General features: G+C 49.1%; 4 protein-coding genes across 5 annotated transcripts in view; all 4 read right to left on the bottom strand.

Annotated features, from left to right (window-relative positions):
* Window positions 1–18,273: 18,273 nt before the first annotated feature.
* LOC112298971 (PRAME family member 12) lies at window positions 18,274–21,078 on the bottom strand. The gene is made up of 3 exons (XM_024554070.3): window positions 20,792–21,078; window positions 19,794–20,366; window positions 18,274–18,871 (listed from the first exon to the last, which is right to left on the bottom strand). The coding sequence occupies exons 1-3, from the start codon at window positions 21,076–21,078 to the stop codon at window positions 18,298–18,300; spliced, it is 1,434 nt and encodes a 477-aa protein (XP_024409838.2). The 3' UTR covers window positions 18,274–18,297.
* Window positions 21,079–25,355: 4,277 nt separating this feature from the next.
* Window positions 25,356–36,800, bottom strand: CFAP107 (cilia and flagella associated protein 107). Of its 2 annotated transcripts, XM_024554069.3 has the most exons (4): window positions 36,502–36,800; window positions 29,509–29,622; window positions 26,571–26,748; window positions 25,356–25,869 (listed from the first exon to the last, which is right to left on the bottom strand). In XM_024554069.3, exons 1-4 carry the CDS (start codon window positions 36,613–36,615, stop codon window positions 25,688–25,690), a joined length of 588 nt encoding a protein of 195 aa, XP_024409837.1. In that variant the 5' UTR covers window positions 36,616–36,800; the 3' UTR covers window positions 25,356–25,687. The 2 variants fall into 2 exon arrangements, with proteins under 2 accessions (XP_024409837.1, XP_045046739.1); XM_045190804.2 differs by lacking the exon at window positions 29,509–29,622.
* Window positions 36,801–46,285: 9,485 nt separating this feature from the next.
* On the bottom strand, window positions 46,286–52,517 carry LOC112298968 (arylacetamide deacetylase-like 3). Its single transcript, XM_053919773.1, has 4 exons — window positions 52,350–52,517; window positions 50,916–51,132; window positions 49,306–49,369; window positions 46,286–47,060 (listed from the first exon to the last, which is right to left on the bottom strand). Exons 1-4 carry the CDS (start codon window positions 52,515–52,517, stop codon window positions 46,286–46,288), a joined length of 1,224 nt encoding a protein of 407 aa, XP_053775748.1.
* A 12,361-nt stretch (window positions 52,518–64,878) lies between these two features.
* LOC128780616 (arylacetamide deacetylase-like 3) overlaps window positions 64,879–69,939 on the bottom strand; it is a 6,213-nt gene continuing 1,152 nt past the window's right edge. The window contains exons 2-4 of the mRNA XM_053921958.1: window positions 69,508–69,724; window positions 67,898–67,961; window positions 64,879–65,653 (exon numbers count right to left, since the gene is read on the bottom strand). Of these exons, the coding sequence (XP_053777933.1) occupies window positions 64,879–65,653; window positions 67,898–67,961; window positions 69,508–69,724 (1,056 nt within the window). The remainder of the gene's footprint in view (window positions 65,654–67,897; window positions 67,962–69,507; window positions 69,725–69,939) is intronic.

Raw genomic sequence — 69,939 nt, 5'->3', positions numbered from 1 at the left:
CTGAACAACGTGGGGGTTAGGGACGCCGACTCCCACGCAGTCAAAAATCTGTTTATAACTAACTATTGTGTTTTGGGCCAGTTTTGAGGTTGGTTGAATCCACAGATACAAAACGTGGGGCTATGGAGGGCTGACTGTGCATTTATTGAAAAAAACCCACATCCGCATATAAGTGAGCCCATACAGTTCAAAGCAGTATTGGTCAAAGTCCCATGTATTTCTGCGGATGGAGTCTCTCTTGGGCTTAAAACCCGGTTTGAACTGGCATCTACTGAGAGTCCATTGTCTGCTGAGGGTCCACCCTTCCCCAGGACAGTGTGGCCTCCACCTACCCCTCTGACGTGCTTGGGCTCCCCACCCCCCGCCCCAACCATCCCTGCTCTGCCCAGGTTTTGAATTCCAAACTGCCATTCCTGGAGGGGACCTCACAGGTGACCTTCCTGTCAGCCCTCACTCACCCCACAGAGACACTGTGTTTCTGATGGAAGCAGGGACAATACCCATCCCGTGCTGTCAGACTAGTTCCCAGTCCAGGCTTAGCACCATACCTCCTGGGAGCCAGCTGATTTCCCCAGTTCCCTGAACACCAAAACCTCCCTTTTGTCAGATTTCCCGCAGCTCAGGTTTATCAGTGTGAGCAACTAGGTTCCCCAGGGCAGGTTTGCTACTTCCTGCTGCCATGGCAACCACCAGCTTCCACACCAGATCTGGCTCAGGTGGGACAGGAAGGGAAGTGGACTTCGAAGGCACTCAGCAGCTCTGATCCTTCCTACTTGAATGGCGGGGGGGCCGGGGGCAGGGAGCAGTGAGTTCCCCACACCCTTCCAAGCTACCTGGGAAGGTGGCAAACGCAGGGGTGGGACATCCCCACCATGGGGCTCTGAGCGGGCACCACGGACATCTCCTCCATCCCCTGTATCCCCATGGAATCCTGTCCCCAGAGACACCCTCTAGACCATAAGCTCCATGAAATCAGGGCCTGCAGGCCATCGTCACTAAATACCAACCCTTGACCAGGCCTGGCAGACAGGAGCCCTTAACTCCCACACACTCATCACCACCTTCAATTGTCACAGGAACCAAGGAACACACACTTGCCCATCGGAAAGAGGGCCACACCATGTGGTCTTCCTTCCTTAGGGAAGGAAGTCCAAGGAGGCAAGGCAGGGTCCTGGCTGAGGTCCATGCCAGTGAATTGCAGTTGACCCACCACCACTGAAATGGCCCTAACAGAGTATTCGTGAGTAGTATCACTGGAGTACTAAAATAGCAGAGTAACAAAACACTCTAGCAGAATCCCACAGCATTCCCTTCCTGAGTGTTAGGAGGGTAACGGAGCTGGGTGTGCCGCTCACCTGGCTGTCCCTTAGGCTGTGCGATGCTGCCATGTGTGGTTCTGCTCCGGTCCCCGTCCCCACTGCTCATGCCTTCCAGCCCCTCGGCACCCCTTCAGCTCCCCATACAGGGCCCCTGACCTGGCTGTCCCCTCCGCCTGGAATGCTCTTCTCCTCCATCTTTGCTTCTTCTTGTCATTCAGGTCTCAGCTCAAAGGTCACCTTCTCAAAGAGGTCTGCCCTGCCTGTCCCAGTTAAAGAGACCTTCATCTGTCACCCTCTAATGTGTCGTCACCCCATTGAATTCCTTCGTGGCTGTGTGGGCTTCCTGGGTCCTGTTGCCTTGCTTGTGTACTGTTTCCTCTCTGTGGATGGCAACTATGAGAGTGAGGGCCATGCTTGGTTTGTTTCTCCTGCGTACCCACAGCCTAGATCTGCCACAGGCTTGGCAGGAGCCCGATAAATATTGTGAAGTAGATGAATGAGATGGGTGGGCGGGCGGGTATGTGAGTGAATGGATGGTGGTTGGTGGAATGATTAGTGAGTAGGTGAGTGGGTGAATGAATGGATGGGTAGGTGGGTGGATAGATGGATGAGCGGGTGGGTAAATGGATGGGTGGATGGATGACTGGATGGATGGGTGAGTGGAAAATTTTCTACCCTTTCCCAGGACTTGAAAGCCACACATAAAGTGAGAAGAATGCAACCAAGGAAGGATTTACAAGATACACTGAGTGCATTACAGGAAAATGCCTCTTCGCCTTGCAGGGGGCACAGTTCTCAGCCCAGGGCTGCTCCCAAGTCAGGAACCACCTCTGGGGTTTCTTTCCTCAGGGGTTGCCCATCTTTGCTGTAGCTCAGAAGCTCCCCCTCAGCCGCAGCATGGGCTGCTGACCACAGGCGCAAACTCACGGACTTTGCACCTTGCCTTTGGTCTGAGAACCCGGAGAACGAGCCCCATCAGATCTCTACATCCTGTTAGGCAGTGGAGGCCACCCTCCCTCCTCTCCGACTCCTCCCCCCTCCCACCCCTGCGACCTCCTCTCCTCTGCGCGGCCAGCCTTGGCATCTGTGACTGCGTCCTGAGTGATTTCCATTTGTGACCATCTGACCCCTAATTACTTCCATTAATTACTTGGACAGGCTTCCCCTGCAAAAAGGGCTTAAATCCCAGGGACGGCAAGAAGGGACGGCCTTCACTTGTCCTTGCCCACCACCTGCCTCTCTTGGGAGGAGACAGTGTCCCATGGGAGTTATTCAATTTTCCAAGGATCGGCTCTCCATGGAGGTCAGTCTGTCCTGTGACGAGTTCCCTCGAAGAGCCTGCTCTCTCGCTCAGCCTGAATCTTCTAAAGAGCCCGGCTACTGGTGGGAGAAACAAGAGTGATAGCAGGAGGGGTGGGGGGATGACAGGAGGCCTGGATTCGCAGCCTCAGTGACCTCTGGTCTCCACTCTGACCCCCACGCCCAGAGGAGCCCAGCCTAGGCAGAGCGTAATTACCTGCAGAGCCCACGGCCCTCAAGCCACCACTGCACGTCTCCGAGACATCCTCGATCCCGTCCTCCAGGTCCTAGGGAGAGTGCGACAGGCTCCCAGGTCATCTGGGTTTGCCCTGCTCCCTTATCTCCCCCCAGCTGTTCTGCCTAAATCCTCCTTGTGCTAGAGGCTCCTTACCTGGCATGGACTACTCACTCATTCATTCATTCAGTGGCTGTTAACTCCTTACCTCCTGGCCTGGTACTGGTCACACAGCGGCACAGGGCACACACAGCCTCTGACCACATGCAGTTTTCCATCAGAAAAGAAGTAAAACAAGGGATTCCACAAATGCTGATGAGTCACGCCAGGAACTGCCAGGCACCTGCGGAGCCCAGCTAAGGGCGAGGGGCCAGGAAAAATGTCCCCGGTGAAAACTAACCACTTCGTCCAAGCCCCTGCACCGGGAGGCCACGGAACTCTAGTGGGGCTCTAGCAGCATACAGCTGTGGTCTGAGGACGACCCCAGCCCTCAGGCTGCCAGGGGAGTTCCCCTTCATCCCAGCCAAGCTCTGGTCATAGCACCGCACCGCTCCCCACCCACCCCTCTATTCCAGAGCACTTACTAAAAAGGGCTACGATCCCGATCATGACTCCTTCCTCCGTCCCTTTGAGATGTACACGTGCCTCCTACAACTCAGGACTGTTTCTCAGGGGCCTTGCAGGCCGGGTCTCCCAGTCTCAGCGGGTGGGCAGCCCTTCTTCCCTAGCCACCAGCTGGCCCAGTGGCCCGTGTGCTGACTGAACCTACCCCAGTCGTTTTTCACTTCTCTGGCTCTCCAGGGCCCAGACCCCCACCCCTGGCCCCTCCTCCTCCCTTTGAAATGCCCAGTCACCTGGGTGCAAATGGGAATAGGGGTGTGGTCTTTCCCCACCTTCGGAGTCAATGAATAGGAGCTGCTTGCTCTTATCAAGAGCTGTTCTCACTACCTTCTCACACTCAGTCTGAAGCTGGGAGGTTGTGCAGTAGTGGGCCAGGCTAAGTGGGTGGGCGTGGGGCCAGCAGAGAGTAAGGGAGAGACCAAAGGAGGCTCGGAGGGGCTGGAGACGGCAAGGGGCACAAGGCTGTCCTGGCCCTTTGCAAGCACTGTCTTGTCCCTCCATCCCAGTGAGAGCCTCGGGCCTCAGCTGAGATCTCTTCTGCTCCCATCCAGCCCCACACCCCTCCCGGGTCAGTCTGCCCAGATGGCTCTCAGTGGTCCTGCCACCTCCCTGCTGGGCTGCTGTGGAGCTGCCCAGCCCTGTCCAGAGACCAGGAGGATGCTGCTGGCCCATGGCTTCCTATTTTCCCATCAACCAAAAAAAAAAAAAAAAGAATGGAGATAAAACATACCATCAAGCTCACTCTTTTACAGTGTCCACACTCAGCGGTTTTAGTACATTCACAAGGTTGTGCAACCATCACCACCACCTAACTCCAGAACATTGGAAAGAACCCCCACGCCTGCTAGCAGTCACGCCCTGTTTCCTCCCCCTACCCCCCACCACGAATCTACTTCCTGTGCCTGTGGATTTGCCCGTTCTGGGCACTCAGATGAACGGAACCAGGTAACGTGTGGCCTTCGGCGTCTGGCTCCACAACTCAGCAAAATGTTTTAACCGCCCGGCCGCGCAGCTCCAGGCCACAGTCTCAGTACCGCTTCTCCCGGCGGAGTGATATCCCATGGTGTGGGCAGACCACAATCTGTTCGTTCATTCCTCAGTGGTCGGACAGTTAGATTGTTTTTGCTCTTGGGCTGTTGTGATTAATGCTGCTATGAACGTTCGTGTGCACATTTTTTATCAGCATAAGTTTTCTGTCCTTTGAGGTAGGTGCACGAGCTAGACCTAGGAGCGGACTTGCTGGGTCAGGTGGTGACACTGTTAACCTCTGGAGAAGCTGCCCCCTCCTTTGCTTCAAGGTGGGGGCAGGCCCAGGGGACGGTCATGCTCCAGGGCTCCCTGTGGATCTCTCTAGAACCATCTAGACTTCTCCTGGAACCGTCCTTGTGTCGTTTCTTCCCTTCCTTCTGCTCCCCTCTCTCCCTCAGTGTTTTCTTTTAGGGAGAGCCGACCCAAGACAGGGCCCTCTGCCAGGTGGTGGCCCCGAGCAGGCTCTGTCCTGAGGTCACCAACAGGCCTCCCCACCCACCGTGGGTTCCCTGGCAGCGGTGGGAAAGAAGAGCCTGACCCAGGACAAGGCCCCTCTGCTCCGTCTTCCCAACTCTCACCAGGAGAGGCGCTGCAGCGCCTCCCGCAGTGCGGACCTTCTGGGGCTGGCCCCAGTCCTGGACAGGCGGGTTCACTGTGTGCAGGCTGGCGTGCTTCTTATTTAACAAGAGAGCCTGTTGGTCAGGTGCGGGGGGGACGCCGGATCCCAGCGCAGGACTCCTCAGCCTGGCTCCACTGTCGTGCGGGCCGATCACCCTTTGTCATGGGACCGCCCTGCGCACTGCAGGGTGTTGAGCGGCATCCCTGGCCTCCACCCACTCCGTGCCAGTGCCACCCTCCCCAGCTGTGACGACCAAAAATATCTCAGACTCGCCAAGTGCCTCCTGGGGGGAAGATTGCCCCCCTCCCCACTGCTCAGTTTCAGATACATGCACACAAATGCTGGAAGGTCATGGCCACACATCCCACTAGGTAAGGAGACCATATGGGTCGGACCCCCACAAATGTCTTTATACTCTAAAGCTCTGTTTACATTATATGTTTCAATTATATTTGCATAGAAGTGTACAAATAAACTTCCTCTTATTTTTCCCAAATGTACTATTATTATTACTATTATATTGAAGTGGGAGAAAGGACAACTATGTCTGGGGACACATTAGTTCTGCCTCACTTCTCTCCCCTTCCTCACTGTTTCCCCTCTCAACCACTGTCTTTAGACCCAGGCAGTCCCCTCCGGGTCCCTCTGTGTGTCCTCACTGTTAGAAGCAGAAGCTCTGTAAGACATAGGAGATTTGGGGACCCAAGAGAGAGGTAGGGGTGGGGGAGTAGTAGGAGTGTGGGAGGGGGAGCCAAGGCACTGTGCCTGGGGGTGGGGCTCATGACCAAATGGACTCGGGCACAGACCTTTCCTCGGGCCCCGATTGGCTGCTGAGGCCCAAAGACTTCTTCACCCTGGGGGAGTGGGTGGAACCCCAGAGCTGGGAGCACCCAGCAAACCTCAGAAGATGGCCGTTGGAAGCAGTGGCTTTCCATCCCAGTGGAGTCCTTGAAAGCCAGGCAGGGGCATTGGGCCTGCCACGTTGTGTCCCAGCAAGCCATTGAAAGTTCCTGAGCAAGGGCGTGGTCACTCCAGGGTGACGCTCTGCAAAGCAGGGCGGATCCTGACACTTTCCGAACCTCCAGGCTCCCCACTGCCTCTCCAGCCCCAGCACGCTGCCTGGCAGCAATGGGAGGGTCTCTGGGGGGAGGGCAAGGGCTCGGGCTGCCCATCACTAGACAGAAATAGTCATGCAGCCAGCTCCTGGGAGTTCCCTGGATGTCACATGCCTACTGTGAAGTTCTCCTCCGTCCAGGGCAGGGAGAGTTCAGGGGAGCCTGGGTCCCTTGGCCGTGGGGGTGCTAAAGCAGCAGCCAGCTTATTACAGGTACAAGTGCCGATGGGCGCTCGGTCTGTGTCTGTCTGGACTTCAGCAGGTTGGCCGCTCCCCGGCGCCGGCTTTGTAACCCCAGCCACGACATTCTGACCAGCACCTTCCCAGTGCTTTGATAAATGGTGCGCAGGGATTTTTCTCTTATGAAAAGGGAAGATTTTCTCAGATTAACCACAAAGGAGACGAGCATAAAAGGCGCTCTGGACAAGGCTTTTGGCAGGAAGCCTCTGTCTTCACGCAGCGGAGTCTCAGTGCGGTGGGATCCCTCGAGTGTCTGGACATTTCCTTAAGGAAGCTGAACAAAGAACGTATAATCCTAGATCCTGCCTGTTTCTTTCCTCGTGACCTGCATTTCTAAATCCACATAAATATAGTCAAGTTCAATCTAGGTCCTCCCAGGAGGGGTTTATGCAGGTCCGCAGGCCCCGGCCAGCAGATTTCTTTTTTTACATCAGCAACTCAAAAAGGTACCCGAAACTGCCACTTCCAACCGCAGAGGCGGCACCCCCTGTGGAGATATGATATGGATCTCCCCTTACCAATCACCAGAGGGCAAGCTCACAGCCCTTACATCGGGCTGATTGCAACCCCCTCCCAGCACACAGAACAGCCCCAACATGGGCACGAGGTTTCCTTCGGGGTGACAAAATGTTGGGGACCTTCACAGAGGCCACGGGGGCACCCCATCGTACATGTACCAAATGCTCCTGAATGGCTTACTTTAAACGATGAATTCCATGTGATGTGTATTTCACCTAATTGAACGGAGAATTCCGCTTCGGTGTTGCAGACATGGAGCGATCGATCGAAAACCAAGGTCGGTGTGCTGGCAGCCCTGCCCTCCTTTCTGCAGGGGTCCTGGGCGAGGAACATAAATAGAGCAGTGGGTGAGCAGGAGCCAGCCGGGTTCAGCCTCTGCCCTAGAAAAGAAATGAAACATGTTTGAAAAAAAATCAAGAAAAGAAAAAGAGAGAAACAAACAAGAGCAAGGAACACCTTTGTGTCTCCTTGGCAGACTTGACCTCAGATCCCGCTTCCGATGGGTCCAGTCCTCCGTGTAGGCGGCTCGCCTCTCTGAGCAGAGTTCACCGTCTCAGATAAAGATTGTTTGTAACGAGATAATAGCTGGAAGTTCCAAAACAGAGAAGACATCTCTAGGTAATGGCAGCTTCTGGGTCTAGGCCCACTTGGGCAGAGGCCCTGATCTTGACCTGAAATTCCATCTTTTGGGGGCCACATATCCACCCACCCTGCCCCCTGCCCCCACCAGGAAGCCTCATCTGTTGCTGGGACTAGGAGCATTGGCTGGGCGATACTTTTCAGGTCCAGTGTTCTAGATGTCCCAGACTGCCCCTCTTCTGGACATCTCTGCCTGGGGTAAGTTGGAGCCACCTGTGGTTTTCTTGCATAAGAAACCCTTGCTTCCGCCACTTGCTGGTTCCTGAGGATGGGCAAGAACAGCGGCTGCCTTTGACTGGGATCAGGCTTCTGCCATCTTGTGACTGGACTCTCTGACCACGTGCTGGCACGCCTTCCTGGCCCAGGTTCCTTTGGTCATTCATTCAAGGCACATGCCTGGAGCATCTTCTGTGTGGCTGATTAGCACTACATAGTGTCACAAGGGCATTCCATGACAATGACATCTCTCCTTCACCATTCTTAGGAGAATGACCTTACAAATGCATTTGAAAGGCTTACACTTCAGACAAAGGAGAATGAGAGTTATTTAATCACTGCTACTTTATTTCCCCGTCAATTTGCTGATGTGAATATTGAGACATAAAGAGGTAAAGTGACCACAGTATAGTTACAGAGCTGGTTGATGGCACCGCAGGATCAGAACCCTCCCGTATCACCTAGGATTGGGTTTGGTCGTAAGTAACGACAGAACACACACCGGGTAACAGGGACGGGAACAAGACAGCAGCTTATTTCTCAGATCAGGTGGTCAGTCAAGGACTTTTTGGCTGCCCTATAATTCCAGGAACCTGAAGTTCCTTTTCACTGGGGGGGTCTGCCATCCACAGCACCTGGTTTCTACCTCTCAGTCCAATATGTCTGCCTGAGCTCCGGCCATCACTTCAGCATCCCAGCCGGCAAGAAGTAGGAAGAGAATAGATGAACACCACACTCCCTTTTGAGGCGACTCCTTATAAGCACAACACTTCTGCTTATTTCCTATTGGTTTGAACTTGGTCGCCAGGATGACACTCCTTTAAGAGAGTCAGAAAAGAAGTCATGGAGCTGAGAGGGTCATGTGACCACTAGAATGTTGCTTTATTCACTAGGGAAGAAATGGAGACTGGGTATTGGGAGGCAAGTAGAAATCTCGTATCCATAAGTTATAGATGTTTCTCTGGAAATTTCTCTCCCTCCCCCCACCAACCTTAGTCTCAGGTGTGACCCGGGACTGGGGCCCTGAGCAGGGAATGCGTATGTTCAGTTGATCTGTATTTTCTGATTTATCTACTCGCTAAAACGTATTTGCGACCCTAAAATCAACACCCAGGCACCTCTACAGTCACTCACGGAGCTGCCTGCGCTCGGAGCCGCAAAACTGGAGTCGCCAGACGTGTTGCGCGCTCCTAGCTGCCGGCAGACAAGGTGACGCTCCGCCCTCTCGTTTTGGCTCTCCTCCTGCAAACAACGTGCGCACTATTTAGTGGTGCGTTTAGGGCATTTTTTGTGCATTTTGTTGGTGATTTTGCTGTTGACATCGGCTCCCAAGCGTAGTGCTGAAGTGCAGTCTCTTGATTCTAAGCCCAAGAAAGCTGCGAGGCGCCCCACGGAGAAGACACGTGTGTTAGGTGAGCTTGGTTCAGGCCCGAGTTAGAGCGCTGCGGGCTGAGGGGTCGATGCGGTAAGTCGTCACCCCGATACATAGGAAAGGAGACGTCTTTGAGCAGAAACACACATGAACCAAGGTTATGCATTGGTCGGTGGACAAAGATGTTGTGACCAGAGGCCTCAAGGAACCAACTCTGAGTTTCCCCCCAGGGGGCAACGTTCAGAATTCGCTAATGCAGCCTTTCCGCGACTCTACCGTACAGCGGCGAATACTGAGAACTGACTGCGCGCGCACTCACACCTCCCACATGAGCCTCGCAACACCGCTGCAAGGCAGGGAACCATTAAGCTCATTTGATGGGAGGGAAAACCAGCTCGGAGAGGTTAGGGGCTCCCCCAACGCTGGCAGCCAGCGAGTGGGCTTGAACTCAGTTGTGGCCCATCCGAGTTCTCCCTCTTGCCCTTGTCCAGGCTGACTAGGGAAGGTTGCGGTAATTTCAGAAACCAGGTCAGAGAGGTCGCGCTTCTAGCTCTGCTGAGCAGAGGAGCCCAGAGCCCCCAACCTCGCCCCTCCTGGCTGGCTTGCCCACGGGGCTGGCTCCAATGCAGGCGGACAGTTATATATGACTGAGCATTGATTGCTGCTGTCCCCCGCCCTCCCCCTCCGTCTGCCTCGCAGACAGCTGTCATCCTTCATCTTTACCCAGAGCCACAGCTGGCCGCCTCCCCACCCTCCACCCAAGGAGATGGCCAGCAAGTCCCTTCTCCAGCAGTCCCCGATGGAAAGAGCAGAAAGACATCCACCATTGGAAAAAATGTAAAAATACCTACGTGGGCCAGGCCTGAGGTCACTGCTGGGTCAACACTGACAAACAGGACAGGTGAGGTCTCCTGCCCCGGCCCAGAGCTTGTCATCCAGAAAGAACAGAATGTTCATCATTACAAGCTCTGATATGTTTGGCACGGGGAGGAAACCAACAGGGTGGAGATGGGGAATAGTAGAGGTGGTCAGGGAGGGCTTCTCTGAGGAGGTGATATAGAAGCTGAAACCTGGAGGACCAGAAGGAGCCAGTCTAGTGAAAAGTGGTGGGGTAGGGGTGGGGTCGGCAAAGCATTCCAGACAGAGAGGAGAGGTCCTCTGCCTGTCTCCTTGCACCCCCAGAGCCAAGGTTCTGTGGCCCATTTCGGCTCCTACGCCACATCCCACCCCAGGCAGTGGGACACTTTACCCCATAGAGAGAGGCCACCGCTGTCTTGTTTGGAAGTGAGTTAATGTCCCCGGTGATATGCTGCTGTGAAAGGTAACAGCTCTGGTTTATCTTGTGCTGGCACCCTGCCAGGCGGGGCCAGGCGGGGCCAGGAGGCGCCTAGACAGAGCTGAGGCGCATTCCCCGGAGCCAGCCTGCATGCACGTTCACTCAGGAAGCAGCAGCTGCTGTGGGTGAGGAGGACGCTATCTGAGAGCAAAAGGCATTGTTGAGAAACCAAAAGGGTTTGGCCAAATGCGTGTGCAGAGGGTTGTGGGGTAGGGGCAAGCTGCCAGCTTAATTACCTTATTTATCACATTTGAACAGGCCCTCTTGGAGACCGCCCCAGTAAATAACAACATGGAAAATCAATTTCGAGCTTCTCTGGAAAAAAAAAAAACCCCACATATACACACCATTAACTACTTTTTCAATAGTGTTCCTTGATTATCCCAGAATACAGACTTGAACCTCCAGTGGCAGCCACATTAGGCAAAAGGAAATTAAAAAAAAAAAAAAAAAAGCCTGCTTACATCCAGCACCAGACTGAAATGCTCAAGTGCCTATGACTTTTATCTGTCTCACCTTGGAAATGGCATTTGCTTCCTTGAGGCAACTTTTCCCCTTTTACTTCCCTGCCCGAACCTGGCAGATAAAATCCCTTTATCTCATCTGCTTCCCATCTTTGTCTTGCTCAGGATCTGATTTGCTTTCTTGTCCTAAACCCAGACTATCAGCCAAAACCTCAAGGATTCAAACCAGACAAGGTGAATATGTAGGTTATGCTCTGTGCTAACTACAGGATTAAAAATAACGCACGTCAGCCTCGACTCAGAGCAAAGGGCCAAAAGGCAGCAAGTCTCCCAAACGCCCCGTTCCCTCGCTGTCATCTTTCTTCCTGAGGAAGAAGGGGTGTTATGAGGTGGGACACTTCCCGAGGCGGGAGGAGCCACCCTCACAGGGGACTGGAGTCCCTGCGCGAAGGTCTCCCTCTAGGGACCAAGGAGGGATTTGAATTTTCAAGGAGGATGAGTCTTCCATCTGTAACCACATCAAAGAGGCTCACGGACCTGCTCTAACAGATTTCCCCGTCCTGTTGGAAGCTGGCGCCAGGCTTCCATTATGCAAAGGCTTCCATTACTTTCCACGATGGAAACATAAGGGAAGATTTCTCATCCGGGGCCTTGGGGTACTGGAGTTGCTGGGGATGTGAAGTCAAGCCACTGTGTCAAGCGGAAGGAAAAAGATACCACATTTTGACAGCAAGTTAACTTTCAGATGGCCTCTCCCAGTGCCCATGAAGACACAGTCACAGAGGGCTCGAGTGAGAGCCGACTGCCCCCACAGGGTGCCATTCTCCTCAAGTGTCTTCTTGGAACCCTGTCGTCCTTTTGCACTTTGCAGCTGAGAAAGCACCCAGGCCCTGAATTCCTGGGGCCACGTTGACTATTGTCATTGCTGTCATAGTCTGCTGACCAACAACCTGCTGTCCATCTCTGGGTCACTGAGGAGCAGTGCCCATGGACCCATCTCTTCAGCTAGAAACAGGTTTGATCAGTACGGTGGATGTGGAGTCCCATCCAGACTCCTGTACTGGCATACCTGTCCCCAAGGGCTGTGAGTGTTGATTGCTAATGGCCTACGTCTCACAGAGAATCACCCCGACAGAAGTGAAGCCCTCTTGTCAGCCCGGCCCCAGGCATCCCATGAAACCAGCCCCTGGCCTCCAGGTGGGCCCTACGCTGTGGTATGCTCCACACTGCGGAGCCTTCTGGGGGTGAAGGGGAAGCCAGGTCCAGCTGGGACCACAGCCTTGCTAGGCTCCTTCCCCAGCCCTGTCCATGACGCTCCTGCTCTTTTCTCAAGAGCCCCCCTCACCCCCACCCCGCTCAGTCCTGTGTGCCTGCACCCCTGGGCCAGGCTCTCCTTCTTGAGAAACCCACGTGAGACATTTGGATATGCAGGTGCCCAAGAGCGGCAGCCACACTGACCCACGCAGAGGAAACTCTTCCTTATCTGCGCAGAAAAGGTTCGCATTTGGGAGCATGCAGCCTGATGACAAACATCTAGGACATTTCCTCATCATGTCGGGGGACCACGGTGCTGTTCCCGGGGTCGGGGGGTGGGAGTGGGGGGAATAAGGCACCTCTCTCATAAGGAAGCTCTTCCACCAGAGATGCTGTCCAAGCAGCTCGGGGCTGGATATTTCCGAGGACGGTGGCGAGGGAGACCGACAGCCAGCAGTGAGAAAGGGCAGCCCCAACGGTGACGGGCACCCAGCAGGGGAGTAGACCCAGCCGGGGTATGAGTCCCTCCAAATGTCCCCAGTCCCAGACCGCTCCCTGGGAATCTCCCTAGCGGCCCTGCAGGTAGGTTACCGGTGTTACACCTAAGGGAAAACTTCTGGCCTCGGATAGCGTCGGCGGAATCATTTCACTTCACCAGAGGGGTCTGGCCAGTGTGACGTCTTATCCCTCCAGAGTCTGTCAGCAAAGGGCATCTGCCAGGAACCGACAGCGAGTGCCGTAATGAATGGCGCATTAACAGAAGCCCGTGGCCTGCGTGCCCTGAAGGGTCTGCTGACTTTGCTGTCATTCAACATTGCATGAAGGGTCCTAACCGGTTTTATAAGAAAATACAAAGGAACTAAGAGGTCTGCATTGAAGGTGACGATAAGGACGTCCAGAACAGCAGGCGCACCCTGGCGCACTTACCATCACCTTACCTGTAGACCTTGGTCTCTTAATTTTTTCACTCAGTAACGTGTTTTTAAGATATGAGAGTAACGATAACAATGATAATAATATCACTTGCTATATGGCAAACGCTACTGCAACCTGGTAAGGAGATATTATTATAATGCCCGTTTTATGGGCGAGTAAACTGAGGCACACAGAGAGCCCTGAGCCAGTTCTGAACCTAAACTAGTCAGTCTGTGTCTGAGTCTCTGCTAATACCCAGGATACTGTAATCGCCCCTACATGCAAAGGTTCTGGGGGCCCTTTTTTTATTCCGGTCGGGAAGGTAGCTAAAGCTTCGGCATTGCATCTGACGTTTAATATGAGTTTTGAGTACATGACGTTTAATTTTTCAAAGAATCTTTCTTAACATGAATACGATTTGAGTTCTGTAACATTCTTTTCTGAATTTTTGAGGCAACTGTGCGTTCCCTTCTTTAGCCTGTCGGTGTGGTGAATTACACCGATAGTTTTCAGGGGTTTGCTTTATTCCCGAAAGGAACTTCACTTGGTCATGATAGATTACGTCCTGATACACGTGGACTTAGTTGGCCAAATTAAGAATTTTCGCCAAATGGGCCTATGATTTACAATACTTCCCTCCTAATGCCTTCACTCGGTGTGAAACGTGGGTGCCAGCTGGCCCCGCAGAAGGAATGCACATCTTTTTCCGCCGCCCATTTCCCGGGACTTCCGTGCGAGACAGGAATCACCTGACAGCGGGGAAAAGCACACGGAAACGGGGCTGTGGGGGAGGGCGGGCTCTTTGGTTTCCGTTTCCGGTTCTTGGGCTCGTCTATTCCAGATTTTGTTTCTTCATGTCATTTCCCATGTCTCCAGAAACTTTTCCTTCTGGGTTTGATTTTCAAAGTTATTAGCATGGTGTTACTATTTTTATTAGAATACATTTTATTGTGAAAAATGAAACAAAAGGCTATACAAACAAAAGGCTATATTTAATATATATATACATATAAATATATATGTGCACAGTTGGGAAATAATAGTAAAATGAAGGCTCACGTGCCACGTATGGCCACTGTCTCTCATCGCCTCTGGCCCCCCGCCCGCCACCTCTGCCAATCCCATCTCCCTACATCTCTTCCAATGATTCAATTCATTGGATAATGAATAAAATCATTATCCAATGATTTTATTCCAGGAATGCAAGATTGGTTTAACGTTAGAAAATCAATCAATATAACTAACTGTATCAGTGGAATAAAAGCGAGAAAACATATGATCATCTCAATAGTGCGCAAAAAAAAAAAAAAAGCATTTGACAAAATTCAATGATCTATTCATGATTTTTAAAAAACTCTCAGCGAAATAGAAATAAATGATAATTTCTCAATATGATCAAAGCCAGTCTCAAAAAACTTATAGCCACATTCATACTTAATCACGAAGAAGGGAATGCTTTCTCCTTAGGTCAGGCACAAGGCAATGGAAAGAAAGAAAAGCCACACAAACTGGAAAAGAAGAAGTAACTGTCTCTATCTGCAAACAACATAATCATCCACCTGTAAAAGGTACAGAATCCACACCCGAACCCCCAGGACTAAGTGAATTAAGCAAAACCACAGGCCACAAGATCCATATATTGTATAAAAATCAATTGTATTTCTATGCTAGCTGTGCGTAGCAAACAATTGGAAATTGAATTTGAAATTCCACTGACAAGAGCCTCCGAAAGCATGAGGGGGTAAATGTGATAACGTATGTTCAAGACCCACACATTAAAAACTGTGAAGTAGGGAGGAAAGAAATTAAAGAGTTCCTAAATAAACGCAGACATCATTTTCATGCACTGAAGGACTCCCTGTGGTTAAAATGTCGATTTTCCCAAACCTATAGGTTCGATCCTAGTCAAAATTCCATTAGGCTTTATTTTGCAGAGTTGACAGGCTGAATTTGAAATGTATGTGGAAATGCAAACAACTATGTTTAGCCTCGAATCAATTTTATAAAGCAATAATATTTTGGAAGACTCACCCTACCTGATTTCAAGACTTAGGAGAAAGCCACGGTAAGCGAGACAGTGCGATGTTGACAGGCAGGTTAACGGACCAGAAGAGAGAACCCTCAAGCAGGCCCACACGAGTGCGGTCAGTGTCGGGAAGGTGCCGAGGTGACTCGATGGGGAAACAAAGGTCTTTTCAACAAATGGTGCCACAACAACAGAACATCCACATGGAAACAAAAGGAAACCCCCCAAAACTTGCTTGCATCGTACATAAAAAGGAACTGGAAATGGATTATATACCTACACGTGAAAACCAGAGCTGTAAGACTTCTGGAAGACAAAAGGGACTTTCAGGGCAATGAAACGACTCTGTGCAGTACCCCAACGGTGGGTACCTGTCTTTACGCATTTGCTAAACCCGTAGCCTGTACAATACTGACGGCGAACCCTGACGCCGCCAGTTACCGACTTTGGGTGGTAAGGATGTGTCGGGGTCGGCCCATCAGTTGTAACAAATGCACCACCCGGCGGGGGATGCTGACGGTGGGGAGGCCATGCGTGGGGGCGGGCAGGGGGTCCATGGGAACTCTGCCTACCTTCTGCTCAATTTTGCTGTGAACCTAAACTGCTCTAAAAAATAGAGTCCACTTTTAAAAATATAACTGCAATCCTTCCAGCTCTAAAATTTTATTATTCTAAATATTTTTTAAAAAGAAGCAATTCTTGGTCATTGATCTGTAAAATCGGTTTTAAAGTTGTTTTGAGGCTCTGAACCAAGTTAAACACTTAAAAAATATATCCACATGTATTCTTTAAAAGCACTAAATTTCCTTTGTCGTTTTAAAGGACAATTTGTACCTTCAATACTTGCATAAATCACAACATAAATATGCCCAAATAGCATCTATATAATAGCAGATTTTTTACTTTTATGTTTTTAATTTTTAAATTAAAAAAAAGTTCAGTGGGGATTTTTGTTGGAAGAGCAGATATTTTTAAAAGACAGCACAGCCCTGCTTGCAACACTAACACATCACCTTGTCTGACCAGCAGGTGGCGTTTGAATCCTGCTAACCCCCAGGGATAAATCCAGTCTTTTACGTTTCAAAGCCCCTCTCCCCCTAGCTCCCCACCCCTACCCCCAGGCTGACTGCTAGAGCTGTTCCGGTAAATCGTGACCTTGGTGGCTGAGGTAGAAGCCAAGGTCCATTGCACACCCTGTGCTCTGCTCTCCTCCTTGTTCTTATGAGTAGAAGATAAGATTGAGGGGGGAATGCTGGGGGCTTCTCCTGGGAGGGAAAAAGAAGGAAAAATCCACTTATTGAGCTCTTACTATGTCTTCAATGTGCATCATCTCATTGGAGCCTGCAAGAACCCCCTAAGCTGAGTGAGCTCCACGATCCTCATTTTACAGAGAAACTGAGCTTCTTGCCTAAGGCCCCTCCCACCCAACAGCATCAACCCCTGAATCCTCAGCTGGGAGTCTTCATCTGGGTGCCCTTTGCATAGGGTGGCACTGTGATGGGTTACTTTTGTGTCAACCTGACCGGGCTAAGGGATGCCTAGATCAGTGGTAAAACAATCCTGGGTGTGAGTGAAGGGATTAGCATTCGATTCAGTGACCAAGTCTGGAGATCTTCAGTGCTGGTGGGCTTCATGGAATCTCCGGGACCCGAATAGAATGGAAAGGGGAAGGAAGGATGAATTCTGTCTTCTTTGGCTAAGACGTGCATCTTTTCCTGCCCATGGACATCGGAGCTCCTGGCTCTCAAGGCTTCAACCTCCAGGACTTGTACCTGCTGCCCTCTGTTCTCAGGCCTTTGGCCTCAGACTGGGGGTTACACCATGGGCTCCCCTGGCCCTCAGGCCTCTGGACTTGGACTGAGTCATACCATTGGCTTTGTGCTTATGCCACCGGCTGATGGCAGACGGTAGGGCTTCTCAGACTCCGTGACTGCGCGAGCCAATCCCTGAGCTAAATCTCCTGCGTACATGGATATGCATCCTACTGGTTAGTCAGCAGAACCCTGCCCAACACAGTGACTTAGCACTAGCAGGGCCATTTCTGCTACCCACCCTGACATGCTGATTTCAAAACATGCTATTCTAGTCTTCCCTGATAGGCAGAGTTGGGAGGTGTTAGGGGAACAAAGTCAAACTCTCATTGATATGACCTAGCCCCCCAAAAGGTTATACTTTTAACATGGTGTAGAAACACTAAGAAAAAATGCTGTATGCCTGAATAATTTTAGTATTTTGCTAAAAGAAATGTGGATGTTTTTCCCTGAGCACATGCAGGTCAATTTCAGAAGCACTGAGACCCACCAGGGTGATGGGCGTGGGTTGGAGAGGCCCAGTGGCTCCTTTCATCTGCAGCGTGGATGACTCCTTTCAGACTGGGGGCCCTTCCTGGTGCAGTGAACCCTCCCTGGCACAGCCAACAGCTGGGAACTGAGACTTATGGCTCCACCCAGAGAACCCTGACAAATGCTCGCACCCAGGGTCACCACCTGGGTCCACAGTGATGCCCCCTTCACTGCGGGACTCCTTGGCCACTTCGTGTGTTCCAGTTGTGTGAACCCACTGAGCAGCCACAAGGAGGTATGAGAAGCCCCAGAGAGAAGTGAAGTGGAGGGAATGATGCAAAGGCTGCTGGGAGCCCTGTAGCCGAACCTCCTCCCAGTGGCTAGTTTCTGACCCTGACAACTCGGCACCTTTTCTTTTCATCAGTAACTGGAGAGCCGTGAGGTGTACACTAGGGAACAGGTTAATATTATCATGGAGGACCAGACAGTCGCCATGGAGATTTTCTTTATTTCTGACCATTCCTTTACAACCATCCACCCCAGGGTAACCCACACGTGCACCTCAAGCCCAGCTCCCCCTCCACAATTCAGATTCATGTTTCTGACTCTACAGGACACTTGTCACCTAATGTCCCATCAAGTCCCCAACACTTGCCCCTGCACCCCGGCTGGATCCCCTCCCTTTCCCCTTTCACACTGAACACGTGTTTGCAACGTGGGTGTGTATCCCGTGTGCACCTGGGTCCTGGGTTTCAGCTTCCCAGTGCCCGGGAGAAAGCTTTTGCTGGATGCACCCCACTAGGCAGGATTATCACAGAAGAATAGAATGGGCTCCACATCACAGAACACCAGCTTGCCACAGTGAGGACAGGGGCTGGTGCTAAGCTGGATGGTCCTGGACCGTCCCAAGTCCCTCAGAATCCCTGTCAGCTCATCCCGAACCTGGGCCAGTCTCCCCAGTTCAAGAGCCCCGTCGGCGTTGTAACTCTCCAGAGGGGTCGGGTACAGCTTGAGGCTCAAACTGCGCAGCCCAGCGGTGTGGCGCAGCAGCTTCTCCATGGTGGCCAGGGACAGGCGGTTCCCAGACATGCTGAGGGCCCTGAGCTGGTGGCAGCAGCTCAGGACAGGCATAATGGCCTCGACATGGGAGTCCGTGATCCCACAGTAAACTAAATCCAGGCCCTGGAGCGTGGCCGTGACTTCCTGTAGCAGCACACGGAGGGGCTCAGGACTGAACTCCGTCAGGCAGACACCACTCAGATCCAGGTCCTTGAGCTGACGGAGGTTCGGGCACAGGGACAGGTGTATCAAGTCCAATTCCATGAGCAGGCAATTTGTGATGGAGAGGGTCTCCAGGCAGGTCTGCAGGCACCTGGGGGAGAGACAGGGCAGTTAGTTCTGGGGAGTGGGGGCGGCAGGTCGAGGGGGCCTCCAAGTGGCAGAGGACTGATTTGTCCAAGTGCAGAGTGGCTCTGACCATCTGATCAAGGCCAACAGCCGGGACGCCCAGTCTTGCTTTAGGCAGAGTCCTTTCACCTTCACTTATGTGAGTAGGTCAAGTTCATGAAATCTCCAAAGCTTCCTTCACTCACCTGTCAGGCAGAGCACTCCACTTAGATGGATGGATGGATATAATGGAAAACACTGGAATGTGCTCAGAGAGCCTAACAGTGTCTCGATCGAGTCTGGGCATCCCTGAATCTTAATATTGGGGGATAAAACCAAAAACGCTCTCAATTCTGGCTTCCTTCTGTCCACGGCTGGGGCCCCAGGTGCCAGGATGCCTGGGCCACATGAGGCTAGTGCTTCTGAGGCAGCATGAACACACCTGGGCACGATCCTGCCACACCAGCTGGGGTGGCCAGTCTGTAGGGGTTACCCGCAAACCACCTCTCACTTTTGGCCACCCTTTTCATCGCTGATCCCTAATTTCCGGAATCATGCATTTCCCTTCTACTACTTGCCTTACCGAGAGCACAAAACCACCTCTTACAGACAGGGAAATTGAGGCAGGCCCATCTGCATTCACACAGCTGGCAGGCACAGAACTCATCTTCGGAAATGCTCGATCCCATGTGGCTTTTCCTCTTCCCTCACCTCTTCGAAGTCACCTTTAATTCAGACATCTCTCCCTAAGGAAGCATTTACAAGCCCACCCTCGCTGGCTCTGAGCACCCTCTCCTAGTTTGTGCCTCCTCCTTTCTTTGGGGGGCTACGTGATACCACGCTTCAGAGCGGCAAAAAAGACAAAGCACTTGACATTCTGCTGTCACACTCACTGTCACACAGCTCACCTGAGCATCCGGTCCAGATGGCCTGCGAGGAAGGCGGGAGATTGCAGATGGAGCTTCTGCAGGCGCTGCAGCCAGAGGAACTGAGAGGTGAACTGGTCAATATGGAGCTCCTCCCCCCGCTCCTCCTCCTTGGAGGCCGGCACATGGATGTGGGACAGAGAGAGTCTCCGCACATTAGTCATCTGACCCAGGTAGGGAGCAAACATCCCCAGGGTGGACAGGCTCCAGGGGCAGTTCACTTCCACCTCCTGGATGCAGTCCAGCTGCACCAGGGACAGGGACTTGATATTCTTGGCGGACACCGCAAAAATCTTCAGCGTCTTACAGCACAGGTGGAGGGATCCTTCCCTCTGCTTGGCCCACCAGATAATGTAGGTGAAGAAATGATGCTGGATCCTATTGCTGAAGCAAAGGTCTATGAACACCTCCAAGGGGGCCAAGGGCTGCTGCGGCCCGGAACTGCCCGCGGCCACAGGTCTGGTCTGGGAGTGTGCCTGGGTCCTGGCTCCAGACCACCTGCTCCAGAAGTTCTGGCCGGTGTTCCGTAAATCTAGCACCCGCAGTCTCCACCTGCTGCAGGGAGAACAGGGACGTTGGCTGAGATGCTCCACGGTCGACAGAATGGGAGCGGATCAGAGTGAGCCCGAGCGCCTGAGAGCTTCAGGCAACAGTCGGACTCCGCCCCCCTGAGCGTTCACTTTACACCCCAACATCAGCTCCTCCTTTGCCCTCTTCTTCCTTCCCTGCTTTGCTTTTCTCCATCTTCTTCCCTTCCATACTTCCTGGTCAGCAGGTCCAGCACCTTTAAGTACCATGGGGAGGACGCAGGGCATGTTTTTTCAGGTGCCCCTGCCTTATAAGCAGGCCTCCAAGCTTCTCTGAATGTCCATGTCACCCTCAGAAACCTCTGGCCCACCCCCTAGGCCCTCTACACTGCTGGACCCCAGCTGTCTTCCAGGATGCCCAGGACCTTATGGGGCTACCTGGATCAGCCTCACCTGGGGCGAACCTTCTGGGCAAGCAAGATGTCGAGCCCGTCGAACACAGCTTGTAGGGTCCTGTGCTGAGGCCTCTGCATCAGGCCCCCCAGAGGGAGGCAGTCGAAGGGCCAGGCGCACACCATGGCCTTCAGGGACTCTCTGTGTCTCCCAAAGAAGGCCTGCATGAACAGTGGCGGGAAGAGCTCAGTGGGCAGGCACTCCAGAGCCGTGACAGCCAAGGCCTCGTCCCTCAGCAGGCTCTGTCCCGCCAGGTCCAGGAGTCTGGGTGGGGTCTGGAAGCTCATCTTCGATCTGTTATGGAGGGAATCCCGTGGACGCATCTAGGGCACAAAGCATCCCTGTCAGGCCAAGCATGATCACCCCCAGCATCTGACTCCCTGTCCTTCGGAAGACCCAACTCAGGGCCAAAGCCACTGCCTGGTGATGGTGAGGGCCTCAGTTTACCCAGCTCCAGTCTGCCCCTGCCGGCCCCCGGACAAGCATCTCAGAGGCACCCACATCTCTGATTCTAGTGCAACCAGGAAGTGGGAACCGAGGAGCCTGAAAGCTGACCCCACCACTTCTGGAGGGGAACTTTCAGACCATTACATAAAGTGACGGAAACGGAGACGTCACGAGGCCCAAACAGCCCGCACCCTCCGAACTCTCCTGTGAGGCTGGGAGTTTCTCCCACCTCCGCCTCAACCCCCACAGGTGTTTGCAGTCAGAGGTTTGAGGCTTTATTTCCCCGAGCTGGTATCTGGGTTGTGCGGTCTGTCTCGCTCCCCAGTTGTTCCTCCCGGTTTTTGCACCCACGAATGTGGGACTGCCCGGTCTGCTAGCTGCCACCTTACCTTGAGTCCTCTCCGCCTGGCTGCCCGTCTCCACCCCTCCTACCAGTCTGGATGAATGTTTCTTCTTTAAGTCCTTGGTTTTGGGACTTCCCTATAGTTCGATTTTCTGTCAGTTCTGGTTGTTTTTTTGTTTCTAAATTTGTTGTCCTTCTTTTGGTTGTGCGAGGAGGCACAGTGTGTCTACCTACGCCTCCATCTTGGCCGGAAGTCCATCTTTAACGTTTTTAGATGAGACAAAAAAAAAAAAAACCCCGAAAACAAAGCAAAAACTATACACATGAAAATGAAAAGGAACAAAGAAAAAAGAAGAAAAGAACAAAAATGAAGCAAATAACAGAAGAAACACGAAAGAATAAAATAACATCAGCTCAGTTAAGATATTTAAAAATAACAAACCAAATCACAAATCAAAATGTTTGGGATTTGAGCAAAACTACACTGAGAGGCAACACCGAAGACTTACATCTACTGGTGTGCAAAGAAAGAAAAAAGAAAGGTGTCTGTCCATCTCAGGCTGCGTGTCACCGTGGGAGACCAGCTGCCTTAGGTAAGGAGGGCATCCCCAGCGGAGGGGGTAGCTTACCTGTGCCGATGCGGTCAGCCGGGTGCTCAAACCTCAGACCTGGTGAAGACCCCAGCAGTGACTCCAGAGGTGAGTTTCTGCGTCTCTTCTTTGGTGTCCCAGGGTTTTTTAGGCCTTTGTAATCACATCTTCCCCTTTCAACTATCAACATCCAATCAGAAATCAATACCTAATTAGATTCCTCAATCTCTGTCCCTTAACCCTGATGGGATCTTTGCCTTCCTCCAGATTAATTGATTGGATCAGACATACACTTAAGGAAGGGAGAGAATTAGGGAGGGGTGACGTGCAGGACTGAGTTTTGCTGATGGCCTGGAAGTTGTCACCCTCAGTGTGAGCCAGGGAAGGGTGTAAGGAAGGGTGTAATCGGTTCCTGGCTGTGGTCAGGAAAGACACAAAATCTGAAAGCGTCATCGTTGGGGGGGGTCTCTGGCCACAGCAAAATTATCGAAATGTGCCAGGGTTAAAACAGCTTCAGGAGGACGATGGTGCCATCCCCAAAGAAAGGAAAGTAAATGGGTCCCTGCCTCAAGTTGTCACTTAGGCTTCGTGTCAAGAAACAGAGGAGATTCTGAGCTCACACAGGGAGCAAGGGACGTGGCCGGTCCCCCAGACCGCTGGGCTTCTCTGAAGGAGACCATGTCAACCACGGTGGGGAGCGGTCCTGAGGGCACCCTGTGAATGACCCAATGCTACGTAAGGGATGGGGCTTTTCTGGGAGAGAAGGGGGTTTGAGAGACTTCCCTCTGGGTGAGCTGAGACACTAAAAGGGGACAGGCTGAAGTGGAGACAGTGTCATCCTTGAGGGCAAAAGGGAGGTTCTGCCTCTGCCCCTCCCCAGAGGATGATGGGATTTCAAAGCCAGGCGCTCTCCAAGGTCGGTCTCAGCTCTGCAGCAAAGGAGTACTGTGTTTCTTCTGCCTTTATGAGGCTCATCCTGGGACAGGCCACAGTGCCCTGCTGGACTGTTGGCCACTTGTAAACTGGCGTTGAGTTGGCCACCAGGGGGCAGGCTCGTCCCACCAGCGGGCTGAGCTCCGAAGGCGCAGGGTTCCGCTGTCCAAGCACAGCATCGTAGCAGAGGGAGCAGCTGCCCTGTGACTCAGGTCTAAGTTGTCCTCTGTGGCCCGGACTGTTTTCTGGATTATGTCTATTGTCTTTGAATATTGAGCAACAGCCACTAACATGTATGCAGGACTTACTACTCCGCACCAGAAAAATACTGAGTCCAGTATTTTTCTCTGCCTTAGAGATGATCACTGACAGAGGAAGAGAGAGATTGGCGGGAGGGAGTGGGGGACGGCACAGTGGCTTCTTCAAGGCCCCTCGGCCTGTCAGTGGTGGAGGTGGAATTCTAAGGCCCGCCTGTTTGTCCCTGCTCTTGAATATGACATCCTGCGGTCCCGGCGCCTGGCAAGGCACTGCTCTTTTTAATGCTTTGTAATAACGTTCTAGCGTCATAGGCTCCGCTGTGACTGGAGGAAGCCTCGGACAGCACCAGATCCACAATGTATCACGTTGTTTTCACGGCAGAATCTGCTATCACAAAAAACAAGCTGCGCAGGTAAAACAGAGGACCTCAGTCTCATCTACGAGGCAGAAATGACACTTCCAATCCCTGCCTTGGGGCACCGGCCGTGGCTGGCGGTGGTGACGGTCAACAGGATCATCCAGTAAAACCCCGGTCCTGTGCTTGGCTCCCCACAATAAATATTAACTCAACTTTCCTCCCACCATTTTTTTTCTTGATTATTGGCTAGAATGTGGTAGCAAGTGACCAAAAAAAAAAAAAAAAAGTGAAAAAATTCATAGAAAAATAGTCCGATCCATTCATTTTTCTGTTGTTTATTTGTGGTTGGTTTGTTTTGGTGACAGAACAGGTGAGATGCGCTGACAGCGGTGGCATGGATGGGCGGCTAGGCTCTCAAGAATGCAGAGGCAGGGAGCTGATTTCCACTCTGAGGCTGGGCAAGGAATCGAGGGGCTCGTTCCTGCTGAATCAGGATTGGGGAGAAGCTGAGCTCTGGGAAGAATATCTTTAGACAGTGGTTGGGGCCTGGATACAGAGGTCCCCCCTGGGGCAGAGGTTTTAGGACTGTGAACAAAAAAGGGGGGTGGAAGGGCTCTGTAATAAATCTAACCGGAAGTAACCTCACAGGGTGAGCTGATCATAAATTGCCACCTGGGCAGGTCGTGGTGGATACTCAAGCCCAAGGTTAACAGCCTTTGAAGTGCCTCTTTTTCAGAATTGGTGTCATGGGCCCTCAGGAGAGCACATAATCTCGTTAACTACCCCCTTATCCAATCCCCATCCTGCTCTCTCCCACCTTTGCCTAATTCTCCTTACAGTGCCTCCTGAATTCTGAAAGCGTAAAAGAAACCCCAAACTGTCATCCTGGGAAGCATTTTCCTGTTTGTTGAGTCTTGCTTCCAGGCTGCACGTTCTTACCTTGACAGGAAGCAGCTGGACGGAGGAGGCTCACGCTGGAGAACGAGAGGAGCATAGACAGTGGGGCAGAGTGTGGGTTCATGGAGGAGCTCCAAAAGACAAGGGCTCATTCATCCATCCAGCCAGGGATTAGTAAACACCCACTGAATGCCCAGCACTGTCTCTACAGTAGTGGGTGCAAACAGTTGGGGTGGGGGTGTAAGGCAGCGAAAGGCCATTCACAGGAAGGCTCTGCAGTTCAAATGTTGACAGTCCGAGGGGGCAGACCAGGGACGAGCTGCTCTCAACCCCGGGTGGCCTCCACAGCAGGTGGTAACACCCGTCTCAGGGGACTCCATCCTGGGGGAGGACAGCACCCTGTTCCTGTGCCAGGACAGCACCCGGGTTCGTGCGCCAGGGATCTACCCTCCCTCCAAGCCACTCACCGAAAAATTCCCTGTCCCCGAACTCCTAAAAAGATCTGAGAGTTAGGAAGTGGAGGGGAGACACTGCGTGTCTTCCCTTCCCTGAGCCCTCGGGTTCAAGGGCATGTCTGCAGTGGCAACGACAGACCCTGGACTCCTTTTGGGCTGCCCTCCCCATAAGCGCATTTGACTATTCCGTGGAGTTTTCAAGAAGCATCTTGTAGTCACATTTGTTTCTCCCATTGGATCAGAGACTCCGGGGAGGTATGTACCCAGCTGTGAGAACTTGAAGGAGTCACATGGCCTCTCTGGGCCTCAGTTTCCCCTCCTGTGAAATGAGGGAGTGAAACGTAAGGGTCCTTCTGTGTCTTCTAACAGTCTTACCTTCTGCACATACAAGACACCCCACCATGTCAAAGAGCTTTAATTGTGGCATGGGGAAGACAGGAACCGTGGGTGTGGAGGAGGGGCGCAAGCCCTAAACCCAGACCATAGTTCTGAGGACCCCTCCGACGGGCTGGATTTAGAGCTCAGGCTGTCTCTGCAGTGCCTCCCACTGGCAGGCCCGACCGTGTGGTGGGTCTCCAGTTGGCACTGCCTGTGCTGCCCGTGGGGTGGTGGTTCTCAGAAGCGTGGGACAGGGTGCAGGCGAGGCGGAGGGACCGGGATGGCGTGCTCCCGCCGGGACAGAGCGCACAGTGGTGGTCGGGGGTAGGATAAAGTGTAGATGCTCTCTCTCAGACCAGCCTTGGCAGTGAGCCATCTCTGCTTCAGCTGCTCATAGAGTCCGTAGTTTGTAGGGGGAGCTGCAAGAGAAAGCAGGTCCAGGGACTCAGCTGGAGTGCACGGGAGGGAAGGCAGGCTTGCGGGCGAGTGTTGACTTGGCCAGCCTGTGGGAGCCTCAGGCTGGGGCACTCCCTGTATACTCACAAGGGACCAGGAGGCCTTGGAAAAGTCACCCCCATGACCTGTTTGAGGGTGGTGCCGCCCGCTCTTGGGTAACTCTCCCACCCCAGCAGGGAAGGGAGAAGTGTGGGCTTGGGAGGTGAAGAAACCCTTGCAAAAAGTAATGCAGAGTGACAAGCAGTTTACTCTCTGACCTATGTCCTATTACATCGAAGGGTAGGACTGCAAAGAGAAGGAGGCAAAGGATGCAGGTAGCTTGAAACATAAATCAGACTAAGCTACTCTCTCAAGTAAGTCCCTCCAAAAAGCTCTGGTGCTATCTTGGAGCTACCCCCACCCTGGAATGCTCTTCCCTCTAATCCCTAAGTGGTTCCCGCCTTCTCAACTCAATTATCTCCTCGGGAAAGCCCAGGGGGGAGAGGGCAGGTGGCAGCACTGGGAGCAAATAGGACCTCTCCCCCCATCAGCTCATTCTAATGCTCTCCTTGAGCCAGGGTCCCCTGGGCTGGTCATTCTGCGGGAGCAGGGCACACCTCAGCCCAGGGCAGGTATGGGCCCCTGACAGCCCAAGGCAGGGGGAAATCCAGAATTATAAACATACCCAGAAGGGGGAAGTCGGCTTTCTCTGGAAGCCACTGCAACTTATGTTTGTCCCAGACACGGCGCAGGGGCAGGCCCGGGTTATAACCATGCCGGTTGTAGTGATCATCGTACGTGCTGATCAGACGGCGGTGTGAGGGCTCCTGGTGGTGTGTGATGATGTGCTTGTACGGGAGCCCCTGGAAGGACAGGCAATGGGCACGTTACTGACCGGAGCCAGGCATCGCCTGCCCACCACGGTGATGGCGAGTGTGGTTGTGTGGACTCCCTGGGCCATACTTATCTGTCCCACCCCGACGCAGCTCCCCTCCAAACACATGCCTCAGCTTAGCTGCAGTCAGTTCTCTGTACGTACGAGTGACCCCCAGCTTCTGCCAAGTCAGAACTATGGGCACGCATTAACAGGGAAGTCATGACCCCCAGCTGGATGGGGAGGGTCGCACTGTCTCCCCGCATGCCCCTGTGCTCTGAAGTTGTCCCCTCCACTTGTCTCCAGTCTCCAAGTGCCTATTTCCATGGCGAGTGAAAGTTGAATACGGAGCCTGGCGTACACGCCTTGTACTTCAATCGGTTACTATGGGAAGTGTCAGAAAACAGCCTCCTTCTGCACAGGATGTATGGCAGCCTCAGCTGGAGACTCCGGGCGGGATCCCTTTGGTGGAGAGTAATTGACAGGGAGAAGAAAGCCCTGTTCTCCCTACTCTGGGACGTTTGCCTGAATCAGAGCTTTTCCTCAGAAAAGCCCTTGAGCCCGGACAGGAATCCTGGGGGACCAGGCTGATTTACAGTGGAGGAGAATGCGATTTGCACGCCCGTCCCCTTGTCTGGAGCACACAGGGACGACTGTGTCTGCTCTGGTCTGGAAACGCCGGCTCACCCAATATGCTGGTCCATAAATAAGTCAGGGCACAATGGTCTAGGGAGACAGGGGCGTGGGCACAGACATTCAGCCAGGATTCCCAAGGTCTCCGTCACCAGGTGCCCAGAGCATTTCCAGCGCCAGGGAAAGCCAGCCGAAGAGGTTCCCATCGGCCAAGGGCAGTGCCGAGGGGAAAGGGCAGAGGCCAACAGGCATTCTCTTGCTGTTTCTCTCGGTTTGGGGCACGGCCCCACCGTCTTCATCATGTTCCCAGGATTTTGTTTTCCTCAGCTATGGTATGGTGACAGACGTACAGACAACTGCCTTTGAGCTTACAGGTCCCCGAAGAGGGGGCACGCCACGCCACGCAGGGCCACATGGGGAAGCACCAGGGTGGGTCAGAGGCAGAAAAGGAAAAGAGAGAGTATGGCGCAGGGAATGGGCGAGGCAGGGTGGGCTGGTTTGAGAAGGTTAGGATGGCATAGTTTGACTAGTTTCAGAAGGCTCTAGGCTAGAGGGGTGCCTCTGGTTGTGGGTGCCTGCCCCTGGAGTGGCCTAAGGGAGGGGGCGTTGCGGCTGGGTGAGTCAGTGTCAGATAAAGGGGGTGGCTGCAGAGATGGGCTCGGGATGGTCGGTTTGCATCCCTACAATAGCAAAGCATCATAAAAGAGATAAAATTAACAATGTGATTAATACACCTGCCTAGGAGAAAAGCACAGGCAGGGGGTTTTCCCTGGGGGGTGATGACCTCAGCTGTCCAAGGCCCACTTAAGCAGCCGTCAGCGTTTGCCTAAGAAGGGTCCTGGGAGTGGGGGTGGGTGGGTGGTGTGCAAAAGGAAGCCCAAGAAGAACTGATAGAGTGGAAGCAGCCACGCAAACTGGCCACTCGAGCCATCTGTAGCAATGAATGTCTGATTGCTTGGTTCTATTCTCTGTGTGTTGGGGGAGGGAGGGCTTGTCTTAATTTTAACAACTGTGTGCATATGCGTGGTCAGCCCTCCATCCAGGTTTGTAGCGGGTCCACAGGTCTAAGAAAGGGCACCTCGTGGGCGTGGAAGACAACGTGAAGTGCCTCACGTGCACGGATGGTTGGGGACTGGGAGCCCCGATCGTGGGTTCTAACTTTTGCTTCCTTATATTGAAATGCATTTGTCTCTTCAGTGCGCGTGAATGGTGCGGTCGGCAGCCCCAGAGCAGCAGCCGGGTCCGAGGGTGCCAGTGCAGAGCTGACTGAGATCCTGGCGCTCTTCGTCCCAACATAGGTCCCCAAATGCAGAAGGCAGCTCCGGCATGTGAAGAAGGAGCATCTCAGGATGCTCCTTGCTTGATTTTCAGAGCAGGCCCCTGCTCTGTCCCTTAGCTACACAGCTTCGGACGTGACACTCACCACCCCTGGGCACATTTGATGGGAAAATGAGCACGCTGAGCTCAACAATCTCTTTCAGCTCCAAATGCTCCCATTCTGACAGATGTCCACCCCTCATCCTGTGCCTCCCTGCCCCCACCTTGCCTTCAGGCAGGTGTAGAGTCCAGCAGGGATGGTGGGATGGGGGGGGTCCTGAGGTTGCATCCCCCTGCTCCCTGCTCCACAGGCCTAGAACACAGCATGCCACAGACACCCAGGGAGAAGGAGCTGAATGTGTCCTTGACTTTTTATACAAAAGAACAGGAAGCTGGAGCTTAGATGACACCCACCGCTGTCATCCAAACATCACCGCCACTTGTTTTGGGAGTACCTTGTGTGATCCCTCACAATAGTCACCTTAGTTCAGTATTAACCACGCTTGTTGTTTGTTTCCTACAGCCTTTGCCTGTACCCTGTTGGAGAAGTGTGGAGGGATGGGGGAAATGGAGCAGGAAAGGGCTGGGGTGCAGGGTGGGGGAGGCTACCAGCTTCAGATTGCACAGATCTCTGCTCATCAGGTCATGTGCCACCTGCAGCCCCTGGGCTGGGGACAGTACTGAGGAGCCTACTCCTGTGTTCCCAAGAGGGCACTGGACCTAGAAGAAGGTGCCTGGTGGGGTCTCTGAGCCCTGGGGAGGGGCCCAGCCTGAGCATGGGGTGCCTACTTCCTCTCACCTCAACTCTACTCTTCCCATACCACCTGGAGATCTGGTCCGGTCTGTGGCCAGGGAAGGGAACGTACGCTTTCCTGTAAGAGGACTGGGGAGTCTTCTCAGTGGCTTTGGTGAACTGGAAAAAATCAAAATTTCAACACAACTTCTGTGACTTCCCTTCTCAAACTTCTGCTGCAACCCCTCACCTCCCGGGCCATCAGAAGCCAGGCAGGGAAAGGGTAAATCAGGACCCCACACAATGCAGGCTTAATTCTGTCCCTTCCCTTCCAGTACTAGAAAAGGAGTGTGCGCCCCGCCATCCAGGACCCCTCCCACTGGTCCCTCGCTCACCTCCTCTCCCTGCTCCTCCCCCGTGCTCACCTCCTCCCCTTCTTGTTCTTCTTTGCACTCACTCTTCCCAGCTCACTCTTTTCTCCCCGCTGTGATATTATGTTTCCTGGTTTATATTTAAATGTTTATTGTGGTGAAGTGTACCTAACCACATTTACCGTTTAGGCCATTTTGAAGTGCACCACTCAGTAACATTAAGCACATTTGCATTATCATGCAGCCACCACCACCATCCATTTCCAGAACTTTTTCATCATCTCACACTGACACTCTGCCCCTATCCAGCAACTGCCCCCTCTCCCCTCCCTCCGCCCCTGGCACCCACCATTCTACTTTCCATCTCCGTGAATTTGACTACTCAAGGTACTCATTTAGGTGGGTTCCTACAGTGCTCGTCTTCTTGTGGCTAGCTCACCTCACTTAGCACAGTGTCTTCAAAGTTCATCGACATGGTAGCGCATGTCAGAATGTTTTCCCTTTTAAAGGCTGAGTAATATTCCATTGCGTGTACATGCCACATTTCGCTTATCCATTTATCCATCATGGAATTATTTCTTCCCTTTAGGCTACTGCCAATAATACTGGTGCAAACGTGAATGTACAAATATCTCTCTTAAAGACTTTGCTTTCAATCTAGTGAGGGGTTATATGGCCCGAAGTGGAATTGCTGGGTCAGATGGTAACTCTATGTTGAACTTTGTGAGGAAATGTTATACTGTCTGCCACGGTGACGGCACCATTTTACACTCCCACCAGCAAGGCACACAGTTCCAATTTCTCCACACCCTCACCAACACTTGTTATTTTCTGTTTTTTTAAAGATTTTAGTTATTTATTTTTAGACAGAGAGGAACAGAGGGAGAGAAACATCAATGTGTGGTTGCCTCTCATGCATCCCTCACCTGAGACCTGGCCTGCATCCCAGGTATGTGTCCTGACTAGGAATTGAATCAGCAACTCTTTGGTTCGCGGGCCAGAGCTCAATCCACTGAGCCATACCAGGCAGGGCTATTTTCTGGGTTGTTTGTTTTTTGTTTTTTGTTTTTTAAATAATACCCATTTTAGTGAGTGTAAAGTGGTAACTCATTACAATTTTGATTTGCTAAATTGTTCTTTCCCTAATGATTAGTGGTGTTGAGCATCTTTGTATGTGCTTGCCGGTCATTTGCCTACCGTCTTTGGAGAAATGTCTACTCAAGTTCTTTACCAGTTTGTAATTGGGTTGGTTTTTGGTGTTGAGTTGTAAGAGTTCTTTATATACTCTGGATATTATTCCTTTATCACATAGAAGATACATTTTGGAAACATTTTCTCCCATTCTGGCCATTGCCTTTCTACTTTGTTGATAGTTTTCTTTGATGCCTAAACGTTTTTAATTTTGATGAAGTGCAGTTTATCTGTTTTGTTGTTGTTGTTGTTGCCTATGATTTTGGTGCCATATCCAAGAAACGATTGCCAAACTCAGTGTCATGAAGCTTTTCTCCCATGTTTTCTTCTGAGAGTTTTCTAGTTTTAGGTCTTTATATAGGTCTTTGATCCATTTTTAATTAATGTTTGTATATGGTGCAAGGTAAGGCTCCAACTTTATTCTTTTGCATGTGGATAGTTTTCCCAACACCATTTGTTTTAAAAAAAAAAGTTCTTTTTTATTGAGCGGTCTTGGTATCCTTGCTGAAACCATCTGGTCAGATATGTAAAGGTTTATTTCTGGTCTTTATTCTACTCCACAGGTTTGTGTGTCTGCCTTTCCACCAGTACCCAACTCTTTTGATTATTGTAGCTTTGTCATAAGTTTTGAAATCAGAGAATATGAGTCTTCCAACTTTGTTCTTCTTTTCAAGATTTGTTTGGCTATTCAGAGTCTCCTGAGATTCCCAGTGAATTTTAGGGTAGATTTTAAAACTTGTGCAAAAAAAAAATCATAGCAATTGCATTGAATCTGAAGATGGTTTTGGGCCGTATGGACACCTTCACAACATGAGGTCTTCCAGGTGGTGAGCTCAGGACGTCATTTCGTGTATTGCTGTCTTCTCTTATTTCTTTCAACAATGACTTGTTTTTAGTGAATAAGACTTTTTCCTCCTTCAAGTTTATTTCGAAGTATTTTATTCTCTTTCATGCTATTATAAATAAAATTGTTTTCTTAATTTCCTCTTTCAGATGGTCCACTGTTAATGTATAGAAATGCATGTGATTTCTGCATGTTGATTCTGTATCCTGCTACTTTGTTGAATTTGTTTATTTGTCTTAATGGGGGAGGTGGTTGGGGGGGTCTTTAGGATTTGATGCACATATGATCATGTCGTGTAGAGATAATTTTACTTCTTTCTTTCCAATTCTATGAATTTTATTTCTTTTTCTTGCTCTGGCTAGAACTTTTAATATAATGTTAAATAGAAGTGGCAAAAGCAGGCATCCTTGTCTTAGAAGAAAAGCTTTTGGTCTTTAACCATTGGGTCTAATGTTAGCTGTGGGCTTCTGATGTACAGCCTTCATTATGTTGAGGGAGTTAAATATTAAGTAAAATTCACCAGTGAAGCCATTCAGTCCCGGGCTTTTGTTTTTTGAGAGGTTTTTGACTACTAATTTAACCTCCTTAGTAGTTACCGGTCTATTTAGATTTTCTATTTTATTTCTTTATGACCTTTTCTTAAATATATACTGTTTCTCTTAGTTTCTTGGAACATTTTTTGACTTAAAGTCTATTTTTTTAATGATATGAGTATTGCCACTCTGCTTTCCTTTGGTTACTATTTGCATGGGGTACCTTTTTCTACCCTTCCACTTTCAACTTATGCGTGTCCTTAAGGTCTAAAGACAGTCTCATAGATGGGGTGTAGTTGGATCCTGGTCCCCCCAACCCCCATTCTGCCCATCTATATCTTTTGATTGAGAGTTTAATCTATTTCCCTGTAATTACTGTTAGGGGAGGACTTACTTTTGACATTTTATCCTTCTTCTGTATGTCTTACAGGGCTCCTGTCTCTCATTTTCTCCATTATTGTCCTTCTTTGTGCTTAATTGATTTTTTTTGTAGTGATACACTTTTATTTCCTCTCATCTCCTGTTGTGTATATTCTAGAGATACTTTTGTAGTTATCATAAGCATTACATAAAACATTTCTAAAGTTATAACATATATTTTAAATTGATACCAACTTGACTTAACTCCTATATAAAAACTTTGCAGCTCCACCCTCCCCCACTTTATGTTATTGATGTCACCAATTACATATCAATATATTGTGCACCAATTAACATGGATTTATAATAATGTTATGCATTTGTTTCTAAATTCTATAGAAAATAGTGGAGTTACAAACAAAAAATTATTGTAATAGTGGCTTTTATGTTTGTCCACAGATTTACCTTAACTATAGGTCTTCATACTTTTTTAAGGTTTCAGGTTACTATCTAGCATTGCTCCATTTCAGCTGCAAGGATTTTTGCTAGCATTTTTTGCAGGTAAGGTCTAGTGGCAATGAGCTTCCTCTGCTTTTGTTTATCTGGGCATGTTTTCCTTTGTCCTTCATTTCTGAAGACCAGTTTTGCTGGCTATAGTATTCTCAGATGATAGTTTTGGTTTTGTGTTGGAGCACTTTAAATATGTTGCCCCACTGCCTTCCACATGCAAGGCTTCGGCTGAAAAATCTGCCAATGATCTTATAAAGTCTCCTTTGTATGTGATAAGTCAATTTTCCCTTGCTGCTTTCCAGATACTCTATGTCTTTGACTTTCAACAGTTGATTATAATGTGTCTCTGGGGTGGTCTAATTGGATTCATTCTACTTGGACTATATTGTGCTTCTTAGATTTGTAGATCCATGTCTTTTCTTCAAATTGGGGAAGATTTCAGCCATTATTTCTTCAAACGATCTCTCTGCCCCTTTCACGCTCTCTTTTCTCTCATAATGTGTGTATTGGTCAGCTTGATTGTATCCTACAAGTCCTTAGGCTCTGTTAATTTTTCTTCATTCTTTTTGTTCTTCAGACTCAAATATTTCAAATTATATTCCTTCAAGCTCTCTGATTCTTTCTTCTGCTTGTTTAAGTCTCCGGTGGGATGTCTCTAGTGAATTTTTCGATGTAGTTATTGTATTTTTCAGCTCCAAATTCTTGTCTTGTTCCTTTTTATAATTTATATCTTGTTATTGAAATTTTCATTTTGTTCATATATCACTTTTCTGATTTTTCTTTACAGTTGACCCCTGAACAATATGAGTTTGAACTGTGTGGGTCTACTTATATGTGGATTTTTTCCAATAAGTCCTATAAATGTATATTCTCTTTCTTACAATTTTCTTAGTAATATTTTCTTTTCTTTAACTTACTTTACTGTAAGAATACTACATATATGTTAGGCTGTATTATATATTGTCATTCAAAATATGTGTTAATTGTCAGTTTATGTTACCAGTAAGGCTTCTGGTCAACAGTAGGCTATTAATATAGTTAAGTTTGAGGGGAGTCAAAAGTTATACATGAATTTTTGACTGCACAAGAGATGGGTCAATCCCCCTAAGCCCCACATTGTTCAAGAGTCAACTGTAGTTCTTTGTCCATGTATTCTTTCAGCTCTTTAAGTATATTTAAGATAGCTTTTCTAAAGTTTTTGTCATATACTTCTGAAGCCTGTGTTTCTTCAGAGACAATTTTAGCTACTTTAGTTTTTTTCTTTGAGTGGGCCATGTTTTCCTGGGTCTTCATATACCTTAAGATGTCTTATTAAATATTGGGCATTTAAAAAAAAAAGCCACCTCTCTGAGTCTTTGCAAACTAGCTCCATTCAAGAGAAGATCTCTACTAACTAACAGGGCAGGTTCTGAACCTTGAAGTCTACTTGGTGTGATGACTTAAGGACTTCTCAGGACTTTTCTGAGCCTGCCTCTTGCCCAGGCTTCTTTGTGTGTGCGTATGTGTTCCCCCTGTATACATGACTTCTTTAAAATGCCTTAATTTTTTCAAGACTCTCTTCCCTGCTTCTTCCCAGGGCCTTGGATGTTCTGTTGCATTTCTCTCCCTGTGATCTCTTGTCCCTGACATTTGCAGGTCTGTAGTCTGGCAGTTTGCACTAGCTGTGACTACTGCTGCTTTTCACAGCTTTTCTTGGCCCAAAATATGAACTATACCACTTTTCCTGTCTGAGCTGTGAGTTAGGCAAAACAGAGACCCATCAGTCAGGCAGCTCCCAGGCAGGTTAGAATGTTGCTCTACTCCTTCTGAGTTTGAGGGAGGGAATTGGGAGCTGGGCCACTGCTTCCCCCACATTGCACCATGTCACAGAGAGGGTATGTGAAAAGGGTGAGTGAAAATACCATGGGATTCTCTACCATTTTTAATGTGGCTTTTTCTAAATTGGGCATTTGATTTGTTGCTATAGAGCTTTGACTGTTTTCCAGAGCCCCTACATAGTTATTTTAGCTTGGCAACAGTAGTTTTTTAAGTGCTTCCATGATAGAACAAGGACCTGAATTTTCGTAACCTGCTCTCTTTCTTACATCATTCCCACTCCACTCTCTTTATGCAATTTCATCTAGGTATAGGGCCAGCTCACAATGTCCCTGGGCACTACCTTGCCCACAGGAGCCTGAAGGGATTGCTCAGACAGTCCTTTTCACCTTTGGAACTTCCATGATACATATCCGCTCCTCACACAAAACCAAGTGCACTCAGATCTAAGAATGGCCACCAGTCATGTCTGGCCAGAAGGGTGGTGAATGCTAATGTGCTCCATAAAAACAGCCTATTCCAGTTCTTAGAAATCACTACCAATCTTCCCACACTTACACCAAAGCTACCAATTCTATCACTCGTTTTCCTTGGCCCATTTCCCAAGAAAATGTGAGGATATTTAGATATCCCTGCGATAATTTAAGTGGCTCGGTCTTGATTGCCAAACATGAAGACATTCAACTCTAAGTAGGCCAATTCAGGCAAAGTATTTTGTAATGGCCTCTGAAGAAATGGAAATACCATGAGCCCATTTGTTTTGAAAGCAGAATCTGAAATGCGCAGGTAGCATGGCAAGGCTGTGGAACAGGTGCCAGAGAGCAGCATCTCATCCCGAACATCCACCCAGGGGATGTCAAGCCTACCTTGGTAGGTACCACATTCTAATAAGGGCCAGGCCAGGGAGAGAAGAAATTCTTCAAATCAAGGTATAGAGCCCTGGCCGGTGTGGCTCAACTTACTGGAGCATCATCCTATATACCAAAAGTTTGGGGGTTCGATTCCTGGTCAGGGCAGATACCTAGGTTGTGAGCTCAGTCCCCCAAAGGGGCGCATATGGGAGGCAACCAGTCAACGTTTCTCTCTTTTGCTTTCTCCCTTCCTCTCTCTCTAAAATCAATAAAGATATTGATTTCAAAAATCAAGGTTCAGAAGAATTAGGGACAGGAAATATCAGATGCCTAGAAACTCTCCACTGAAAACAATACTATGAGACACAACTATATCGGCTCATCTGCTATGACATTTTCAAGATACAGTGGGGACCTTGAGGGTTACTTGTCTCTAACTCCCGATGTAGCCCACAGACACCCTAACCCCGTATTTTAAGATGCAGCTATCTAGGGTCCTGGGTCTGAAAATAGGAGTGGCTCCACTCCTGCCCCTCCCTGCCTGTCCTCCCTCGGAGCACTCTCCACCTTCTGTCTGTCCTTACCTTCCTCCTCTCTTCCACCCAGTTTCCAGTGAGCACTCGGGTTGAATAGTTGCTCTCAATCTTCCAGCTGGGAGTGTACAATGACTGTGGGCTTACTGCCGTCAATAACTGCATGGTGAGGCTTCCCCCGGGTTTGACTGGACGCAGTTTACGGTTTCGGGAGCAGGGAGATTTTATGGCATCGCCACGTTTGAGTGCCTTTTATCTTTCTTCCCAGACACCCTTTTGAGCGGGCAGTTGATGACACCCTGCCAACTTCACAGAATCAAAGGGCCTCGAGAATCCATTTTCAGCCTCCAGGGGAGAGGTGAAGTGATCTTGGATTCCCTACTGTTGACTGTCTCCATGGTGATAGACGCAGAGTATAAATAGGCTCCTTAAGGGAGCAGCTGATTCTTCAAGAACAAAATTGACCCCCCAAAAGCAAACCAAATCAATAACCACCACCGTAACAGCAAGAGCCAGAAGAATCTGGTTTCTGTGTTGTTACTCCTTGAGGGGCATCATCCTTGCTGCATCTTTACAACATGAGTGAGTTGAGATGATCACCTCCTTTTTAATGAGGGCTGATGTGCTAGGCCCTCACTGAGATGGTTACATGCGCTCACTCGTTTAATCCTTACCTCAGCCCTAGGAAGCAGGTACCATGATTGTACCCATTTTACAGATGGAGACACTGAAGCAAAGAGGGAGTAAGTCTCTTAGAAATTACTCAGGACCCAAAGGGCCTTTATCAATATTAATGTATTATTTATTAATTTTAAAGTAACAAAAAATTCCATCTGTTGTAATATGTTGTTTTGTTTGAAAAGGAAAATCCAGTCTCACTACCTTCTACTCGCTACTTAGTAGTAAAATACCGACTACTACATAGGTATGTAGTTAGAAGAGGGAGAAGAATTTTAATAGCCTTTGCAGTTAATTGTGGACATTCTTTGATACTACACCAACACTCAACACGTGGCGGTTTCTTCAAGGTTAGTTGCAATGTGGAATCTGAAACTATTCAGCGAGAAGTCTGAGCTCTCTTACAAAACACCCTGGTTGATCTCGTGCTGTAAATAAGTCTTTCACTCAATCATAGTTTTGTAACATCACGGTGGCCATTTGAAAAATATTAGTATATTGACCTGTCCGATCTTCCTCATGTTGACATATTTCATTATATAATATCAAAAAAATATCACATTTGTCAACATCACTACTGATCTCATCTGAAAAGCATTTAAGTGTTAGGAAGTCAACAAGCTTGCAGTGGTGGGTACAAGTTTTCCAAAATTCTCGTTTTAGCTTGAAAGCTCAAAATTTTGTCATTGACAAGTACTGTTTGTAAGATATACTTCAATCATTTTCGAGCAAGTATCTGCCAAATATTCCAATTTGAATAATCATGGTTTGTCTGCCAGTCATTCTTCCAAGTAAAAATGGTGTTTAATTGAGAAGAATCCCAGCCAGCCTTGCTCACAGCTCGGTCACACACACTGTGCTCATTCTCCAGAGAAACCTTGTATGTGGGCGTGCAACGGCAGAGCCTTACTCACCCTTCTTCCCATTTCATCACACCGCACATTAAAAAGACATCTGCTCAAGGGTCTAGACTTAATAAAATTAATAAGAATGTCTTTGCCCTGGCTGGTGGGGCTCAGTGGGTTGAGCATCAGACTGCAAACCAAAAGGTCGCTGGTTCGATTGCTGGCTAGGTGCCCAGTTGGGGTGGGTGAGAGACAACAGATCAACGGCTCTCTCCTTCTCTTTCTCCCTTCCTTCCACTCACTCTAAAAATAAATTAATTAAATATTTTTTAAAAAGAGCGTCCTTGATGAAGATGTAAAAATTAAGCAAAGCTGGCATTATTCTTATTTTACTGCAAGTGTATGGCGGTGGAGATACTACCGCTCGTGCAGCTAATGGCACTGCCTTCGCTCACACTCAGGCACTGGCAGTTTTACCCCCAGTGCTTTTGTTCTAACAGTGCAAACTTCAACACTGTGAACCAGGACCAGTAAGATCTTAGTCGTGTGGGTGCTAGGCACACAATGAAATATGCAGATAATGATGTATCATAGAATTGTACACTTGAAACCTGTATAATCTTATTAACAAAAGTTACCCCAATAAATTTAATTTTCAAAAAGGGGAAAAACTCAATGGCTAGTCCATTATATTGTCACTTGAAACATAATGCTATTTAAACAATATTTATTTTTAAGTATATTTTATTGATTACATTATTACAGTTGTCCCACTTTTTTCTCCCCTTTATCCCCCTCTGCCCTGTACTCTTCTTTCCTCCAGCATTCCTCTCCCCTTGGTTCATGTCCGTGGGTCATACATGTAAGTTCTTTGGCTTCTCCATTTCCTATACTAGTCTTAACCTCCCCCTGTCTATTCTGTACCTCCCAATTATGCTTCTTATTCCCTGTACCTGTTCCTCCACCCCTCCCTCCCAATAACCCTCCATGTGATCTCCATTTATGTGATTCTGTTCCTATTCTAGTTGTTTGCTTTGTTTGTTTTTTGTTTTTTGTGGGTTTTTTTAGGTTTAGTTGTTGATAGTTGTGAGTTTGTTGTCATTTTACTGTTCATAGTTTTGATCATCTTCTTTTTCTTAGATAAGCCCCTTTAACATTTCGTGTAATAAGGGCTTGATGATGATGAACTCCTTCAACTTTGCCTTATCTGAGAAGAACTTTATCTGCCCTCCCATTCTAAATGATAGCTTTGTTGGTCATCTTGGATGTAGGTCCTTTCATTTCATGACTTCAAATATTTCTTTCCAGCTCCTTCTTGCCTACAAGGTTTCTTTTGAGAAATCAGCTGATAGTCTTATGGGAACTCCTTTGTAGGGAACTGTGTCCTTTTCTCTTGCTGCTTCTAAGCTTCTCTCCTTATTTTTCATCTTGGATAATGTAATTTTGATGTGCCTTGGTGTGTGCTTCCTTGGGTCCAACTTCTTTGGGACTCTCTGAGCTTCCTAGACTTCCTAGAAGTCTATTTCCTTTACCAGATTAGGGAAGTTCTCCTTCATTGTGTTTTCAAGTAAGTTTTCAATTTCTTGCTCTTCCTCTTCTCTTTCTGGCACCCCTATGATTTGGATGTTGGAACGTTTAAAGTTGCCCCGGAGGTTCCTAAGCCTCTCCTCATTTTTTTGAATTCTCATTGCTTCATTTTGTTCTGGCTGAATGTTTATTTCTTCCTTCTGGTCCACACTGTTGATCTGAGTCCCAGTATCCTTCCCATCACTGTTGGTTCCCTGTACATTTTCCTTTATTTCACTTTTAATAGCCTTCATATTTTCTTCTATTTTGGTACCATACTTAACCATTTCTGTGAGAATCCTGATTACCAGTGTTTTGAATTGTGCATCTGATAGGTTGGCTATCTCTTCATTGCTTAGTTGTATTTTTTTGTGGAGCTTTGATCTGTTCTTTCATTTGGGCCATATTTTTTTGTCTCAAGGTGCCTGTTAATCTGTTACACAGTAAGGGGCAGAGCCTTAGGTATCTTAGGGGCAGAGCCTAAGGGGCAGAGCCAGGGCAGGGGAGGGGTCGGAGAGGGAACAATGTTGCTTGCTCAGCTCTCACCCCACTTTCAGTCACTACCCCCGCTACCCACAAACAAATTGCCCCTTTCCTGTGCTGATTCCCAGGTCAGTGGGTTTGTGTGTATTCTAGGACCCTGTGGGTCCCTCCAACAGACTCTCCATGGGACTGGGAGTTTCTCCCACCACCACAACCCCCACGGATTTTTACAGCCAGAGGTTTGAGGCTTTAGTCTCCCCTGCTGAAACCCTGGGTTGCGTGCACAGTCTGTCTCACTCCCCAGTTGTTCCTCCTAGTTTATCTGCACATGAATGTGGGATCACCAGGCCCACCAGCCACTGCCTTGTCATGTGTCCTCTCTGCCCCAGTTGCCTCTCTCCACCCCTCCTATGAGTCTGGGTGAATGTTTCTTTTTTAACTCCTTGGTTGTCAGACTTCCACACAGTTCAATTTCTGGCAGTTGTGTTTGTTTTTTTGTTTTTAAATTGGTTCTTGTCCTTCTTTTGGTTGTCTGAGGAAGTGAAGTTTATCTACCTATGCCTCCATCTTGGCCAGATGCTTATATTAATATTTATTTATAATTCCTTAAATTAACTTTGTACTTCTTTTAAATAACAAAAAACAAACTGACTTTAAACAAACAAAAAAAACAAACAAAAAGAACTGTTTTTATTTAGAAAGTAGGTCTGACCTTGCCCATTCCCTGAAGGAGGTTTGGGAATCCTCTGGAAATTCTCCATCATTGTATTTCAAATATTTCTTCTTCCTTCTTTCTCCTTTATTTTTGGGACACCAGTTCCATATTTGCTATGGCTTCTCACTGAATTTTCATGCCTCTTGCCCACCTTTCTGTATTTTCTCTCCTTTTGTCTCTTTGTGTGATTCTGAATAGTTTCTTCTGACCTGTATTCCAATTCCCACATCCTCTCTCAAGTGTGTCTAATGTGAAATTAAACTCATCCATTAAATGTTTTACTTGATGTGTTATGTTCTTCAGTTTCAGAATGTCTGTTTGACTTATATATGATATATATTCATATATGATATATATTCATATATATATAATGTCACTTTTCATACTTCCAAAATTTTAATTGTTTTTACCTTCTGAATTTTCAGATTACCTACCACATTTTGCCTTCTAATTTTTCAAATGTTGCCTTCCAAATTTAAAATTTATAGAATTATAAATATATAGATTTGTATTTAGAAATATATTTATATGGATTTTATCACCTTGGACATAGTGAACAGAGCCATTTTACCATCTGTAGCTCCTATTTTTCCTTTTCTTTACTCTTGTTTCTGTGGGCTTTCATTGCTAGCTCTTCTCTTTTCACATGCCCAGTATCTGAAAAATTATTTGTAAAAATAATGGGAAGCTTAGGATGATTTTATCTTCCTCCAGAGATGATGGCCACTTGCTTATCCATGGCCATTGGGAATCGAGGGTCCCTTTAATCCAGTTTAAGGGTGGACTTTTTCGGTCACTGAATGCTCACACTCCTGTGTGCCCAGCACTCTGCTGGAGGAACCACAGCAAATACCATGAGCATTCCCAGGAGGATGGTCTGGCCCCTCTGGGGGTAGGGAGGCTTCTCAGAGCAGGGGATGCCTAAAATGAAACCTGAGAGGTGAATGAGGAATTAATTTCCCTCTTGTCCAGTGTGGCCTAGAAATGCTTCTTAGAGATGGCCAATCAGTTTGGGGTTATTGCACAAGAAACTGAAGGGTGGTGGGTGGCAAACTTGGAACTCAGACACACTTGGCTTCCACTTCCATTTGCACTTCTTACCCAGGTCCTTGGCCAACTCCACCTTGATTTTTTTCATCTATAAATTGGGAGTAACTATCGCATACTTCATCAGATTAAGAGAATTCAGGGAGATGTCACCCATCAAGCATTTTGTAAAATGCCTGACACATATATAGGGTCAATAAATGTTCGATCCTCTCTCCCCAATATGTCTGAACCTAGTTTATTTTAGTAATAGAATCCATTCCTTACTCTGAATTAGAGGAGTGTATTCGGAACATTGGGGCAGCAACATCACAGAGGTAGTCATTCTAGATTCTTTTTGAATAGAGGATTCCTGAACACAAAAGCAACTTGTTATCCTCACCAGATACTCAAGGGTCAAGATTTAATAAAACGCCCCCATGCATTCGCTATAATTGCCCCCATTTCAAGGCAAGAAAACTGAGGGCCTGGAAGTGAAGTAAATGCTGGGCTTTTGATTGGCTCCAGACCACAGTCCTTCATCCCTCTGCCTCCTGGGAGAAGCCTTGTGACACAGCAGCAACAAACCCAGAATGGGTCTTTTCAGCTTAAAATTAAAGGTAATCTGTCCTTCCATGATGATGTAGACAGGGAGTTGTTTCATAACAACAGAGATGGACCCTTGAGGGTTTTGACAAAGACAAGAAATGCTTTGCAAGTGAACCCTGGGCCCTGACTTATCTAATTCAACCACATCCTACAATTTACGAGACACTTGGCTGCAATATTAGGACAGTGATGGTCTGGCCAGGGGATAGAGTAGGCTCTGGCCACCCTGGGGTCAGGAGAGCAAACTTTTTTAGATGGAGGCAAGGATGTCAGAGGCAACCACCCAGTAAGATTGCAGCCTGCCCCGACTCCTCCACTGATTCTTACAGAGGTTCATTTGAGCTAAGGAGCTTTTCCTTCTAGAGTATAGACATGCCATGCCAACTCGGTCCCACCCTGTCATTTATCAAGCCAATCGATTTTCTTTCTGCTTTTGGGATTGGTGGCTATGATCCAACCACTTCTCTCCCAGTTGAGATCTGCTGGAAAAAAGGGAACGGGACGGGCGTTTGGGGAGAATCCAGCCACTATCCCCTTCTACCACAAAGAATCACATGTGTACAATGGGGCATCTGTGGACTTTACAGACTTATTTTCAAAAAACTGGAAAGAGACCAAATATGTCCACCAGAAGGAAATGGCTAAGAACTGTAATGTAGCCAGACCACGGAATGCTATCCAGTAGCTAAAAAGAAAGAGGAAGAGAAACCTGTATTGTTTGCTAGGCTAGATTTCTAAGAGACATCATTGAGTGAAAAAACCCAGTGGCACAGCATGTACAGAATTATTATTCTTTTGTATAATGATATATGGCAAAGTCATCCCACAAAAGAATAGTGTATATTTTCTCTGAGTACATATCTGTGTATGTAAAAGCACAGGGACAAGCTCTGAAGGATTGGAAGACCCTAGTACCCACCCACCCCCCGCAAAACAAAGGAAAAGTGGATACCTCCAGATAAAAGGGAATAGAGTTGCAAGAGAATAATCAAAAGGGATTCTGTCTTATCTCCAGCATTTGAAGGTTTTATTTTAAAGACTATATTTATGTATCACTTATATAATTTCAAATTAATTTTTAAAAGGTAGAATGGATGTGGAAATATGATTGAAATTGTGGCAGCTGTCATATTGTCCAAAAATATATGCTGCCCTCTCTGGAGAGGAGTATGCCTCTCTGTCCCATCAGCAGCAGGCTTGGCCATGTGACTTGCTCTGGCCAATGCAAGGTGAGCAGAAACCATGAGCCTCACTTCCAAGCAGAAGCTTGGGGAACCCATGTGTGACCCGTATGTTCTTTTTCCCTCCGCCATGAGACTAGAAATGTTTCAAACAGAAGCCGCTCCCTTCAGCCTGGATCCTAGAGCAGACACCTGTGGTGCAGAGCTGCTGCCAACCAGTGAAGGCCAAGTAATGTTTAACGTGAACAAGCAATAGACCCTGGCTGTCACAACACTGAGACTGTGGGGCGATTTGTTACTGCAGCAGATGCTAACCTCTACTAGCCTATACTAGCCTAGGGACAAGAAGAGACAGCACACAGTCACTCTGGAGCAGAGAGTACCGGGCGGGGGGGAGGGAGACAAGGTTTGGGGTCAGAAAGGCAGGGAGGTCCTGGGTGGGGTTGATACTGAAAGGGAACCAGGGGGGAAGATCAGCAAAGACTAATTTTGCCCATTTTTCAACTTCGCCCTCCAACCTTCTTCTCCATTGCCTACTAATGACCAAAGACAGCAATTTGCGATGCAATGCATTGCCCTTCATCTTATGGCACTTGCCCCGGGCTAACTGGCAGATCTTTGTAGGGAAGTCCTGGAAATTTTCTGAGAAAACACTTCCACAGTGTCTGGGTCGGAAAGTGTGTGGGTGTCCATCTCCCCTGACCTGTATTAGCTGGGCACCTCAGCTGTGCATTCCTGGGGAGACCTACAGTTAGTAACTCCACAGTCACTCACATTGAGAGAAAGCTATAGTCAAGTCAACAAGGGAAACCATATGTCACAATGCTTGACTCTGTCAACCTGACTGAGACAGTAGTGGATGCCAACCTGGATGGAAAATGATACACATAAGGTTTTGTGGCTCAGTCATGTCTTTCATTTTAATTTTGAATAATGGGAAAGAAAAGAGCTAACGGGCCCTGGGGCACAAACAAAGGGGCTGCTCTTAGACAAATCAGGGTTACAATGCCCAGCACCTGGGCCACCAGGTGGCCCTGGACAAATTAGTTATTCAGCTGGCCTTGAGCCACACAGGAAAGAGACAGGAAGTGTTATTAATGTCTCTGGGCTTAAGTTTCCACATCTGTAAAATGGGGTTAAGGATGCCCACTTTGTAGAATTCGTGTAAGGAACACATGAGTGTGCTAAGGGACCCATGAACGGTGTTTCAAATAAAGACTATACAGAATAAGAACGGCTGAATGAGGAGGCAGAAGCCTCCCCACATGGGGTCGGCAAGGAGCTCCCTCACCGTCTGAGTTCCACCTTCGGAGAAGTGACATCCCGACGCTGTTTTGATTGAATGTGCAGTTTCATTACACTCATACAAAGGAAGTAAAACGTCCACACACTTTCACTCAGGATGCACTTCAGCTTCAGTAGTACAGTGAGAGTTGACATCTAACCAGTAGACTAAATGTTGATGTGAGAGATGTAGTCCCGCCCTCCCTCTACTCACTGCAAGGGCCAGGGGGAGCTGACCCCACCTTCCACTCCAGAGATGGCATGGGACCTGTATCTGGTCAGTCAGAACATTCCATTCCCTTGGTGGTAGCACCTGGCTCCACCATTAAGAAAGCCCCTCAGAGAGCCACAGAGTTGTAATGCAGTTTATGCTGGGACCACTGAGAATGAGGCAAATCCATAGTAATGACCCTAGGACAATGTAAGTATGGAGGTGGTCAGGGCCGCCCTGTGCACAAGAGAAAGGAAACAGAGAGAAGCACAGAATAGAGGAAAGGCAACAAGGTAGCTGATGGCATTGTCTGAGTGCCTGCGTCACACCAATTCTCATTGATTCCACTGGCCAAAATGTTCTCTCTCATTTAGGTCACTTTGAGTTGGTTCTGTGTCTGAAAACAGAAATAGTCCTTGCTACTCATCTTTGATTTCTCTTGGCCCTCCCTCAATTTCTCACTGTAGACATGGTGGAGTTGGGTCAGACTCTGTCTTCATGGGTCTCAGACTCAGGACACACACCTTTCCAATCCCCCTCTTCTGACACTTTGACTCCAAGAGCCTCAGGGCTCCCCCCGTCAGGTGGCTCTGGCTGTCTTCATCTGTTGCTAGTGGCCCACCACCAAGGAAACTTGTCTGTTCAGTGCTAAATCTCCCAGCTCAGGCAGATGAGACTCTGAACTGCAGAGGAACAGCAGGGAAAGTGTCACCCTGTACCGGGAGGAGGAGAGTGGGGCCAGTTGCTCCACCTCCACCCAGCAGTCTAGAGCATCAGAGCCACGCCCTCCTGGCCAGATTGGAGAGGGCCCATGAGACTGCACATGGTGCCCCTGGGTGTGTCCAAGGCCAGCCAAGTGGATGCTCCTGTTGCCCACAGCCCGGATCAGCCAGGGCTGTCTGAACTCCACCTCATGGAGGCTGTGGGCAACTCTTACATTCTCATTCACTCTCTTCCAAATGGCCAGTAGAGAGCATCTGCTCCAATTTTCCCAGTGGTTTACAGAGACAGACAGCTCCACCTTCCCTCACCACACCTATCTGACCTACTGCTCTCCCTCCAGACATCAGAGAATCATGCATTCTGTGATTCTAGACCTGGAGCAAGAAAAAGATGGTGGTCTCCACACCCTCCCTTGCCCCACCCACCATCACCTGCATCAGCAACAGAGAGCCCCTAGGGAACTGGATGATGGTGGGACCCACACTCTCATAGCTCCAATGGGAAGGAAAGATGATCACAACCCCTTTAGAAAATGAACCATGGCACTTAGAATCCGCGTGGAGCAGGGGAACTGAAAGTAGAACACACCAAGCGTGTTGAGCACTCCATGAAAACCGTCCTCCATGTGGTGCCAAGTCACGGGGACTCCCAGGTCCTCCAGCCTCTTCTTGTACAGCAGCGCATCATCCCGGAAAAGGTCATTCTCACAGCTCACAATGCAAGCTTCTGGGAGCCGAGACACTACTTCATCTTCTGCAATCAGGGGCGTGTTCATCAAATCCAGACTGTGGTATGTCTCCAGGTAAGCATCCTCATTATGGGGCACATGGGGTACTTCCCGGTAGCCCCTCTTCTTAAATCTCTCTGGGATGTTTTCCGGGCCGAGCCACTTTCTGTACTTCTCCCACACTTCAGCAGGCAAGTGGTCACCTTTCATGAGCACACTTTCCCAAGAGGGGTGGACGTCCATGTAATAACATAAACAGCGGAAGGCAAAATTCTTGCTGAGCAGTGGGACGTTTGCATTCTGCTGGTAGGACGGGAGTTGGAAATTCACCATTTGAAGAGCAGGATAGACCAGGAGCTGAGCTCGGATCTTGGGGAGATCAGACCAGTCCATAAGTTTTTGACACACTACCACAGCCATCCCCCCTCCAGCACTGTCACCACAGAGTACAACCCGGGCTGGGTCCACCCCATACACATCCAGGGTCTTCAGGAAGTGGATGCTGGCCACGAGGCAGTCTCTTATCAGCGTCGGAAACCTATGCTGTGGCGCCTTGCGGTATCTGAAAAGGAATCAAGGAACATGGTCTACACTCATCACCCTGGCAGAGACCAAGATGCCTATGTCTCGCATTCTTGAGCCCAAATTTCTTCCATTAGCTTCTCTTTCTGAAGCCTGAGCAGGTAGAGTTAAGGTCTAGGGCTTAAAAGAGCAGATGGAAGTAAAGTCCTCAGTGCCTGGCACATGGCCTCGGGAGGGGGCAGCTGCTATGTCTACTGCCTCAATGCCAATTTGGGGGACAGGCTGTGATCACCAGAGCCCTGTCATCCACCTATGATTGGTCAAGAACTTAGCCGGCAGCAGCAGAAGCCACATCCTTCTGAACCTCCCTGATGGTGCTGCCCTGACTCACACCTGTTCCATACTTTTGGGATTATTTGATTAGCAAGCCCTGGGTGGTCTGGGTTTAGATTTTAAATACTGCTGCCATTCTCACAGGTGTTGTGCCCTCCCCTCTTGGAGACTAAAATACCACCAAATGTGCCCTGACTCGATGGCTCAGTTGCTTGGAAGTCATCCTGCAAAGCAAAAGGTAGCCAGTTTGACTCCCAGTCAGGCTACATGTCTGAGTTGTGGGTTCAGGCCCTGGTCAGGGCATATGTGACAGGCCACTGATGGATGTATTTCTCTCACACAGACGATTCTCTCCCTTTCTTCATCCCTCCCTTCCCTGAGCTCTAAAAATAAATACATAAATAACATCCAACATATGTATATTTTTTAAGTACTACTAAGGGCCAGAAGACAACACATGGGTCACCACAAGATCAGCCACCCTACTCGATCCCAGGGTTTCCCACTCACTTGGCTATCCGGCAGGTGTGCCAGCCTGGCATTGCCAGAACTATCCATTTTTCAAAAGAGTCCAGAAATCTGGGTTTTTGCAAAAACTTTACCATTTCAAATGCTGCATTCTAAAAAGTGGGGTTTTGGCTGCCAGGTAACTGACTTCATTGGAGCATCATCCTGGTCGGGGAGCTCATGGGAGACACCACATCAGTGTTTCTCTCTCACATCAATGTTTCTCTCTCACATAGATGATTTTCTCATCTCTCCCTTCCTCTTCTCTAAAATCAATAAAACATGTCACCAAGTGAGAAAAAACGGAAACATGCTTTGGGGTCCACAAGGCTTCTGCCACCCATTTCCATCAGATGTTCCATATTCTTAGCTACGTGGGATGCCATGCTGAACTCCTGATCCCTGTCTACTTTGGAGTCACAAGATAACGTTCTTGAAGATATCTGCTGGTATAGTCTACTGATGACCATTTGCTTCAGCACAGCCAGAATAAGACGTGTAGGGCCAAAAACTGAATCAAGATTTCCAACCAGCCAAATAAATGGTTTGGGGCCAAGAACTGTAAAGTGAGGCCCTTCTCTGGTCTCTTGCCTCATCCAGGAATACCTTCTGTATTTTTTACTCTAATCTACAGGCTGCAAGACAGGAAAGCTGGGAAATGTAGCCTCACCAAGATGCTGGTGACTGATATTTCTTCCCGGTATGTGCACTTAAACAGACCTGCAGGAAAAGCGCGATCAGCAGGAGCCACCCTCCCCCAGTGTGACCATGTGTCAGGCAGAGGGCAAGGCCACTCCACTGCAGTAACTGCTCCTCATATATATGTCCAGGTGTCCTGATGTGGAGGCCCAGGGAGGGGCCGCCAGGTCTCTCCTGCTCCATGTCCGCCAGCCCTCTTTGCCTCTCCAGGCCACTGAGTGACTCCCCCAGATCAGTTAGGACAGACAGTGGTTCCTCCATGTTTTCTCACTTCCTTAGATGAATCTGACCAGGGCGGCCCTCCCTCCTGACACCACTTGGAAATGACGTGACGACAGTGTTTGCAGTTGTGCTGGTGCCGACACAGGGCATCATGGGCATGTAGTGGAAGGAGGGGCTAAGTGTGCAGACTGTGCAGAGCTGTTCTGCCCAACAAAGAACATCCCACCCACAAGAGCTGTGCTGTGAAGCTCAGCAACTGATCTGCTTAACTGAGCCCACTCCCCAGCCAGCTTCCAAATGATGCCAGGCATACAATGCCCCATCGAAACATACTCACGGGCTGCCCACAAGGAGTGCCCATGCTCTGCCTCTGTGTCTCTCCCCCTTCCTTCCTCTCCTCCTTGCTGGCTGCCCTGCTCCCCCTGTCCCTCTGACTCCCTGCCAGCCCAAGTTCCCAACTCCCACCACATCATGCCAGGACTTAGCCTGGCTTCCCTGCCCTCTCCACCCTCCCCTTTACTCACCCAACAGCTACAACCACCGAGTCACTCTCTTTGGACAAACGACAGCATATCTCATGGTGGGTTTCTAGAAAAGAAAAGGTTTTCAAATTGACTAGGAAGGCTTAGTGGGCTTCCTTTGCCTATCACTGGCTGTCCCTTTTCTCTGTCAACTACCACGGACAGAGTTCTCGTGTGGTGACTATTGGTTCACAGCATCTGAGAAGCTGTTGGGCCATACAGTTCAGCGGTTCCATGTGTGAACTCAGATTCAGACCCAAGTTCGAATCTCTACATTGCCTCCTCTTCACCTGAGCTGAAGTAGTGTGGGGAACATCCCTTCTCTCCCTGAGGCTTGATTTTCTCATCTGTGAAATGGGGATAATGATGATCATGGGGCAGGACAATGAGATAATGCAGGTAAGGGGCTTCCCCCGTGCCTGCCAGGTAAATACTAACATCAGTAAATACTCATTAATAAACATCGCTGTTATTGTCATTTATTATGCAGACCATACCCTAGACAGGGTTGCATCAAACTCCCTATTCTCAAAGGCTACCACCATTGATCCTGGCATTCCACAGACTAGAAAGCACTGCAAAGACATTTTCCCCCTAATTCCTGCAGCTGGGGGTGAGGAATGAGGAAACTAAAATGATCTCAATTGTGAGTTTTCTTCTCTCATTAATTTTTCTCAAATCTTTGGTCCTCCTGTGTGTTTATACCAGGTTTGTCTCTAAGCAATACCTGATGTGAAACCAAATGATGTGTTTTAGTTATTTTCATTTTGAAAAAATCCTTATTTCCAACTCAGTAGTCACACAACATTGTGAAGATACTAAATGCCACTGATCCGTGCACTTTCAAATGGTGAATTTCATGTTCCATGAATTTCATACACATTGACAGGTTTCTCCAGCTTTTTGAAAGTGTGTGTAGGGCTGCTTTGCTTTTACTGAACACTTACATATGTACCTGTTTTAGGCTAACCAAGGAAGTCCAAAGAGCATCTTCACTTTTATCAAAAAGAGAAGATGAAGAAGAACAAGAACACTGAAAAAGAAGAGGAAGAGGAAGAAGAATGTGAAAAGGGAAAATAGCCTTCAGGGTTTGTTCAGGAGGGAGCCCTTATAGAAGCAGTGCCCCACCCCCCCGCACCAGCCCTGGCAGGACAAAACAGGGAGTCCCAATCTGCCTCCCAACACACCTCCCGAAATCACCTGCAGCATCCAGCCCCAGAGCCCTGATCTGGGTCTCCGAGTATCTGGGCTTTATCCTGGCTTATTTAGAGCATCCATTGGCAAGGCGTCTCCTATGATAATTGCTTCTTAGCTTTACAGCACTTGGGCTTAGGAAAGGTGTATACAGACACCTACTCTCACACTGTGAGCAAACCTGCACAGACGTCTGCACAGATGCACACAGATAGTCCATACACACCTCCTTACTTCCAGACAGAGATCAGAACCTGCCACATCTTGGCCACCTGAGCACTCTGGGACCCGCTAAGGGTCCTGGTGTTCCCTGGTCATAATGGCAGCTTTTAGATGCCCAGAAAATGACAGAAGTGACTGCACTCATCCTGCTCTGAGGCTGTCACACTACGGGCCAGGTGAAAGGGAAGGACTCTTACTCAGGCTCCCTATGATGGCCCCACCACCGTGGAAGTACAGGACACCCCGCCGGGGAGTGCAGGAGGACACCTTGGGCTGGTACACCTTCACCGGGATAGTGCCAAAGCGGAGGTCCTTCACCACCAGGTCTGGGTCCTGCTTGACTGGCGGTAGGTCATGTATGAATGAGACAAATTGGGGCATAGAGCAGATTCCCAGTTTCTCAAGAATCGTCCCCTGTTGGTGAGAGAAGAGGAAATGCAATGGGAAGGATGTCAGCATCCCCTGCTTTGTGCCATGGGTGCCTTCTGCAGATGGCTGAACCCATCCCACCTGCAGGAAATCCCAGCCCCCCCTGCCCCAGCACCAGCGGGGTCAAACCCCTCTCCCCAACCCACAGACCCCAGCCCTACAAACCAGGTTTCTGGCCACCCCTGAAGGACCCTGTGCCTGGAATGACCTCCAACACATCTTTGTAGAAAAAAACAAATCAACACATTGGAATAAGTGATGTTTATGGAGAGCTTACTCTGTGTCAGGCCCTGAAACACACACTCAACTCACTGCCTCCCCACAAATACCAGGAATTGGGGACTGTTATATCCCCCCACTTTCTCGATGAGGAAACTGAGTCACTATGTATGTGAAACCACAGTGCAGACTATGAATGTCAAGGGCAGGAAGAGTACAGGAGCCAACCATCAGCTCCTGGAACTCTGAGCTCGGTGGGAAGAACCCTTCTTCTCCGGGGTTCCTCTCCATGGAGCAGGAGGACTGGCATTTGCAATCAGTTCTCATTACATAAGAGACGGGTAGAACGTATTTTCTCTGTGCCGTTTCTGCCAGCCCTCTGGAGCAGCACAGTAAATCCTAATTGCCAACCTTGGCGTGATCCTCACCACCACCCATTCACAGGGGTTTCATGAAATCACGCCCACCAAGAACAACAGGTAGAATGTGACTACTGACAGAAACAGCTTCCATCCCTCCAAACCAACGAATATCTACTTTAAAGTCACGTTCTGCAGTTTTGCTCATAGTACTACTTCATGGACTCGCGAGCGTGTCTCTCAGTTTTGCCATTGGCCAGGAGATAGAAATGGGGACCCAAAGATTCAGAATAATTCCTTCCTGTCTTCATGGCTTCCCTACCTGGCAAGTTTTGTGAATGAGGGAAATCAGGAGGTGGAGCCAAGGAGGGAGCCAGCTTTTTTTTTTTTTTTTAATAGAAATCATTCTTTGAAGTTTGTGGCTATCAGCCCATTCAGCTTGATAAACCTGACAAGAGGTTGAGGATCACAAGCTACCTAATAGGAATTATTCAGGTTTGACAATGTACTGTCATCCTCTACTGCCGTGATATTAGTGTTCATTCAACTAGAAGCTTCTGGTATGTTCTCCCCACTCTCCCCTTAACCCTCACCATGAGGGAACAGAGAAAACACACAGCTCACCCAGGTCACAAGCAGCTGGAAGAGGTAGTACAAAACACGCAGTCTCACAGGGTGGCTGATGGCTGCAGGGATATCTGTAGTGAAGAAGTGGCTGCAGAAGACCCACAGCCCCACCCCCACGGAGAACACACAGGCTGCCCCGAGGAGGATCAGCAGAAGGACCCCCATGGCGCTCTTTCCACCACACAGAGGGCCACAAAGAAGCTGGGTTCCGCTCACCACACTTAGCACAGGCTTTTGAGCTGGCAGAACCCTGACACTTATATCACAACCAGCCTTCCCCACCTCCTCATCTGCCAAGGAATGGGCCCAGCCCAGGTGAGTCACACACATGATTCTAACAGGCCTACAGACAGGAGAAAGGGGCCCCTGCAATCTGACCCAGCCTTGACAAAGTCACCTGGGGGATCAAAACACAATCCCTCCCCCTGACTTCTGATGCCCTATTCCACTGTGACCACACTTGTTATTCCTGAGTCTCCTGAGGAGAACCCAGGGCATTTGCATTTACTGTGGCCTGTGCAACATCTTCCCTTGATGGCAGCTGAGCTCAACCTCTCCCCTACTGCTGGGCTCTGCTGACATGACACCTTCTGAATGAGGCCATCCCTGTAACGTTATTTAAATTGTAACTCCCTGCCCACATTCGAATGCCACCCCCCACTGTCCACTCACACACGCACCTGCTTACGTTGTCTTTGTGGCTTTTTCTACCACTTGACATAACACCTACTTCATTTGTTTGTTAATTTTTTACAGTATAAACCTTCACTGGAGACAGGAATTTTTGTTTTCTTCTTTGCTTTATCCCCTGGGGCAAGATCGGGGTTTGATACTTAGCAGGTGCTTAGCATATGTCTACTGAATGTCAAAATGAATGAATAACACTGTCCTTTTCATTATAAAGTAGGAAAAAAATGAGCTCACCATCTTTCCAGGTCAGGCCAGAGATTGCTGTCAGTGTTCGACATCCTCCCTCATAATGGCAAAGTCCCAGGTCCACAGTAGTGATGAGGACATCTCTCCTACCCCCCACTCCCAGGTCAGAACCTTTGGTCTCACACGGGAGGATGTTACCCTCCTGCAGCCATCTGGCAATGTCTGGAGACATTTTTGGTTGTCACAGTGGTGAGGCAGGGGAGCTGGCACTGGCGTCTCCAGGGTAGGTGCCAGGGATGTTCCTAAGCATCCCACAATGCACAGACAGCCCCTACAACAGGCAGGTATCTGCTTTGGCATGTCAACACTGCTCAGGGTGAAAAACCCTGAGTTAGTGAGACCTGGGATTGAATCCTGCCTCTGCCAAATGGCAGCGGTCTGGACATGAGCAAGTTACTTGCACTCTTTTGGCCGGTTCATGTGGCTCAGTTGGTTGCAGCATCCTCCTGGAACCCAAATGTTGCGGGTTCTGAATCCATGTCCCCTCCCCACCCACTCACCAGTGCTGGGACATTTCTCTAACCAAAGGTAAAGGAGTCTGAGTCTCCTCTTTGTCCCAGAGGATTTGTTTTCCAACTTAGACCACACTTTGCCTATGACTTTCATAAGAGAAACTTGTGTTTTCACGGGACATGTAGACCTAAGTAACATTGACTTTTATGTGTGTCCTGGTCCAGAGATTCTAGCCAAAGCTGGGGACTGTCCAAGAATAGGATCCTCCCAACGCTTACCCTCATCTTCCTCTTCCTGTAGCATCGGATCAGCCCAAGAACAACTGCTCTCCTCTTGGTCAACACTCTACTGCCACGGTTGTAAGAGCTGCCCACACACACAGCGCCCTCACCTCTAAGTCACTCTAGGGTTTCAGATTCAAGTAACCAAGTGCCCTCATGACCTGCCCGGTTCTGTCCCATTTTTTTCCCCTCTCAGCATTGCACCTCCATGGATTCTGCCAGAATCCCTGCAGTTCTCCATCACTCTTCTCTTCCTGGCCCTCCCTAAGCTGTTGGGTCCTGGCTAGATCCCAATCACATCCATATTCATCTTAGTAAGTATTCTCAGTCCTTCCCTTCCAATCAATTTAGAATTTGCAATGGTGATTGTGTGGTTTTCCTGATTGTTTCCTGTCTCCCCAAGGAAATCACCATTCCAGCAAGGAGCCATGTCTGCTTCCCTCACTGGGGTATCCCGGGTGTCCAGCACACACCATGAGTGTTCAACAAATAATCGTTGATGGAGGAATGCATGGTGTCACGTGACCTGGGAAAACAGTACTTTGGAAAACGCGTCCTCTCCCTGTTTGGTGGTTTTGTGTAGGGGCTGGTGGAAGTGAGAGATGGTGAGATTGCAAAAACCCTGAAGTCAGCACCCATGAAATCTGAGTGAAGTTTCTGTCTGGAAACCCTCTTTGACTCAAATCTCTTCAGATTCTGCATTCTCTGCATTCTCCCTCTCCTCCGTTAACTCAGGTCCCAAAAGGGCCTTGACTGCTGGGTAGGGAGAGTTCCAGAACCTGAAACACTGTCACTTCCATTTCTATGGATGAGGCAAAGGAGGCTGAATTTGTTTTGTTTTGTTTAGTTTTATTATATTTTGTTGATTATGCTGTTACAGTTGTTCTGATTTTTTCCCCTTTGCCACCCTCCACTCAGCACCTCCCACTCCCTCAGGCCATCCCCTGTCTTTGTTCCTGTCCATGGGTCATGCTTGCAAGTTCCTTGGCTACTCCCTTTCCTATACAGTACTTTATATCCCCATGGCTATTTTGTAACTACCTATTTGTATTCTTAATCTCCTCACCTTTTACCCATTCTCCCACAACCCCCTCACATCTCTTTATCTTTTCCTTTTGGCATTTTAATTATGATTTCTCTTGGGGTGCAAAGGAGACTGTGTTTCATGAAGTGTTGTCCACATTCAATGGCAGACAGAGCTGGGATTCAAATCCAATAAAATTCAATATGACTCCAAGGCCAAGTTCATCGGTTCCCAACAACACACCACAATCCACATACCACAAAGCTTGTAGCAACCACCAACGAGAGGACCTTCCCCTCGACCCACTCACATTTTCATGACTTCCCATCACGTGGATACTGAAAATACCTGGAAAGGCCTTCTTGTGAGACAAATTGGGTGAAAATTCTCACTCATTGTAAAGGTATAAACACACAAGCTTCTTCTTTAAGAAATTCAATTCCTCTGAAAAAGAAAAGCAGGATGAATGAAACTCACAGTAAGTGTTGGGTGTGGGTGAAAGGAAGCTGGTCCCACGAGGCTCAGAGAAAACACACGGCACAGGGAGTGTTAAGCACACACTGTCAGTAAACCGGGGGCTTAGAGACACAGGAAGAAATGGCATCAAGTGTTCCAAATAGACAGTGAGCAAGACAGTAACAGCAGGACATATTGAAAATAGAGTGTATAAACAGAATGTTGAAGGGAGAGAAAGATCAAGTGGTAAGTCACGAGAATGCCATGTCTGCACTGACAGCCACATCATCCTAAAGTGGTCACCCATTGGTGACACCCAATGTGGCCCCACTCTGGTCACTCATGTCCTTCCCAAAGAATACAGATAAAACTCACTTTTAGTCTGCAAACGAAGCAAGGAGCTAGTGCTGGGCCCAAGTGTGCCTGCTCTTGAGTCTCACCAATGAACTAAGTATTTATGTTGGTTTCAGGCCCCCTCCAACTGTTTGAACCCCTCTGGTCCTTTTAGCTACTCCAGCAGAGGGGAAGGTGGATATGGCAGAGAGAGAGGATCTGTGAATATTGCATTACCCAGGGAGGAGCAGGTATGACTTTTCCATACCCCCTCCCCACTAGCACTTTATCAGTGTGGGCTGACTCACCCATATCTTTCCCGTTGCTTCCTGCTATGTCCTAAGTGAACTTAAACCTTGTGACTAGAATATCTGAGTTTGGCCTATAGGCCTGTTCAGTGACCTCCAGAATTCCTTGCCTAGAAGTACGTGGGGCTATTCCTGCATCAGGAGAATTTCCCAGAGCACACATGGATGATGGTGAACAAAACTGTGAACTAGAAACTTGACCCTTGCCTTCTCTGTTAGGCTTGTTTGCTGCCCCACATTCCCCTGGGTTCTCTGTGCACAAATCATCTCCTTCCTCCATAGTTGGGCATTCCAGAGTGGCAGCTCCATTTTACATCACCACTGGCAACGGATGAGTGACCCGTTTTCTCCGGATCCTTGTCAACACTTGATATTGTCACTGTGTTCCATTTCATCCAACCTGATGGGAGTGGAGGGATATTTCATTATGATTCCTATGTGTTTCAGATCATGTAATAGCTATAACTAGATAACATAAGTGGTGCATAAACTGTATAGCACATGTCAACCCAGCAGGACACAAGAAAATAATTCCATTATTACATTAATATTTCTGCAGCAAACCCATGAACCTTTATGTAAGTGAAGTAAATAAGGGCAATAAGTATCCTCATTCCGATTTAAACCGGAACACACCAACAAGTAAGCTCAAGTCAGATGTGGCTGCCAAACAAATTATGAAAACAATTCTCAGTTTCCCTAGCTGTCTGGATATTGGGATTGAAGATAAAGAACTTTGGGTGTGTTGATAGGACAGATAGACTGGGAGATGATACTGTTTGTCCATTCACTTACCTCCCCCATGATTAATACTTGTTGAGTAACTACTATATACCAGCAGAGGGAGTGCTTCCTCTCTGAAGCTGGGTGAGGGAGGCAAATACCCTGCCCCCTCCAGGATAGGGGATGATACTTCACTGGGGTTGGGGGGTCACCAGCTTGGGCTGGAACAGCAGAACAGCCAGGTACTGCTTAGGGTCCTCGATCCTCACACTGTCATGTACAGAATAGACAGATCAGGGCATGGAGTAAGTCCTCAACTTCTCAATTGTACGCCCCTGCTTGAAAGGGAGAAGCAGAGGGAGAGAGACAAGCTCGCTGGTTCTAGGATGAAGCAATTCTTTCCCCCCGAGCTGGTACTGTGCAGACTTGCTGCCTGGGTCAAGTGGGGACTCCCCTCTGGCCAGTGATTACAGAAGCTGCCAAAGGTTCTGAGAATTAAGGTGAGTGTGAAGAAGAAGGAAAGAAGGAAGATCCCTCCTTATCAGACAGAATTTCCTCTCGGCCTCTGTACAAAGCCGGGAATCCTGATCTTATGCTGACTCTGAACTCATTCCTGATTGTCTAGCACCTCAGTTCCAAGGTACTTTGGTATCTTCCTTTCCTCTTTATCCATTCATTTAACACACGTTTGTGGAAGGACATGAGTTTCTAGGCCCGGGACCCCATGATCTACCTGACGACTTTCATGGGCCCCAGGCACATTTGCCTTCCTCCACGCATAGTCCCTAGCAAAGCCGAGTGGCTGGCCCAGCATTTGCCCTTGACTTTCGCCCTTTGTAGCACAGGCTTTGAAGCTGGAAAGGCCTGTATTCAACTCCCACTTCTGCCTGACACTGTACATTTTCATTGCAGTTCTTCTTCAATAAAGGGAAGGATTAAATGTAACTTGAGGAGTTTGTAGGTAGATTCAATGATTACGTATAGAAATCACCCTAGAATGCACTCTGCAGAGACTAGCTGCCCTTCCTGTGATGTCTTGAGCATCGGCCATGTGCCTGGCAGGAATTCAGCATGTCATTCTCTAAATGTGACAAATACAATGCTTGGGGATACAAGGCCACAGGTAACCCTAGGGTTATGGTAACCTGAAACGGGAAAAGGTGTGATTAGCACCTGGTGGCCAGAAACATCCCCCAGAAATTCGAGTAGGGGCAATGGACTCTAGTTGGCAGACATATACCTGTGGGCCCTCCCTGTGGCTTCAAGACAACACCAAAGGCCTTGGGATGTCCTCAAGGCTCTATGTGACCCCCACCCCACAGCACTCTCTGACGTCATTCCAGCCCTGTCCCCTGCTTACTCTGTCCTAGCCACGCCAGCCACCTGGCTGTTCCCCAAACACCCTGCCTTCTGGACCACTCTTCGTCCAGCACTCTCCTGCCTCACCACCCCTCATCAACGTCCTCCCAGGCCACGTCTTCCCATCTCCTACCTGCCTTTTCTTCTCCACACACCCTGCCACCTAGCACACTGTCTAATCGAGGGGGCTGCTGAGTGCGTTCACTGGTTGTCCCTGTCCCCCCTCTAGCAGGTAAGCTCTAGGCAAGGCCTTTGTCCTTCCCCTTCACCACAGTATTCCCAGAGCCTCAGACAGGGCCAGGACAGAGTATGGCTTCAGTATGTGCTTGTCAAACAAAAAATAACTCTACTGCTCTACATTTATAACCTGGGCGCTCTGTGAGGGCTGAATGCCGTGCTGGCTCAGGGGATATGCCTCTTTGTATTTCTTCCCAAGTACTGCCCAATGGCCTTTCACTTGCTTGTTTTCTTTTTCAGGGTGCTCTGAGGACAGAGGATTTCCAGCACCTTGTCCCAGGACTGGGCTGGCTAGGCCTCAGCCTCCCTGGCACTTGTTTCCGGGTCACTCGTCCCCCAGTGCCCTCCATTCAGCAGGATGCTCTGCCGAACACAGGTGCCCAAAAAGGCTGATCGAATGCAAGGCTGATTAGTGGATCTAAGCAAACAAGTGGCCATCACTGGCATGCAACCAAGGGCCCAAATGCAGATTCCAAACAGCCAGAGAGTAAACAGCAGAATAGAACCAACTCCATCTTGGGTGTTATCAACGTCAGGAATGAAAAAACCAACAGGGAACCCATTTTGTACATGAGAGCACCAAGGTCCAGAGAGGTTGAAACACGTGTTCTGAGTCACCCAGCTGGCCACAGGCGGATTTCAGCCTCAGCTGGTGGCCGATTTGGCAACCTATTTTATCAGCTGCCTCAACTTTTAAGTCACCGTTTGAACATGGGAATTACAAATGTATCTTCACTTTCCGTAGCTGGGTTGGCATCCCTTCTCTCTTTGAAGGGAAGTTCTTGCCCATTTTTCCCTTGCCACAGCTACTATGAGAAACCACCCACTGCCCTGACCAAGGTCAGGCAGTCAACTTACTGCAGTTAGAGTGTGCACACCATTTACCCCATTTCATTTTATTTTATTTCTGCAATGAACCTTCCAGGTGGGTGTTATCCCCACCTCCAGACATTTTTGTTTTCAGCTGAAAAAACTAAGAACTCAAGGGCATCTCGTCGATACAGAACCTAAACCCAGGTGGTTGGCCTGACCCCAAAACAAAAGCCACATGGCTTCCTTCTATTACCCCGGTTTCTCAGCCTGGGCGCCATCCACACTTGGGGCTGGATAGCTCTCTTGTGGAGGCCATCCTGTGTACTGCAGCATGTTCAGTAACATCCCTGCTCCCTACCCACTAGATGCCAGTAGCACCTTCCCTGTAGTAATGGCCAAATAAGTCACCAGACATTGCCAAATGCCTCCTAGGACCAAGGTCACAGCCCCCACCTCCCGTTGAGAACCACTGCTCCACGTCATGGCCCCTCTGACCCTAATGCACAAGATGTGTCTTAACATGGACCCACCACATGGCAACCTCCTAAGGACACACATCCTACTTTGCCTCCCTTTGCTACTACAAAGAGACACAGGTTGCTTGGTGCGTGAATGCAGCCAGAATGCCTAGATCAAATCCTGGCTCTGCACCTGCCTGATAGCTGTTGACTTAGGATGAGTTGCTTAGACTACCAAAGAGGGAAGATAATAACCGTACAAGATGACTATAGGGAATTGGAAGATGCCGCCCCAAACTATGGCACTTTGCATAACAATGACTATGAGCTGAAGACCATTGAAAAACAGACACCCAATGAAGCTCTCTGCTCTACCCCCATTTGCCTAAATGTAGGGCATCAATTTCCCTTCATAAAGACATCTCCTTCCCCTCTCTCTCACCAGGAAGGGCAGAACGAGACAACTCTAGACTCTCTTCACCTAAAGGTGTCATGGAACAAACCTCATTAAAACAATCCTAATCTTCCATCTGCTCTCTCCATATATTTATCTTCCCACAGTTTTTGTCCCTAAAAGCCTAAAAGCCTTTTCCTTTTTCTTGTCACTTCTCTGCAAATTTGTTGTTCTTTGTCAACTGACATATAAGCTCTCAGGCCTAACCGCTTCTTTCTAGAAAGAAGGTTTTCACTTCTCTCTAGAAAGCTCCCTGTGCCATATAAAAATACTATTTTCAAGTGATATTTCTATGCCTTTTCTCCTGTTTATGTCTTTTGTCCATTTAATTTCCAGGGCCCAGAAGCAGAAACTAAGGAGTAGAGAAAGGGTTTTTTCCTCCTCTACGTCACAAGAGACAATCTTCTCACTGACGTCAAGACTCGCCTGGGAGACAGTAAACCCTGATGCTGTGTTTCCTGACTGTGGATTCTAACCACGCAAGACGGACAGGCAACCACCAGCTCCAAGCTCTACCCCAGCCCACTGGACTCTCCCCTCTCCCGCTGAAGGCTCTTTCCTGGCCCACGAGCACTGTGTTTTAACCGAGCATGAACTCACAGGCTCATTCTGCCCCACCCAAGCAGGACCACCACCTACTACAATTTCTAACATATAAAACCCCCAATTCTTTCCCACCAGCATACTCCATGTGGTTTCTCACTGTGGACCACCCCCTTGCCTGACCAGTAAAGACATCCAGACTTCACTTTGATGGTCACGGTACTGGCCATTGCCTTTCCTTCAGCAAGTCCTCAGCACAGTGCCTGGCACATGGTGAGTGTTCAGGAAACATTAGCTGGTGCTGTTATGACCCCTTGGGAGCCCCATGCACATGCTCTCCCTAGTTTTCTCTTATCTGACCTGAGGTTCTAACTCCCTTAGCGGGACGGAGCCATCAGAAAGCCATCTTCACTCATGGTTTTGTTGGCAGGAAGATGCGCTGCTGAAGTCAGCCCTTCATTGGGGGGCTGGTGGGAGGATGGACCCGGGCAGGGACGAAAGGTTCACCCAGGACCCACACACTGACCCCTGACCCCCAGATGCACCAGGAAGAGAGGAGGGCTTGCTGTAAGGTGACCCCGGTGCTCTTCTTCTTTGACAGCAAGCAAAGGAAAACTGTCACCTGGAAAACACTTAATGTAACCCTCCACCCTGCAGACTTCATGATGCGTGAGGTGGCTCAGGGCGTATCTGTCCGCAGTAGGCAAAGGCTTTGGTACATTGAAACCACCCCTTTATAAAGGGTCAGACCTCTTCCCTGGGACACCCTGTCACTGTAGGTGGGGAGCCCTGGCACGTGGCCCCAGGACACAGACTGCAGAGGGGAGCATTTGTGGTCAAAAACCCAAACCCAGGCCAAGCTCCACGGATTGCAAAACTTGTCCCAGATGCCTTGTGCTCTTGCCTCAGTTGTAAAACCAGTGGTAAGAGAGCTGGCCCATGGGCCAAGTTCAGCCTGGATGAGAAGGATAAAACTCCTAGGTGAAAGGCATTCCCCCCACCCCATTCTCTTCCCTCCTGTCTCTATTTGTTGGCCTGACCTTCTCAGGTTAAGAAATCTGCTTCATAAATACTCTTTCTTTGCATTAACCATGTTTTCTTTGTTTGTTTGTTGGTGTGCGTGTGTGTTCTGATGCTTTGACATCTGGGGTCCTGCTGACCCAGAAGGCACTGTCCCCGCCTGTGTTAGTCAATGCCTGGACAGAGAGAGCCAACAGCACACCTGTAAGCATGGTTTCCAAAGGCAAACAGGCTGACCCAGAGCCCACACCTCCAAACACCCCCTCTATCCATCTGTCCTGCTCGGGGCCACTACCCCCTGCCCTCATCACCCAGGGCCAAGTGCCAAACCACTAGAAACAGTACCTCAGCACCTCTGTCCTAAGCCATGATTTTACCCAGACTGTGCATCCAGCCTCGTCTGTCCCTTCCATGGAGAGCATCTCCCCTGACTGACCCTGGTGTCTCCCATGTGGACTGGTAGCCACACACCAGACGGAGATCTGTGGCTTCTCTCCCAGGTTCCAAACCTAAATCAGCTCACAGATCTGGAGCCCCTGGACTGAAGAGGAGACCAGGCCCCCTGCAGGAAGGCATCTGCATTTGCTCTCCAGGTTATGCCGCCCTTCCTACTGCACGTCCTCCCTGAAGGGATCTGTTGCCACTGCCCACAGGGACTCCCTGCACACCGGTCGGGCTGCCTAGAGTGTGGTGGGTTTTTGTAATTTATTCGTGCATTTAAAAAACTTTCTTAATTGCACTTGACAGACAATATTCTATTAGTTTCAGGCATACAACACAGTGATGACACATTTATAAGGTTTGCAAGTGATCGCCCTGAGAAATCAGCCCCCACCTGACACCGTGCAGTTATGCCGATATTATTGACTATATTCCCTAAGCTATTCTTCCCATCCCATGACTGTTTCTCTAACTGCAGTTTGTATGTCTCAACCCTTCCCCTTTCTCACCCACCCTTCCAAACCCCTCCCATCAGGCAACCATCCAAATGTTCTCTGTATCTATAAGTTTCTTTCTCTTTATTTAAACATTCATTTTGTTTTCAGACTTTCCGTAGAAGTGAAATCAAGTGATATTTTTCTTTCCCTGTCTGACTTACTTCACTTAACATAATGCCCTTAGGAATACCCATGTTGTCACAAAGGGCAAGATTTCATTTTCTTTATATGGCTGAGTAATAACATTCTGTTGTATGCATGTATCACATCTTCTTCATCCATTTTTTTCTCAGTGAACACTTAGGTTGCTTCCATACCTCTCCTATTGTAAATAACATTGCCAAGAACATAGGGGCGCAGGTGTATTGCTGAGTTATTCTTGGATTTCCTCAGATAAATACCCGAAGTTGGGTTTCCTGGGTCATATGGCAGATCTACGTTCAATTTTCTGAAGAACCTCCATAGAGTTCACCACAGTGGCTGCCCCAACTAAAAACCCCAACAGTGCATGAGGGTTCCCTTTTCTCCACATCTTTGCTGATACTTGTTTGTTGATTTGTAGTCCGCCTGCTATGAATAGATCCCAAGTGACCCAGTGGATTCCAGTCTATGCCAACTTTCAGCACAAACATTCAATGGAAAGCGGGTTAAAGGTGTTCAAGGGGTCTGTGTGCAGTAAACTTGTATCTTGGTGCAGAAAGGCCACTGGCCTACCAGGAACAGAGTTCCTGAAGACCAGGCAGGGCCAGCATTGAACATGTGTCAGGCTACTAAAGGAATTTTTACTCCTAAGCGGTTGGTGTTCAGCTTGCCCAGGGGTCCTTGACATCTCCTGCCACTTCCATGCACCTTCACTCAGGATGCAGTTTGGCTTCTGTAGCAGAGTGAGTGTTGGCACCCACCCAGTAGAGTAAGTGTTGATGTGAGGGAAGTACTCCCACCCTCCCCCATCATCAGTACAAGGTCCAGGGGGAACTGACCCCACTTTCCATTCCAGGGATGGCATGGGACCTGCATCTGCTCAGTTGGAACATTCCATTCCCTTGGTGGTGGCACCTGGCTCCACCATTCAGAAAGCCCCTCAGAGAGCCATAGAGTTGTAATGCAATTTCTGCTGGGACCACTGAGAATGAGGCAATGCCATAATAATGACCCTGGGACAATGTAAGTATGGAGGTGGTCAGGGCCGCCCTGTGCACAAGGGAAAGGAAACAGAGAGAAGCACAGAATAGAGGAAAGGCGACAAGGTAGCTGATGGCATTGACTGAGTGCCTGCATCACACCAATTCTCATTGATCCCACTGGCCAAAACGTTCTCTCTCATTTAGGTCACTTTGAGTTGGTTCTGTGTCTGAGAACAGAAATAGTCCTTGCTACTCATCTTTGATTTCTCTTGGCCCTCCCTCAATTTCTCTTGTAGACATGGTGGAGTTGGGTCAGACTCTGTCTTCATGGGTCTCGGACTCAGGACACACACCTTTCCAACCCCCCTCTTCAGACACTTTGACTCCAAGAGCCCCAGAGCTCCCCCAGTCAGGTGGCTCTGGCTGTCTTCATCTGTTGCTAGTGGCCCACCACCAAGGAAACTTGTCTGTTCAGTGCTAAATCTCCCAGCTCAGGCAGATGAGACTCTGAACTGCAGAGGAACAGCAGGGAAAGTGTCACCCTGGACCGGGAGGAGGAGAGTGGGGCCAGTTGCTCCACCTCCACCCAGCAGTCTAGAGCATCAGAGCCACGCCCTCCTGGCCAGATTGGAGAGGGCTCATGAGACTGCACATGGTTCCCCTGGGTGTGTCCAAGGCCAGCCAAGTGGATGTTCCTCGTGCCCACAGCCTGGATCAGCCAGGGGCATCTGAACTCCACCTCAGGGAGGCTGTGGGCAACTCTTACATTCTCATTCACTCTCTTCCAAATGGCCAGTAGAGAGCATCTGCTCCAATTTTCCCAGTGGTTTACAGAGACAGACAGCTCCACCTTCCCTCACCACACCTATCTCACCTACTGCTCTCCCTCCAGACATCAGAGAATCATGCATTCTGTGATTCTAGACCTGGAGCAAGAAAAAGATGGTGGTCTCCACACCCTCCCTTGCCCCACACAGCATCACCTGCATCAGCAACAGACAGCCCCTAGGGAACTGGATGATGGTGGGACCCACACTCTCATAGCTCCAATGGGAAGGAAAGATGATCACAACCCCTTTAGAAAATGGACCATGGCACTTAGAATCCGCATGGAGCAGGGGAACTGAAAGTAGCCCGTGCCAAGCGTGTTGAGCACTCCATGAAAACTGTCCTCCATGTGGTGCCAAGTCACGGGGACTCCCAGGTCCTCCAATCTCTTCTTGTACAGCAGTGATTCATCCCGAAGAAGGTCAAACTCACAGCTCACTATGCAAGCTTCTGGGAGTCGAGACACTACTTCATCTTCTGCAATCAGAGGCGTGTTCATCAAATCCAGACTGTGGTATGTCTCCAGGTAAGCATCCTCATTATGGGGCACATGGGGTACTTCCCGGTAGCCCCTCTTCTTAAATCTCTCTGGGATGTTTTCCGGGCCCAGCCACTTTCTGTACTTCTCCCACACTTCTGCAGGCAAGTGGGCACCTTTCATGACCACACTTTCCCAAGAGGGGTGGACGTCCATGTAATAACAAAAAGAGCGGAAGGCAAAATTCCAGCTGAGCAGTGGGACGTTTGCATTCTGCTGGTAGGATGGGAGTTGGAAATTCACCATTTGGAGAGCAGGATAGACCAGGAGCTGAGCTCGGATCTTGGGGAGATCAGACCTGTCCATAAGTTTTTGACACATTACCACAGCCATCCCCCCTCCAACACTGTCACTACAGACTACAACCCGGGCTGGGTCCACCCCATACACATCCAGGGTCTTCAGGAAGTGGATGCTGGCCATGAGGCAGTCTCTCATCGGTGTCGGAAACCTATGCTGGGGTGCCTTGCGGTATCTGAAAAGGAATCAAGGAACATGGTCTACACACATCACCCTGGCAGAGCCCAAGATGCCTGTGTCTCACATTCTTGAGCCCAAATTTCTTCCATTAGCTTCTCTTTCTGAAGCCTGAGCAGGTAGAGTTAAGGTCTAGGGCTTAAAAGAACTGATGGAAGTAAAGTCCTCAGTGCCTGGCACATGGCCTCAGGAGGGGGCAGCTGCTGTGTCTACTGCCTCAATGCCAATTTGGGGGACAGGCTGTGATCACCAGAACCCTGTCATCCACCTATTATTGGTCAAGAACTTAGCCGGCAGCAGCAGAAGCCACATCCTTCTAAACCTCCCTGATGGTGCTGCCCTGACTCACACCTGTTCCATACTTTTTGGATTATTTGATTAGCAAGCCCTGGGTGGTCTGGGTTTAGATTGTAAATACTGCTGCTATTCTCAGAGGTTGTGCCCTCCCCTCTAGGAGACTAAAATACCACCAAATGTGCCCTGACTCGATGGCTCAGTTGCTTGGAAGTCATCCTGCAAAGCAAAAGGTAGCCAGTTTGACTCCCAGTCAGGCTACATGTCTGAGTTGTGGGTTCAGGCCCTGGTCAGGGCATATATGACAGGCCACTGATGGATGTATTTCTCTCACACAGACGATTCTCTCCCTTTCTTCATCTCTCCCTTCCCTGAGCTCTAAAAATAAATACATAAATAACATCCAACATATGTATATTTTTTAAGTACTACTAAGGGCCAGAAGACAACACATGGGTCACCACAAGATCAGCCACCCTACTCGATCCCAGGGTTTCCCACTCACTTGGCTATCCGGCAGGTGTGCCAGCCTGGCATTGCCAGAACTATCCATTTTTCAAAAGAGTCCAGAAATCTGGGTTTTTGCAAAAACTTTACCATTTCAAATGCTGCATTCTAAAAAGTGGGGTTTTGGCTGCCAGGTAACTGACTTCATTGGAGCATCATCCTGGTCGGGGAGCTCATGGGAGACACCACATCAGTGTTTCTCTCTCACATCAATGTTTCTCTCTCACATAGATGATTTTCTCATCTCTCCCTTCCTCTTCTCTAAAATCAATAAAACATGTCACCAAGTGAGAAAAAACGGAAACATGCTTTGGGGTCCACAAGGCTTCTGCCACCCATTTCCATCCGATGTTCCATATTCTTAGCTACGTGGGATGCCATGCTGAACTCCTATCCCTGTCTACTTTGGAGTCACAAGATAACGTTCTTGAAGATATCTGCTGGTATAGTCGACTGATGAACATTTACTTCAGCACAGCCAGAATAAGACGTGTAGGGCCAAAAACTGAATCAAGATTTCCAACCAGCCAAATAAATGGTTTGGGGCCAAGAACTGTAAAGTGAGGCCCTTCTCTGGTCTCTTGCCTCATCCAGGAATAACTTCTGTATTTTTTACTCTAATCTACAGGCTGCAAGACAGGAAAGCTGGGAAATGTAGCCTCACCAAGATGCTGGTGACTGATATTTCTTCCCGGTATGTGCACTTAAACAGACCTGAAGGAAAAGCGCGATCAGCAGGAGCCACCCTCCCCCAGTGTGACCATGTGTCAGGCAGAGGGCAAGGCCACTCCACTGCAGTGACTGCTCCTCATATATATATGTCCAGGTATCCTGATGTGGAGGCCCAAGGAGGGGCCGCCAGGTCTCTCCTGCTCCATGTCCGCCAGCCCTCTTTGCCTCTCCAGGCCACTGAGTGACTCCCCCAGATCAATTAGGACAGACAGTGGCTCCTCCATGTTTTCTCACTTCCTTAGATGCATCTGACCAGGGCGGCCCTCCCTCCTGACACCACTTGGAAATGACGTGACGACAGTGTTTGCAGTTGTGCTGGTGCCGACACAGGGCACCATGGGCATGTAGTGGAAGGAGGGGCTAAGTGTGCAGACTGTGCAGGGCTGTTCTGCCCAACAAAGAACATCCCACCCACAAGTGCTGTGCTGTGAAGCTCAGCAACTGATCTGCTTAACTGAGCCCACTCCCCAGCCAGCTTCCAAATGATGCCAGGCATACAATGCCCCATCGAAACATGCTCATGGGCTGCCCACAAGGAGTGCTCATGCTCTGCCTCTGTGTCTCTCCCCTTTCCTTCCTCTCCTCCTTGCTGGCTGCCCTGCTCCCCCTGTGCCTCTGACTCCTTGCCAGCCCAAGTTCCCAACTACCACCACATCACGCCAGGACTTAGCCTGGCTTCCCTGCCCTCTCCACCCTCCCCTTTACTCACCCAACAGCTACAACCACCGAGTCACTCTCTTTGGACAAACGACAGCATATCTCATGGTGGGTTTCTAGAAAAGAAAAGGTTTTCAAATTGACTAGGAAGGCTTAGTGGGCTTCCTTTGCCTATCACTGGCTGTCCCTTTTCTCTGTCAACTGCCACAGACAGAGTTCTCGGGTGGTGACTATTGGTTCACAGCATCTGAGAAGCGTTTGGCCATACAGTTCAGCGGTTCCATGTGTGAACTCAGATTCAGACCCAAGTTCGAATCTCTACATTGCCTCCTCTTCACCTGAGCTGAAGTAGTATGGGGAACATCCCTTCTCTCCCTGAGGCTTGATTTTCTCATCTGTGAAATGGGAATAATGGTGATCATGGGGCAGGACAATGAGATAATGCACGTAAGGGGCTTCCCCCATGCCTGCCAGGTAAATACTCACATCAGTGAATACTCATTGATAAACATTGCTGTTATAGTCATTTATTATGCAGACCATACCCTAGACAGGGTTGCATCAAACTCCCTATTCTCAAAGGCTTCCACCATTGATCCTGGCATTCCACAGACTAGAAAGCACTGCAAAGACATTTTCCCCCCAATTCCTGCAGCTGGGGGTGGGGAATGAAGAAACTAAAACGATCTCAATGGTGAGTTTTCTTCTCTCATTAATTTTTCTCAAATCTTTGGTCCTCCTGTGTGTTTATACCAGGTTTGTCTCTAAGCAATACCTGATGTGAAACCAAATGATGTGTTTTAGGTATTTTCATTTTGAAAACATCCTTATTTTCAACTCAGTAGTCACACAACATTGTGAAGATACTAAATGCCACTGATCCGTGCACTTTCAAATGGTGAATTTCATGTTCCATGAATTTCATACATATTGACAGGTATCTCCAGCTTTTTGAAAGTGTGTGTAGGGCTGCTTTGCTTTTACTGAACACTTACATATGTACCTGTTTTAGGCTAACCAAGGAAGTCCAAAGAGCATCTTCACTTTTATCAAAAAGAGAAGATGAAGAAGAACAAGAACACTGAAAAAGAAGAGGAAGAGGAAGAAGAATGTGAAAAGGGAAAATAGCCTTCAGGGTTTGTTCAGGAGGGAGCCCTTATAGAAGCAGTGCCCCACCCCCCCGCACCAGCCCTGGCAGGACAAAACAGGGAGTCCCAATCTGCCTCCCAACACACCTCCCGAAATCACCTGCAGCATCCAGCCCCAGAGCCCTGATCTGGGTCTCCGAGCATCTGGGCTTTATCCTGGCTTATTTAGAGCTTCCATTAGCAAGGCGTCTCCTATGATAATAGCTTCTTAGCTTTACAGCACTTCGGCTTAGGAAAGGTGTATAGAGACACCTATTCGCACACTGTGAGCAAAACCTGCACAGACGTCTGCACAGATGCACACAGATAGTCCATACACACCTGCTTACTTCCAGAATGAGATCAGAACCTGCCACATCTTGGCCACCTGAGCAACCTGGGACCCGCTAAGGGCCCTGGTGTTCCCTGGTCATAATGGCAGCTTTTAGATGCCTGGAAAATGACAGAAGTGACTGCACCCACCCTGCTCTGAGGCTGTCACACCACGGGCCAGGTGAGAGGGAAGGACTCTTACTCAGGCTCCCTATGATGGCCCCACCGCCATGGAAGTACAGGACGCCCCGCCGGGGAGTGCAGGAGAACACCTTGGGCTGGTACACCTTCACCGGGATAGTGCCAAAGCAGAGGTCCTTCACCACCAGGTCTGGGTCCTGCTTGACTGGTGGTAGGTCATGTATGAATGAGACAAATTGGGGCATAGAGCAGATTCCCAGTTTCTCAAGAATCGTCCCCTGTTGGTGAGAGAAGAGGAAATGCAATGGGAAGGATTTCAGCATGCCCCTGCTTTCTGCCATGGGTGCCTTCTGCAGATGGCTGAACCCATCCCACCTGCAGGAAATCCCAGGCCCCCCTGCCCCAGCACCAGCGGGGTCAAACCCCTCTCCCCAACCCACCACCCCTAGCCCTACACCCGGTTTCTGGCCACCCCTGAAGGACCCTGTGCCTG

This window comes from Desmodus rotundus, chromosome 3, assembly GCF_022682495.2.
Source record: "Desmodus rotundus isolate HL8 chromosome 3, HLdesRot8A.1, whole genome shotgun sequence".
Lineage (NCBI taxonomy): Eukaryota > Metazoa > Chordata > Mammalia > Chiroptera > Phyllostomidae > Desmodus > Desmodus rotundus.
This window is presented reverse-complemented; position numbering and strand designations above follow the sequence as displayed.

Excerpts from the sequence above, each read along its gene's own strand:
- CFAP107 (XM_024554069.3), bottom strand. The coding sequence starts at position 36,615 with ATGCAGTTATTGACGGCAGTAAGCCCACAGTCATTGTACACTCCCAGC. Across the intron at positions 29,623-36,501 it reads GGGTGGAAGAGAGGAGGAAG|TTCACCAAAGCCACTGAGAA; the intron begins GTAAGGACAGAC and ends GATTTTTTCCAG. Across the intron at positions 25,870-26,570 it reads AGCCGACTTCCCCCTTCTGG|CTCCCCCTACAAACTACGGA; the intron begins GTATGTTTATAA and ends TTTCTCTTGCAG.
- LOC112298968 (XM_053919773.1), bottom strand. The coding sequence starts at position 52,517 with ATGGGGGTCCTTCTGCTGATCCTCCTCGGGGCAGCCTGTGTGTTCTCC. Across the intron at positions 51,133-52,349 it reads TCCAGCTGCTTGTGACCTGG|GGGACGATTCTTGAGAAACT; the intron begins GTGAGCTGTGTG and ends TCTCACCAACAG. Across the intron at positions 49,370-50,915 it reads GGCCATCATAGGGAGCCTGA|AAACCCACCATGAGATATGC; the intron begins GTAAGAGTCCTT and ends TTTCTTTTCTAG.
- LOC112298971 (XM_024554070.3), bottom strand. The coding sequence starts at position 21,078 with ATGAGCTTCCAGACCCCACCCAGACTCCTGGACCTGGCGGGACAGAGC. Across the intron at positions 20,367-20,791 it reads GCCCAGAAGGTTCGCCCCAG|CAGGTGGAGACTGCGGGTGC; the intron begins GTGAGGCTGATC and ends TTCTCCCTGCAG. Across the intron at positions 18,872-19,793 it reads CATCTGGACCGGATGCTCAG|GTGCCTGCAGACCTGCCTGG; the intron begins GTGAGCTGTGTG and ends TCTCTCCCCCAG.